At 48.3% G+C, this 52,189-nt stretch overlaps 1 protein-coding gene across 1 annotated transcript; it reads right to left on the bottom strand.

Annotated features, from left to right (window-relative positions):
- Positions 1-1,434: 1,434 nt before the first annotated feature.
- On the bottom strand, positions 1,435-29,433 carry LOC101952270 (cytochrome P450 4V2-like). The gene is made up of 11 exons (XM_065596799.1): positions 29,184-29,433; positions 24,642-24,754; positions 22,457-22,542; positions 9,481-9,671; positions 8,972-9,041; positions 7,629-7,755; positions 6,315-6,506; positions 5,225-5,327; positions 4,598-4,732; positions 4,261-4,440; positions 1,435-2,635 (listed from the first exon to the last, which is right to left on the bottom strand). Exons 1-11 carry the CDS (start codon positions 29,392-29,394, stop codon positions 2,442-2,444), a joined length of 1,602 nt encoding a protein of 533 aa, XP_065452871.1. The 5' UTR covers positions 29,395-29,433; the 3' UTR covers positions 1,435-2,441.
- Positions 29,434-52,189: the final 22,756 nt, after the last annotated feature.

Here is a 52,189-nt window from a genome sequence, read left to right as displayed (position 1 = left end):
ATTTGGTGTTACAATGCCCGAGGTTTAGGTGCCCTGCCACCTAATGCCTGGGGAGAGTTAAGTGGCTAAGAAGGGGATTCATAAAATCCAGCAAGCTGAGCAGGGAGCCACATAAGCAAGCCAGTGGGAAATGCCTAAGCCCCCAGCCCTTAAAGGGATATTGGATCTGAAAGTGAGAATGACTCTACAACCCAGGGGCTAGAGTGCTCACCTGGGTGACCCCAGCTACAGTCCCAGCTCCAATGAATACTTAAGTATGTTATACAAGTGGAACAGCTTCATCAGGAGACACTGAAAGACAACCTCACCAGAATACCCTACCCTGTAGCCTGGTGCTTTGGGCACTCACCTACAAGATGAGAAAACGGGGTGGGGGGAGTTTCAGATCTCTGCTTTGAAGCAGGCAAACTGGGGATATGAATCCATATCTTGCCCATCCCAAGTGAGTGCTCTAACTCTTAGGGTATGGGGTGAGGGCAGCAGCACCTCCCTCAGCTGTGTTTTGTGTGGGGTACAATCTGGTAGAAAGCTAGTAAGCAAGCCTACCAGATCAGATAAGATAGGAGGGAGACCGCCTAGATTGAGGCTCCTGCTGGGGTTTAGGTGTCCAGCTGCTCGGCTGTGTCAAGACAGAGGTTGCAATTCCTAGTCATTCATGATGACAATGAATAATCATGGGCTAGAGAAAAGCCAGACAATGACTTCGTAGCCCAAACCCTGCACCAAAATATGTCATAACTCAGAAGCTAGGACACTTTCTTGAATGTGGAGAGTATTTGTGAAGTTCAAATACATTGTCTATATCAGCGAGGGAGAGAAATGAATCCGAGTCTCCCACATCTTAGGAAAGTACCCAAACCCCTCGGCTAAAGGTTACTAGGAAGCTCTTTCCCCCACCCCCTCTCGTGAATCCAGCCTTTGTTTTTATGAAAATGCCCAAAACTAGAATGAAAAATTTCAGCTCAAAACATTGCGTTTTGACCCAATTTAAAATTTGTTGATTGTTCAATACTCTGAATAATTTCATTAATGGTTCAATCCAAAACAAAATGTTTTGTTATTTTTTTGAATTGCCAGCAAACTTACAAATCCATTATTCATGCAGCTCTAAATATGATACAGTCTTTAATTACATGATCAACATACTTGTTTTTCCACAGGACCTGGGTATCGCAACAGATTTTGGCCCTGGGTGCTAAATTGTTAGAATTATTTGTGCTGGCAACCAAACTTCTCATTTTATGCACAGACTAGGCAGATACAGAATCCCCACCTTGTTCTCTGGTACCTGCTCTGTTAAGGGAGGGTGGTTATGCTCGACACTACCTCTGTTTTCATTGTATCCTAAGGAAAGAAGCTCATGTGGGGGGAATTATTGTGTGAACAAAGTGCCAGAAACAGAAACTGAACAACAAGAAAAACCCCTTCTAATAATTTGATACTTAGTTCCTTTATAAATGGTTACAATAATTTAAAATGCAGAGATTTACATAAATCTCAATGAGAATCAACTGCTAGCTGAGCTTATTTTATCATACTATAAATTACATGACAAATTAATCCAACAATCAAGGGCACAATAACATTCAAAGATAACTGTAAAGAACACACACATGTTGGAAAATATTTCTTTTCCTTCAATAGGCACACTTGAAGTCATTTGACAAATTCTCCTCTTATGGTAGTGAAACCCTACTGAAGCTAGGAGGGCTACAGTGCTGTAAGTGAGAGTGGAGTTTATTTAACACATGACAAATTAGTGAATAAATTCACCAAAAACTCCCAAACATAATAACTAAAAATATACTGGTCCAGATCCTCAGCTGGTGTAAACTCACCCAACTCCATTGAAGTTCCCAGAGATAAGCTGATTCACACCAGCCAAGGATCTCGTTCATTGTTTGCAGATAGCTCCAAATTCACATAAAGTCATCTACATTTAGCCTGCCACAGTTCCATGCGAGAACTACAGTTGTCTAATTTCCCTCACATAAGGGAACTCATCCATCAAAAATATTCTAATGGAGACTATAACAGCACTTTGTGTTGGCAATTAAGAGACTATGGTTAGAAGGCAACCTCCATAACCCTACTTTTGGAGAGTGGAAACTGGGCATGTCCTAAACCTTATTAACTTTTCCTCAAGGGTGAGAAGTCAGTCAACTGACCATTTCAAGGAGCGACATGAATGGTCATCTCAGAAAAGATGATGGAATATGCCAGGACAATGGATCGTAAGGATACAAGATGTATCAACTGTCAATGCTACTTTCTGAGACATCCTGCCATCTGAATGGGAGGGAAAGATCATATCCTGAGTTAAATGTTTATAGTACAAAAGGCCTAGAGATTCTGAAATATTTTGATATATTTACAATTCTGTAAAAAGATTTTGTGATCAGAGTGCACTACATTATACTGCTGAGCACATGTTTTAGGATCTAAAATCCTTGTGAGCTTTCTTCTTCTGACACACACTCTCTTCTCTTCAGTTGGATCCAGATGCCCTTATTTGGGCGAAGTATTAGTTCTCCCACGAGGCCAAGCCCTTCTCGCTCTTGACTAGTTTCCACCCAAAAGCGTCGTAGGATGATGGCTAGAACAGCTTTCTCTTCCATCTGTGCAAAGCGCTGGCCTTCAAGTTAAATTGGAACAGAAACAGTAGTAGTTTAGTACTCGTAATTACATGGCAAAGGTTTCCCACAAAATCCAGCATGGGAATAACTGTGTCACAGATTATAAACCAATATGGGCCAAATTCAGGGTTGAATGGATGTGCACGCACAAGAGGAAGGACAGAATTATGTCTATTTTTTATCCTAAAAGTGGAGTGTGCTGGTGTGGTAGAGAGGCGGAGGAATTAGGCAGATGATCAAAGGTTTACAAGAAAAGAGAAGGGGCAAAAAAATAGAAATAAAAAAAGAACTAAGCAAATTGATAAGGGTCACGGACCAAACTATTCGCCCTGGTCTACACTAGAAATTTACATCAGTATAGCTTCATCTCTCAGGAGCGTGAAAAATCCACTTCCCTGAGAGACACAGCAATACCAACCTAACCCCTGGGGTAGACAGTGCTAGGTCTACAGTGTTTCAAGTGCAGACAAGCCCTTAGCCAAAGATTTAACTCAAAAGAGGTGTGGATTTTAAAAAGTTGTCTTGTGCTGTATCTCACCCTTCCCTCAACCCCTTCTCTGTACATTGTCTATTCAGACTGCCATCTATCTATGCAGGAATCTTTATGTCTGCAAAGCGTCCAGACTTCTTTGGGTGAAGCAATAATTAATTAGCCTGGGTATAATAAATTAGATCAACTTTCAACACACGAAGATCTGATCAAGTGTAATCTTTGATGGGGCGGGTTAATTTTAGCTTCACTAAATATTTGGACTCCTGAGAATGTCTACTATAACTTCGCACTGCTGACAGAAGAATCTCAGCACCTGCTGCTGAGAGCATTGCCAATTGTGGTGCTTCTGTCATTGGGACTGACCCATACAAAATGGAATGAAATCCTGAAAATGAAATGAGATCAGACCAATGGAAATTTACCTTCCTTTCAGTATTTTGACCCATTTGTGGTAGAATAGTGCTTCTAGATGAAGGATCAATAGAGGGACAGCTTCTCTGATGTCACACCAACTATATAATATACACAATACTCCAAAAGTTGTTTATTTTTTAATACCCATAGCTCTGTTAGGTGCTTCAGAGAAACAATTGCAGACACAATCCATACCCTGAACAGCTTACAAATTTAGGAATTCAGTGAACACCTCAGCAATAAGTACAGAAGACAGAGGAGGGTTCTTAAATTTTCCCCTCCAGCCTGCTGGTTGAGATCATTGTGTAGCCAGCAAACATATCCAAAGGGAAAGGAGAGAAAGACAGTGGCTCATGTTGTCCCCTAGTGAGTTGTCAGGGTGTTTTTGATGGGTTCTGGAGTCTTGAGAATGTGTCCAGGCCTCTTGAGCAGAACTGAAGTTAGCATGATACAGTGCTACATATGGAGCACGTCCCAGTAAGGAGGAAAAGTGGGTGTAATGTGGACTCTGACGAACCCCACGGGAAGAAAGAAAATGTTGTGACAATGATAATGTGAGATACTGGTAAAAATTGCTCTGCTGCAGTTATCAGCCACAGAGACCTGAAATCTCCATTCAAATTCATAGGCTCTGTTGTGGGTACTACAGCAAAGGCACCTTCACCCAAGTGGTAAGAAAATAAACATATATGGGACCTATTACACTTTACTACATACCAATACAGTTTCTGGGTCCAGCAGAGAAGGGCACATATGCATATGGGTGCCTTCCCTTAGAATTCTCAGGGAAGAATCGCTCAGGCCTAAATTCTTCTGGGTCTGGGAAAATCTCCGGTTCTCTGTGCAGCACATAAGGAACCACGACTACCTCTGTTGCTTTTGGTATCTTAAATCCTCCTGTAAAAACAGTATCAACATGCCAGTGAAGTAAGTCGCTTTCTCTAAATAGATACAAAGCTAAAAACCAATTCTTGATGCGGGCACCACCCTGATGGAGCAGATATTTATCATACCTAACATGATGAATACAGACAAAAGGCTGAGAACTACTTACTAATATGGCAATCTTCACTTGTGGTGCGGGCAAAGAATGGAACAGAAGGGAAGAGACGAAGGGCTTCTTTAACAACACACTCAAGATATCGGAGCTTCTTCAAGTCATCCATTGTGACAGGCCGGTCAGAGTTCCCTGATCAGAATCACAACAAGGGTGTGAGAGACAACTATCCTAATCAGATTAAACACACAAGCTATTTTAAGAGGCTCACAGCTATCTTAAATATTGACCAAACTACAACTGCACCACTGTGCTTATGAGTTTGAATCATTTATCTCAATTTTCATTCTTGTGATGTCCTTAAACTATTATTAGTATTGAGATAGCATTGAAGAGCCCCAGTTATGGACTAGGACCCCATTGTGCTAGGCACTGTACAAATGTATAAGAGATGGTTCTTGCCCAAAAAAGTTTACAATCTAAGTACTGAAATCTGTTACAATTCCCTTAGCATCCAACCAAGTCCTAGTGACATTGATATCGCCACATAAGAGTTACAGCACATACAGTGGCAGTACTGTGGTTTATTTGCCTTTTTAAACCTCTACACAGAAATGAATATGTAAACCATATACTGTACCATGCAATCTTACACCCACATCCAAGAAAAGAGTAGACACTTACCAAACACTTCATCCAATTCTCTGTGAACTTTCTTCTGGGCTTCAGGATGGCATCCAAGTAAGTAGATGGCCCAGTTCATAGCAGCAGCTGTTGTATCATGCCCCTAAGAGTACAGATTTACTCAGATGTTCAGATCTCCATTATCCTCATGCATATGAAGATAAATATATACAAAGAATTAGGGATATTATACGGGATATTATAATGGTGTAGTCTAACTGTATAGATACAGAAGAAAAAGTAAGACTATACGAATCATGTAACAATTTGGTACCCAAGACTGAACAAGAAATAACCAGTTATGTAATAGAATGGATGGAGACTAAGATAAGAAAAAATCTAAAACAAATCATAATAATTAATAAGCAGAAGCCAGCTCTCTTCTATTACTTAGCTTTTCTATGTTGGCTGGGTTAAGGGTCTTCCTCCACATTCAGTCTCTATGAGGAAGAGGTTTGCTATTGCTTCCTTATAGACATATTGACCCACTAAATCTCTCTCGACAGTCACAATAATTTAAACACTATATAGCAATCTTAAAGTCACTATTTTTTCCTCAGTCAACTGTTGGAAGGGCATTTGCCTTTCTTCACCGCATTATAATGAAATGTAAATATACCTGACTTTTTAGTTACTCACTATCTTTACTATCCCATGACAAAATATACAGTATTACCATCAATTACCAGAAGAGGGCAAAGAAATTTAATTTTGCTAAGATTGTATATTACAAACATAAAACTCAGCCATTCAGGTACTATATGCTAAAGAAAACAAGAGAATGTTCACTAGCAACAGATTTTAGTACAAGTAGTTTAATTTTAATCAAATGTACTCTAATTATGCCATAGAGTAATAGCAACCACAGTACAATTAATTCCATTGCCTCCGGGAGTACGGAGTTACAGCAGCAAAAAACTGGAGCAGTACGGCAGGGAACCACACCCAGTGTGAGCATTTCCAGTCATCCTGTATCCCAACCGATATAAGTGTAATGGAAAGGGTCCAAAGACAGCTGACAAAAATGATTAGAAGTATAAAGAGATTCATTGTGGGAAGAGATTGGGACCATTCAGTTTAGATGGAGTACCTCAAACATGAAAGTATCCACTTCCTCTCGAATATCCATGTAGCTCAGTTTGTTCCCTTCATCATCAGTTGTACTGAGAAGCATATCAAGAAAAGCCCTTCTCCTTTTGGGTGCACTTTGTTTGCAGTTGTCATCAAAGTCATCTTTCTGTTGTGTGTCATTCTCTATTTCATGGGCTTTTTCTGCAATAACCTTAAATATAAATAAATCAATATATTATTTTTTCCACAGTTTAGATACCACAATCTAAGTGTGTGGCCACTTCTTTAAATACACGTATTTTAAAATACACGTACTTTAAAATAACTTTTATCCCAGATATTTAAAGACTGACTCTACCGCTGACTCCATACTATGCACTAGTTGGTGATATTAAGCAACATCTATACCCACCCCCTTAGTATTTCCCTTAGTATTTGTTTTCCTATTGTACACTGAGTTTGCACAGGTCAGGGTTGTGAATCATGTAGAATCTGAATTTTTAAGTCCATGCTGGCTCTTTGCTTTGATTGTCCTTCATTTCTGAGTCTTCAACACCGTGTCTGTAGTAAGCAATATTATAATACTGTACAGTGATAGTGCATCACACAGAATGGAAATCAGCATCAATTTGTTATAGAAAGAAAGACAGGATTTGAATGGTAACCCATGTTAAGCACACCATTGTAGCTCGAGAAAATGAATTAAAATCAGATGTTACTTCTATGGATTTAAAATTAAGAGAAAATAGTGGACTTTTATAAAAAATAGGTCATCTCCATGTATTTTTTCCTTGCTGAAGTGTATTCATTGGGGTTTTTATTTTTAAGTTTTCCATGCAGTCTAAATTTCTATCATTTTCTCAAAATTCAGATCTGAACTGAAATATTTAAGTACTGGACAAAGCACCAGGACAAAGCAGAATGCCATTTTAAAATATTTTAGCTGTTACAGGCCTTAGGGTGTAGAGATCTGATTATTGTAAAATGTTCAGAACGTTGCATGTTAAAGCAATTAGAATTATTCTATGTGATTTTCTTTTTTTTACCACCAGTTACAACTAAGTTATACTATTACCATGTGAGAGTGACCCATTGGCTAAAACCAACACTCAAGCAACAAGTTCTAAGTCACATTCTCTCCTCTTCAGAGGACTTCTTTAGGGACTGATTATCATAAACATTCAGATCTCCTATTATATATGTACCACAGATAAGGTGATGTTCCCAATGGCTGATTCTCTGTCACCACTTTCACAATTTGGAATCTCTATATTTACTAAATTATTTCTCCTTATTGATGGGAACACAGTAGAAAAAAGGAATAACGGGTTACATTGTCAGTAAAACTGTGAAGGATCTTGAGGTTTCTAGTTTGTTCCCTTCCTTCTTGGAACATAGGGTACATCAAGTTAGACCAAAGCCAAGGAGACTTCTGTCTATGGTGAATGAGGTCACTCATCCTAGGGTAAGAAAAATAGCATTATAATATTTATTTCTAAAAACATATTCACAACATGTCCACAAGAGCCTAATAAAGTCTAAATTTCCTGTCACCACATTCACAAATTTCCTGGTCCTGGACAGGATGATGCAAGTACTACTTGACGTAGCAGACATAAACCATTTTGTCTAATCTTTAGGGATGCCCTCAATCCACTTTTAATTAATTATAATGCTCAGTATCGGCTATAATACATTTCACATTTTTATTTATAGAAATGCTTCTGTCCAGTGAAATCTATTTTCCCATACAAATCAGTATTAATCCAAGAAGTTTGCCAATATGAAAAAAAAACCTAGGGCCAACTTTTTCTCTTGGTCACACTTATGTAAATCTGGAATAACTCTACTGAAGTCCACAATATTAATCTGCATTTCCAATAGGATCAGTCACAAAACAAATAATTGTATTACCAATGCAATGCTTGTTCTAATATAATCTGATGTAGACCCGTATGGTCTGATTCTATGGTCATTAACGCGCTTTTATACTGCTGTGGCAAAAAAAAGGGGCCTTGGAATTAGAATAAATTACACTTACACTCAATGTAAGGTCACTTTACACTGCTAGGGTGTGACTCTAATTTATTCTTACTTCACTATTGTGTTGCACCTCCCGTAGTCTTTTACACTAACACACGACGAGTGAAAAACATTACCATTCTAACCTGACACCATTTCACACTCACTTTGCACTGTGTAAATGTGTATACAAGGTGCAAAACAACAGTGAGTTGGGCCCAATGTGCTATGTAGATTCAGTGTCCCCCCTCCTCTGCTTCCGCCCCAAAGAAGGCTCAAAGGAGCTGTGGTGACTAGTCCATCCAATATTAGCTATGGAAGGGCTGATTTTCAACTGCAACATGTTCACACATTATAGCAGCTGGCCTTGTGGAGCCATTACAGAGGTCTCGTCTGTGCACATACAGCTTGCATAGGTTCTACCATCGTCCTGCCACTCTACCTCTATATACACTCCCCTATCCCCACACATGGGCAATGAAAGACCTAACTTGCACAGCGGGCCTTGTGCGTAGGTGAACTGTTGCTCTTGTGCAGGCCTGGTTGTCCTACCGGATTTTGCTTTAGAAAAATTTGAGGTGCTATAGCTGGCATTGGCATTCTCAATCCTACATCAACAAAACTATAAGACAGACTTGAAAGAGCTACACTTACCTATAAATAGCACGGACATATTCAGAATCCCTATTGTTCTGTGCACCGACATTCTTGCCCATTGCAGTTTCTAGAAAGAGAAAAGAGAAACTTATTAAGAATACTTTAGCTGGATGGAAAGCCAGAAGTACATTGAGAACATACGGCCAGGTGTTGCATGAAAGCATTGCAGCCATTTACATCCTCATCTCATGGCGTTTCTCTTTTTTTAAAATGTGTAGTCTCTTTGTAAGTCTAGTCCTAATATTCCTTCCTTTAACTCTCCCTCAGGTTAGATTCCATATTCCTGTTCCACCCCATAACACAATGTTTGATTGTTCAGATAGATACAAACATAATTAAAACAGAAAAGATGTGTTCATTATTGATAATACAAAAGTAGTTGTGGAAGACCAGTACTTTTTTGTCAATTATCTCAACAAATGAAACTGTAGCATTGTGGACAGCTGTAGTCTCCTCATCATTTACAGCACTTTTATAGCAACTGTTGAATCATCACCAGGACTTACCACAGATTATATCCAGTGCACAGAGAGTGATGTCTAGAAAGCAATCAAAGGGCTCTTTGTCAACGTGCTTTTCAAGTTTATCAACCAAAATATTGGCTTGTTCGTTCATAACTTCTAGAAAATTAGCTAAGATTGTGAAGTGGAACGTGGGAGTTATCATTTTCCTTCTGGAATGCCACTTATCTCCAGTGCTACAAAATAAAGAGTTGGAAATTAAGTATAAAAAACCTCACCAAAAAAGAAACAATGAATTGTTTGTTGAACTGCTCAGTGAATATACAATTACTTTCACCAGAGTAGTTAAAACTGGTAGATAGATTCTTAGAGCTAATCTTTTCAAATGTTGCCAGTGGACAATGTAGTCTTTGTCAGTCCATCTTCACTGATGACAGTAAAGAGTGGCTCTAATGACTTGTAACATTTTTTATACATAAATTAATGTCGGTAGTTGCAGCCAGCACCACTCACTATAAGGAGCAAAGTGGAAGTACATTTTGCTACAAAATTCTTCTAATCACACAGTGCTCCTAACAGCTTGGTGCTAACTGTAGCTGCTGCAAGACAAATACTGTGAACAAAAAGTTATCCTAAGGCAAGGGCTGACTGAGAAGGCACTTGAGCTGTAAGTGGATGAGGAGAAGGGTAAATAAAAAGCCCTTGTTAAATATTTAGCAACCCAGCTCTGGCTAAGCCCACCTTCACTGAGAATTGTAAATGGTGGCTTCCCTCATTTTTCCACTATGTAGAAAAGTGAGGGTTAGGGATAGTTACTGCTTAATGTCCAATTTATTACATCGGTATCATTTACCAAACATTTCTCAGAGAAGAGGATTCATCTCCCACAGAGCTGTTAAGGTAATGGGACGGAGACTGGCCAAGTATACATTTCTGTGGTCCCTGTCCCCTGCAAATAGCTGTTTCTATTGCAATGAGACCAACTACTCTCCCTCTTCCCATAAAGCTCTTTCAGGGTGCTTGATCCCAGCCTCCCAAGCCATCTGGCTCATTCTGGGGTGAGCCAAGTCTACTCCACCTTCCCCCTCTGCTGGGGTGTCTAGTGGGGTGTCACTGATGCTTCTCCAGTCCCCTCTCCCAACTACTGCTAGTCTTTGAGGTATGGATGTGCTTAATATTGCACCATCACAACACAGCCTGGCCAAAGGAGCCAGTGGGCCTTCTCTCCTTAGCTACTCTAGCCTGTCTGCTCCTTATGCTGAATCCCTGCTGCAATCTTAAGAGGAGTCCTAGCCTGTGTCTCAGGGTATGTCTACACTACGGGATTAATCTGAATTTATATAATTCGAATTTTGGAAACAGATTGTATAAAGTCGAATGTATGTGACCACACTAAGCACATTAATTCGGCAGTGTGCGTCCATGTACCGGGGCTAGCGTCGATTTCCAGAGCGTTGCACTGTGGGTAGCTATCCCATAGCTATCCCATAGTTCCCGCAGTCTCCTCCGCCCATTGGAATTCTGGGTTGAGATCCCAATGCCTGATGGGGCCAAAAACATTGTCGCGGGCGGTTCTGGGTACATCCTCCCCCCTCTCCAGGGAAGCAACGGCAGACAACCATTTCGCGCCTTTTTCCTGGGTGAACAGTGCAGACGCCATATCACGGCAAGCATGGAGCCCGCTCAGTTGAACACAGCAGTCATGACCATTGTAAACATCTCGCGCATTATTGTGCAGTTTATGCTGAACCAGAACCTGCAAAACCAGGCGGCAAGGAGTAGGCGATGGCAGCGCGGTGGCGAGAGTGATGAGGACATGGACATGGAATTCTATCAAACCGCGGGCCCCGGTGCTTTGGAGACCATGCTGTTAATGGGGCAGGTTATAGCTGTGGAACACCGATTCTGGGCCCGGGAAACAAGCACAGACTGGTGGGACCGCATAGTGTTGCAGGTGTGGGACGATTCCCATTGGCTGCGAAACTTTCGCATCCGTAAGGGCACATTCATGGAACTTTGTGACTTGCTTTCCTTTGCCCTGAAGCGCCAGAATACCAAGATGAGAGCAGCCCTCACAGTTGAGAAGCGAGTGGCAATAGCCCTGTGGAAGCTTGCAACGCCAGACAACTACCGGTCAGTCGGGAATCAATTTGGAGTGGGCAAATCTACTGTGGGGGCTGCTGTGATGCAAGTAGCCAAAGCAATCACTGAGCTGCTGCTACGAAAGGTAGTGACTCTGGGAAATGTGCAGGTCATAGTGGATGGCTTTGCTGCAATGGGATTCCCTAACTGTGGTGGGGTGATAGATGGAACCCATATCCCTATCTTGGCACCGGAGCAACAGGGTACACAGTACATAAACCGCAAGGGGTACTTTTCAATGGTGCTGCAAGCACTTGTGGATCATAAGGGACGTTTCACCAACATCAACGTGGGCTGGCCGGGAAGGGTTCATGACACTCGCGTCCTCAGTTTAAACGGCTCTGTTTAAACTCTGTTTAGACGGCTGCAGCAAGGGACTTACTTCCCGGACTAGAAAATAACTGTTGGGGATGTTGAAATGCCTATAGTTATCCTTGGGGACCCAGCCTACCCCTTAATGCCATGGCTCATGAAGCCATACACAGGCAGCCTGGACATTAATCAGGAGCTGTTCAACTACAGGCTGAGCAAGTGCAGAATGGTGGTAGAATGTTCGTTTGGCCGTTTAAAAGGTCGCTGGCGCTCGTTACTGACTCGATCAGACCTCAGCCAAACCAATATCCCCATTGTTGTTGCTGCTTGCTGTGTGCTCCACAATCTCTGTGAGAGTAAGGGGGAGACCTTTATGGCGGGGTGGGAGGCTGAGGCAAATCGCCTGGCTGCTGATTATGTGCAGCCAGACACCAAGGCGATTAGAAGATCACACCAGGAAGCAATGCGCATCAGAGATGCTTTGAAAACCAGTTTCATGACTGGCCAGGCTATGGTATGAAAGTTCTGTTTGTTGAAAACCCGCTCCCTTGATTGACTCATTCCCTGTAAGCAAACCACCCTCCCCCCTTAAATCACAGCTTGCTTTTAAAGGAAATAAAGTCACTATCGTTTAAAAATCATGTATTCATTATTAATTGGTTATAAACATAGGGAGAGAACCGACAAGGTAATCCGGGTGAGGTTTGGGAGGAGGATAGGAGGGAAGTAAAAGGCCACTGAAAAAATTCAATATAATGACAGCCTTTTGGTTGGGCTGTCCACTGGGGTGGAGTGGGAGGGTGCACGGAGCCTCCCCTGCCCCCACGTTCTTACACGTCTGGGTGAGGAGGCTATGGAACATGGTGAGGGGGGAGGGAGGTTATACAGCGGCTGCCACGGCACTCTGTTATCCTGCTGCCGTTCCTGAAGCTCCACCAGATGCCGGAGCATGTCCGTTTGATCATGCAGCAGCCCCAGCGTTGCAGCCTGCCACCTCGCATCTCGAGCATCCCTCATTACCTCACGTTCACTGGCATCTTTCCTGTACTTAGATACCGTGTCCTTCCACTCATTCAAATGAGATCTTTCATTGCGGGTGCATTCCATTATTTTCGAGAACATCTCGTCTCGCGTCCTCTTTCTCCGCCGCCTTATCTGAGATAGCCTTCGGGACGGAGGAGGGAGGCTTGAAAAATTTGCAGCTGCTGGAGGGATGGAAAAAAGGAGAGAAGTTATTAAAAAGATACATTTTACAGAACAATGCTTATACTCTTTCACGGTGAACAACACTATTCACATTACATAGCACATGTGATTTCAGTACAAGGTCGCATTTTCCATCTTAATATTGAGTGCCTGTGGCTTTGGTGTTAGAGATCACAGACGCAGGTCCGGGCAACAGAATTCGGCTTGCATGCGGCCATGGCAAGCCATTGTCTTTCGGCTTCTGCACCCTCCTTTCCCACATACCAAACAAAGCCCGTTGACTGCTGCGGTTTTCCTGCTAACCTTCAGCAGCAGAAAACAAACTAACCGCCCCCCGCCCCGCCCATCCAATTCTCTGGGATGATCACTGTACCCCTCCCCCCACCGCGTGGCTGGTATCAGGGAAGATCCCTGCTAGCCAAAGGCGAAAAGCTCAGCGCCAATTCCCCTCTCCCGCCCCTCCCCCCCCCCCGCTTGGCTAACTGCAGGGAAGGATTTATTTTCAGCTGCAGGCAAACAGTCCAGTAGGAATGGCCACCTCTGTCCCCTTAATTAAATTCCTGTATTTCAACCAGGTTACCATGACTGATATCACTCTCCTGAGGATTACACAGCAAGATAAAGAACGGATGTTGCTTGAATGCCAGTAAACACCGGGACCATACGCTGCCAGGCTTTGCCATGCAATGATACCAGATTACTTGCTACTAGCATGGCGTGATCATGTGTCCTACCATGGAGGACGGAATAAGGCTGCACTGCCCAGAAACCTTCTGCAAAGGCTTTTGGAGTACCTCCAGGAAAGCTTCATGGAGGATTTCCGCTCCATCCCCAGACACGTTAACAGACTTTTCCAGTAGCTGTACTGGCCGCGAATGCATCCCAAGTCCTCAGGGCAAATTAATCATTAAAAAACACTTGCTTTTAAACCATGTTTTATATTTTAAAAGGTAAACTTACCTGAGGTCCCTTCCATGCGGTCATGGTCTTGGGTACTGGCTTGGGAGGGTACTTCAGTCAGGCTGAGAAAAAGATCCTGGCTGTTGGGGAGAATGGAGTTCTGTGTGCTCTCCGTGAGCTCATCCTCCTCCTCCTCCTCCTCCTCCTCTTCCCTGTCCGCAGAATCCTCAGGTGTGGCTGATGAGATTACCCCCGCCTTGGAACCCACGGTCAGAGGTGGGGTAGTGGTGGTGGCCCCCCCTACAATTGCATGCAGCTCAGCGTAGAAGCGGCATGTCTACGGCTCTGACCCAGAGCGACTGTTTGCCTCCTTTGTTTTCTGATAGGCTTGTCTGAGCTCCTTGACTTTCACGCGGCACTGCTCTGAGTCCCTATTGTGGCCTCTCTACATCATGCCCTTGGAGATTTTTTCAAAAGTTTTGGCATTTCATCTTTTCGAACGAAGTTCTGCTAGCACTGAATCCTTTCCCCATATAGCAATCAGATCCAGTACCTCCTGTATGGTCCATGCTGGTGCTCTTTTTCAATTATTGGCCTGCATGGTTATCTGTGCTGATGAGCTCTCTGTGGTCACCTATGCTTTCCTGTGCTGGGCAAACAGGAAATGAAATTCAAATGTTCGTGGGGCTTTTCCTGTCTACCTAGCCAGTGCATCCGAGTTCAGATTGCTGTCCAGAGCGGTCACAATGGTGCACTGTGGGATAGCTCCCGGAGGCCAATACCATCGAATTGCGGCCACACTAACCCTAATTCGAAATGACAATATCGATTTTGGCGCTACTCCGCTCGTCGGGGAGGAGTACAGAAATCTATTTTAAGAGCCCTTTATTTCGAAATAAATGGTTTCGTTGTGTGGACGGGTGGAAGGATTAATTCAATTTAACGCTGCTAAATTTGAATTAAACTCATAGTGTAGACCAGGCCTCAGATAGTTTCAGCTGGGAACACAGCATCTTCCTGTTTTGAGCAGGGAGCTCACCACTGCACCTCCCCCAAAATCTCCTATTTTTAAATGTCCCCAAACTGATCATTTTCTTGAACTGACCCTCCTTTGTCTATAGAGTCAAAGTCAGGAATGCAGCCTGCTGAGATCCAGCCACAGTGTTAGTTCATTCTGAGTCTTTAAATAGCAAAAAATTATGGGGAAAAATCACCAAAATATTTACAAAAGATCAGAAATGGCAGATATCTATATTAGACTTGTGCTTCCAGAATAGCATAAGTAGGTACTATTGCACTGGGGGAGGAGTAAAGTGGGGCCTAACCAGGGCCACCCAGAGGATTCAGGGGGCCTGGGGCAAAGCGGGGGGAGCAGACATACTAACCGGGCAGCACTCCGAGTGTGCAGTGGCAGGTCCTTCAGTCGCTCTGCGTCTTTGGCAGTGTAAAAGTTACTAGTACCCCGCCTTAACAGCCAGTAGCTGTTATGTTAGCCAGCGGCCATTAGGGGGAAGCAAACACCTTAAGTACCCAGTAGCCTAAATTTTTCAACTGTCTTCAGGGTTTCAACTAAATTTTTCAACTGTCTTCAACTGCCTTTCAAGGTCTTAAGGTAGTTAAAGCTGGTCCCAAGCCAGTTTTCACTAACCAGATAGCAAAAGCACGGCTCTGACAACCACCAATCAAGTGTTAACATGGCAAGGGCCTTTGTCTGAATGTGTATAAAAGATCTGTAAAATGTGTGTGAGACAAAGTCTTTGTACCAAGGTGCAAAGCTCTCCTTTCTTCTGCAAAATAAAGCAACTCTTCCTTATCCCTATCTGGCTGTAATTGGCTCTCAGCTAGGTGGACCCGATATTTCGGTGACAGTTACTGGCGACTCCGCCGGGACCCTCCTAGCTCGGACATTGGACTTCGGATGGCTGCGGCGAACAGGGAACGGCGCCAACGGGGTGTTTCGCCCCTTTTCTCTGCTTCACCGCGGCCCCTAGGGTTCGTGTTCTGATAAGGTGAGTCCTAATAGGATAAGGAGACACTATCTGGTTCTGGTCTGGTTCTGTTCTGGTTAACCGGTTAATAAATTTCTGTCTTATACATTTGGGCGTTAAGTATGTGGACGGAACTGAGCCTCTCATTCGTAATTCCTCAGAGTGAAAGCCATCGCGTGCGATGAAGCTCTGAGGTCGAATTGGGATCCTTCTGTCCCATCCCCTGTAGCGGTCAATATTAGTAAAAATCCCTGTAATAGGATCCTATTAGGCCATAATTCCCTCTGTTCTCTGTGTAATTCTCTGTTAGAGTGTCAGCAAGCAGATGGGTGGGTCTCTGGTTAAACCCTCTAAGAATAGGTTTCAAAGTAGCAGCCGTGTTAGTCTGTATCCGCAAAAAGAACAGGAGTACTTGTAATTGTAAGAGGCCAATCAATAGAGATGTCTAATTTGCATATTAATTCGAGTTCAGGTGTCAGTTTTGCAACAAAAAAACTTCAAAAACAGACTCCAGAGAGAGACTGCTGAACTCGAATTAATATGCAAATTAGACACAATTAACTTAGGTCTAAACAGAGACTGGGAATGGTTGGGTCATTACACTCATTGAATTTTTTTCCCCCCATGTTAAGTTCTCCTCACACCTTCTATGGGTCATCTTGATTATCACTTCAAAGTTTTTTCTTCTGCTGCTACTGATAGCTCATCTCAATTGATTAGCCTCTTACAATTGGTATGCGTACTTCCACCTTTTCATGTTCTCTGTATCTTCTGTCTGTGTGTTCCATTCTATGCATCTGAAGAAGTGAGCTGCAGCCCACGAAAGCTTATGCTGAAATAAATTTGTTAGTCTCTAAGGTGCCACAAGTACTCCTGTTCCTCTAAGAATAGTCCTTTGAATTATATGTTAAGCAAATGGCCCTTACCCGGTGTTCAAAAAGGGATGTCAAAAACGTGTTTTTTTACAACTTTGTACCCAGGATTGGCCAGCCCTGGGGACTGCATGGCCCGAGTATGGCTCCTTTAATATTCCTACCCATTTAACCCACTTGCACCTGACACTGGAAAACCAAGCACCAGGGCAAATGGACTATTGGTTTTTGTGGGACGATAAGGCTCATCGTCGCTTAAAGAAGGTACAAATTCAGGCCCCTCTATTCCCAAAAGCTTCTGCCCCTCACAAGGCTGATTATTGGGAGGATATCCCCCCCATGTATTGCCCTAAACCACGGCCACCCCCTGCGGCAGCATTACCAATTGCGGCAAACCCGGTACCTTTCGGTAACGGCAGCACTGAAGGACCCGCTGTTGAAATGCCACCAAAGACCCGGAGCGACTGAAGGGCCCCCCGCCGCCAAAATGCCGCCGAAGACCCGGACCGCTACCGGGTAAGTAAAAAGGCGCCTCTAGCCAGGAAAGGGATTCTTGGTCAGGGCTTGTGGGGCCCCTGTGGGGCCTGGGGCAAATTGCCCCACTTGCCCCCCACCTCTGAGCAGCACTGGGCCTAGCCAGGGCCAGCCCTCCCAAATGAATGACATCCCCAGAACTGTACAGGGGAGACATCCACTGTGGACATTAGGTGCCTTCCCTCCCCAGGCACATGTCCTCTGGGGCAAAAAACAGCAGAGAGGAGCCAGCCAGAGGCCAAAGCCAGCAGAGCAGCAGTAGAAGCAACTGAAGCAGGGACCCATGAACACTGATAATATTTTCCACAGCTTTGACTGGATTTTCTTTGCCTTGTGCTGACTGGGGGAAGGGACTGGAGCAAACAGCCAAAGTCTCTATACCTCAGCTTCCCTCCACATCTGACTTGCCCCATACCTTCCTCCCTTCCCTCTTCTCATCTGCTCTATCCCTCTCATCACTCTCCTTTCCTGCCTTTTCTGTTCTGTGAAACTCCTCCTACCCCCCTTCAGAAAAAATCATAGCTCTACTATGACATTTGTGCTTCCACATTATTCACTTCACTTGTGGGTCATATCCCTTTCCCTCACCCTGTGTCTGTCTTGTCTACTTATACTGTAAGCTCTTTAGGGAAGGGAGTATCTACTGCTGTGAATGTGTATGGTGCCTAGCAAAAAGGGGCCCTGATATTGGTTGGTCCCTTGGCATTCCCCTAATAATCATGATTCATAATAATAGGAGACTATCCGTTCAGCAGAGGTGATAAGTGTGCATAATTGATAAAGGTGGTGTGTTTATGTATTTGATATAGCACATAAATCCAAGCTGACTGTGAGTCAGATTCTGTCTGCAAGCTTACTTTTCATTACACCCCAGCAGCTGCACTTAAGTTCTAAGAACAATGAGGTTCTAAGAGCTCAGAATCTGTGAATTTATGAATCCCACCCTTTGTCCCTTTTCTTCATGGATGATGGGGAGAACAGGTGTGTCTGCATTGCCCTTAGCATGCTCATTTACAGCTCTGTGTTAAGACAATGGTTATAATCAAAACTCATTCTTCGGGGTTTCAGCCAATCACCTGTAAGCATCAGGAAGGAATTTTTTCCCCATTGCACAATTGGCCAGCTTTCTTGTGGGGGACGGTGTGGGTTCACCAGGGGTGAAAGTAAATTAAGGGACTTACTGGTAGCAGGGACAGGATCCTGAGCAGGGGGAAGAGCCTCAACTGGAAGGGGCAAGGCCTTTAGATCCCTGGGCCCTTTAAATCGCGATTTAAAGGACCCTGGGGCTCCAGCGGTGATTTAAAGGGCCCAAGGCCTTTTAAATCACCGCCAGATCCCTGGGCCTCACGGCCACTACCCAAGGGCTCCGGCATTTTTCCTAATGTCCAACCTAGACCTCCCTTGCTGCAGTTTAAACCCATTGTTTCTGGTTCTATCCTTAGAGGCTAAGGTGAACAAGTTCTCTCCCTCCTCCTTATGACACCCTTTTAGATACCTGAAAACTGCTATCATGTCCCCTCTCAGTCTTCTCTTTTTCAAACTAAACAAACCCAATTCTTTCAACCTTCCTTCATAGGTCATGTTCTCAAGACCTTTAATCATTCTTGTTGCTCTTCTTTGGACCCTTTCCAATTTGTCCACATCTTTTTTTAAATGCGGCGCCCAGAACTGGACACAATACTCCAGCTGAGGCCTAACCAGAGCAGAGTAGAGCGGAAGAATGACTTCTCGTGTCTTGCTCACAACACACCTGTTAATACATCCCAGAATCATGTTTGCTTTTTTTGCAACAGCATTACACTGTTGACTCATATTTAGCTTGTGGTCCACTATAACCCCTAGATCCCTTTCTGCCGTACTCCTACCTAGACAGTCTTTTCCCATTCTGTATGTGTGAAATTGATTTTTCCTTCCTAAGTGGAGCACTTCGCATTTGTCTTTGTTAAACTTCATCCTGTTTAACTCAGACCATTTCTCCAATTTGTCCAGATCATTTTGAATTATGACCCTGTCCTCCAAAGTAGTTGCAATCCCTCCCAGTTTGGTATCATCCGCAAACTTAATAAGCGTACTTTCTATGCCAATATCTAAGTCGTTGATGAAGATATTGAACAGAGCCGGTCCCAAAACAGACCCCTGTGGTACCCCACTCGTTACGCCTTTCCAGCAGGATTGGGAACCATTAATAACAACTCTCTGAGTACGGTTATCCAGCCAGTTATGCACCCACCTTATAGTAGCCCCATCTAAATTGTATTTGCCTAGTTTATCGATAAGAATATCATGCGAGACCGTATCAAATGCCTTACTAAAGTCTAGGTATACCACATCCACCGCTTCACCCTTATCCACAAGGCTCGTTATCCTATCAAAGAAAGCTATCAGATTGGTTTGACATGATTTGTTCTTCACAAATCCATGCTGGCTGTTCCCTATCACCTTACCACCTTCCAAGTGTTTGCAGATGATTTCCTTAATTACTTGCTCCATTATCTTCCTTGGCACAGAACTTAAACTAACTGGTCTGTAGTTTCCTGGGTTGTTTTTATTTCCCTTTTTATAGATGGGCAGTATATTTCCCCTTTTCCAGTCTTCTGGAATCTCTCCCGTCTCCCATGACTTTCCAAAGATAATAGCTAGAGGCTCAGATACCTCCTCTATTAGCTCCTTGAGTATTCTAGGATGCATTTCATCAGGCCCGGGTGACTTGCAGGCATCTAACTTTTCTAAGTGATTTTTAACTTGTTCTTTTTCTATTTTATCCGCTAAACCTACCCCCTTCCCATTAGTATTCACTATGTTAGGCATTCCTTCAGACTTCTCGGTGAAAACCGAAACAAAGAAGTCATTAAGCATCTCTGCCATTTCCAAGTTTCCTGTTACTGTTTCTCCCTCTTCACTAAGCAGTGGGCCTACCCTGTCTTTGGTCTTCCTCTTGCTTCTAATGTATTGATAAAAAGTCTTCTTGTTTCCTTTTATTCCCGTAGCTAGTTTGAGCTCATTTTGTGCCTTTGCCTTTCTAATCTTGCCCCTGCATTCCTGTGTTGTTTGCCTATATTCATCCTTTGTAATCTGTCCTAGTTTCCATTTTTTATATGACTCCTTTTTATTTTTTAGATTATGCAAGATCTCGTGGTTAAGCCAAGGTGGTCTTTTGCCACATTTTCTATCTTTCCTAACCAGCGGAATAGCTTGCTTTTGGGCCCTTAATAGTGTCCCTTTGAAAAACTGCCAACTCTCCTCAGTTGTTTTTCCCCTCAGTCTTGATTCCCATGGGACCTTACCTATCAGCTCTCGGAGCTTACCAAAATCTGCCTTCCTGAAATCCATTGTCTCTATTTTGCCGTTCTCCCTTCTACCTTTCCTTAGAATTGCAAACTCTATGATTTCATGATCACTTTCACCCAGGCTGCCTTCTACTTTCACATTCTCAACGAGTTCCTCCCTATTTGTTAAAATTAAGTCTAGAACAGCTTCCCCCCTAGCAGCTTTTTCAACCTTCTGAAATAAAAAGTTGTCTCCAATGCAGTCCAAGAATTTGTTGGATAGTCTGTGCCCCACTGTGTTATTTTCCCAACATATATCCGGATGCCATCCTCAACAGCACAGTGTGTGGATCACCAACCAAGATCATTTGTGCGTAGCTTACCTAATCAATTCCCTGCCATTGCAAGGGCCTTGGGTATTGGTAGCACCTTAGTCTTTCTTGTTCTCTGCCTGTAGCACACAACAGTTTAGTCTCCTGAGGACTGAAATACTTTAGTTTAACCCAAGTGTGACAGATATGGCAATTTCCCGCAATATACTTGGGAGACCTTATTGAATTAAGTTTACATAACTTTAGGGTCCATTGCATTAAATGAATGGTTGTGGGCTTGGATGATCAAATGACTATATTGAACAAAGTGGCACACAAAAATGGATTTTTGGGATAATACCAGTGAAATGGATTTCCTGGGAAATATCTAGAGGGAAGTGAAAGCAAATTTCACACACACACCCCTACCCCACCCATGGTTATGCAACTGCACCCTAAGGACAGGACAATCATCAGCTGATTCCCTAATCCCAGAATCCCAAGATCAAAGGACCAAGCTGTGTAAAGAAAAGATGAACCTATGCATGGGCGTGCTTGTTCTGAGCAAAAGCTGTAATGAACTTGTAACTACAGAAAAACCCTTTGGTGGATTGGAAGGACTGACTCATACCAAAGCCCCTGCTGGAGTAGGGTGTGATGGCTGTCATCTTTGGTAAGCTTTTCAGCATGTGTGTAGGTTCTTTTATTCTTTTTAATATGTATTCCCTGTAATCCTTTCACCTTAAAAATAAATGTGCCTGCTTAGAAAGAGCTGTGTGGGAACTTATAACTGTGTGCAATTAAACTGTCTATAGCCTTTGGAGAAAAAGCAAAACACAGACACTGGCCTGTTCAGACAGTCTGGCTTGCTGGGAATATCACAGTATAGGCAGGGAAATGTGCAGCCTAGAAAAACCCCATCAGGGAGACACAAAAAGGTGATGGGAGAGGAGTTGGGAGCCTCGAGTGGGTGCCCTTGCACATGGCTCGCCTTGAAGTTAATGAAGTTGAGTCTGAGGACAGCTGAGGGCTACATCAATGAGACTAAATGTGTCATTTGTGTGGGGAGAATATTTGATATTGCTGGATTATAATTGACTGATATTCTTTTGCTGAGGAATTAAAAGTTATTTCTATCAATTATGAAAACTCGAGCTCGGTGCATCCGAGTGAGGTCTTGTTACATCGTTTGCTCTAAAGTCCCATTTACAGTCCTCACAGCGCACGATCCTTTCAAGAACTGATCCTTTCTAGACTCCAGATGGTAGCAGGAGGACCACATTTTATGGCCCTGCCAGCAATATGGGCCCAAAGCTGCTTTTTGGGCATCTGTACTTTAGATTCTAATATTCAGACCATAATTATGCTTTTATCTGCTTATTAGCAAATAAAATATAACATATTCTAATCTAGGCAGTAAATATATATATCTTAGAATTAAACTTTGCATAACTTTAAAGGTACATGACTCTATTTATATATTACGATACCTTGTTAGAAGTCCTGTGCCAAGCCATGGATGTAGAAATTTGTACGGAAAAGATTTTTCTATGTGCTTTGAACTGTTTAGAACAACCTACCAGCAGGAGAAAAGACAGAGGGGAAATATCTCTTTAAAAGAAGAAGTTGGTAATACTGTATACTCATTCCATTTTTTAGGAGGAGGGTATTTGCAAAATATATTCAAAGCTATGACTGCTCTCCTATAAACTTGAACACCCATTTACAATCAAAGATAGCTTTGTATTGCTCAGTCAACTTTACAAACCCTGGAGGTACAGGAGAGATCATTAACAAGGAAATATTTATCAAAATAAAAGTACATCACTTTGATACTACACTGTAAGAGCAGGAAAATGTTCCAATGGATTGTAATAGTCAATAGTATGAATGTGACATTCCTTTTTAATATATTGCAATATCTCCCAGGCCAAAGGTAAGCTGGATATTTGGACTGACAACCTGAACTGCAGCAGAGGTTCTGTCTCTCTCATGTAACTGGTAAAAGTACATCTACTTAACAGTAATATTAAACATGAGACACAGAATATAATTATTTATGTAATACATCTACAGTCTTTGCCCAACTAGAGTAGGAGTCTTTCTTGGGGAATGACACCATCTTGTGAAGAATCTAAGCTTTCATTTTTAAAGTTAAGTTTCTAGCCCTTCAGGTTGTGAAGATAACTTGATTTCTGGTTGGATGGTTTACACCAAGGCAGCAACATCTTCCCAGACAAGGGAGGTCAGTCTCTGAAGCAGAGCTGAGAGCGATAACCACAAGTTTGTGAAGAAGAGTCTTTTCAGAGGCAAAAAATGGATTGCTTTCTTGGGAAAGGGTCGGGGACAAACACAGACTCTTATTACCAGTAAGGTAAGTCATTTTGTCAGCCTCCTGGATTTTTAGTTGGACTAGTAGATTTTTATAGGAATTCTGCAGGTTTAAGCCGGTGCTGTGCTTCCAGGGACTCCCCCAGCAGCTTATTCAACTACCCCTCTTAAGTCCACAGAACTGATATATCCCCAGAGGTATTTCCATGGGGTCAGGAGGAATGGGGGAGCATACTGAAGAGGCAGATTGTCTCCAGTCCATGGCATAGGGTAGAAGGGGCTCCTAGGGGTGACATTGGAGCATATATTTCACCCCTAGGAGCATATATTTAAAGACCGAATTACTTGGGCATATATTTAAAGACTGAATTACATACACACCTAGAGGCTGATGTAGTGGGCAGATTTTATATACTGAAATACATAAACAAGTGTCCTGATAATCGGTGGCAGAAGAGATACCTGAACAACAGAGTTGCCTTAAATAATGCATCCTCCTTTATAAAATAATGCCTATGGTTTTAATTAAAACACTTTTTTTCAGTTTTATCAGATTGATGCAAGTTATATCATTTCCATCAGTCCTCAAGTCCTGTTGAGAGATTTCTTTGTATGCACTTTATTTAATAAATACAATAAAATGTATCTCACCCGTATATCACTTGATAATAAAAAAACAACTGTACCTCAAAGATAATAGCGCAACACTGATGTTTTAAACTAGTGGATCATTAACACAGTATCTGCATTCAGAACCTGTTATGTTGATAATGCGAAGTGAAGTTTAAGGTTTTCCACAGTCCAAAACCCGGATCAACATTTCCTCAGAGAATCACAGAAGTATTTTTAATCAATGTAAAGACACAGAAGAAGAAATTTTGCATTTATCTCTAAGCGAACTACAAACCATGCAGGGCTAGACTGCACTATTTGCACCTGCCAGAGCAAAGGGGATGGTACTCACTCCGGCAGAGAGAACACCAGGGGTATTGTGTCTCAGTTGCACTGACAGGGAATGATTTGTGTCATCCCTTTAGCTCATGCAACATACCACTGGGAGGAGCATCTGACATGCAGTCCCTGTGCTCCCCTGAGTGCTTAGAGTTATAAAACATCTGCACTAAAGTAGGGAGGGAGGGCAGGCAGGCAGGGAGGAGGAGACCAGCATGAAGCCTAAGCTCTAGATGTAACAAGAAGTTTGGTGACTGGCATGTGTCCTTCATGACCAGCCATTTTTAAAATCTGGAGATGAAACAAACACAAACTTTCAAATTAGAGAATAACTGTCATAAATTGTATGACTTATACAAACAAATCTATTAAACATGAGATAGGAACACTCACCTCCACAGCATCTGGATGATATAAAATCACAAAAGGCAATGGTCCTATCCAAAGTTTTAGCAGGGGTAGATTCCTGTATTCTTTGAAGATGTGTACTATTTGATTAAAGAAATCTGTGGGGTGGAAAAAATCAATTTGAATAGGCCAAAACTAAAACTTTTGTAATCATGTAATTGATCATGAGTTCACTGCAGTGTTAGTTTTGCTACTGTGACAAACCAAGTATGTTTTGCACTTATTTATTATTTTGATTATAGTAGCACTTAGGGGTCCCAGTCGAGATTGTGATAAGCACTGTACAGACACAGGTACCTTGCAACCTAAATAGAAAGGACAAATGAAAGAGTATAAAGGAAATATTTTTATCCCCCTTTTATAGATGGGGATCTGACACACAAAGAGATTATGCGACGTGCCCAAGGTCACATAGGAAGTCTATGGCAAAGCTAGGAATTTAATTCATTTCTCCGGATTCCCAGCCCAGTGCATTAGCACAAGCCCATCCTCACACTGATTAATTTTTCTGAACAACATGATAGATGGAATATAAATCCTTGGAGGGGTAAGGATCATCTATTAAGTACAAGAGAACCTCTACTGATTGACTTTAAAGACCTTAACTGAGACCCTCTAAAATGGCACCAAGAGCATCTGAGATAAAAGGGGAAATAAGATTGTGCAGATTGTGCAGATTAATAAATCATTCATGCAGCAGGTTTAAAACAAATAAAATGAAGTTCTTCTTCACGCAGCGCACAGTCAACTTGTGGAACTCCTTACCTGAGGAGGTTGCGAAGGCTAGGACTATAACAGAGTTTAAAAGAGAACTAGATAAATTCATGGTGGTTAAGTCCATTAATGGCTATTAGCCAGTACGGGTAAGGAATGGTGTCCCTAGCCTCTGTCTGTCAGAGGGTGGAGATGGATGGCAGGAGAGAGATCACTTGATCATTGCCTGTTAGGTTCACTCCCTCTGAGGCACCTGGCATTGGCCACTGTCGGTAGACAGGATACTGGGTTAGATGGACCTTTGGTCTGACCCAGTACGGCCTTTCTTATGTTCTTATGTTCTTATTCCACAATAATGCTAGAGTCCACATTCAAGAGAAATTTCTACACAAAAGACCAGAGGGTCACCACCTATTATTAACGTTGCCTGACACTTTCCACTATACGGCCTCATTTTTAGTTGCTTATAATTTTGCCAAACTTTAACAGTTTGGGTTGCAATTTTCCATGCCAGGTGCTCACCACAAGCCAAATTTCAGCCAAAACCATTCAGTTGTTTTCAGGAACAAGGCTAAGTAAAAATATGTTTCAGAGTAGCAGTCGTGTTAGTCTGTATCCACAAGAAGAACAGGAGTACTTGTGGCACCTTAGAGACTAACAAATTTATTAGAGCATAAGCTTTCATGGGCTACATCTGAAGAAGTGGGCTGTAGCCCACGAAAGCTTATGCTCTAATAAATTTGTTAGTCACTAAGGTGCCATAAGTACTCCTGTTCTTTTTTAAAAAATATGTTGTTGTTTTGCTCATGTTAAAAAAATTCTTGAGACCTTTACTTTTAAATGCCTTAACACCTCCATGCAGGGGAGTGGACTGTGTGTCAGGAATGTACCTTGTGCCCAGGACCGGCTCTAGGCACCAGCAAAGCAAGCACGTGCTTGGGGCGCACATTTCCAGGGGTGGCATTCCGGCAGACGTCTTCAAAAATTCCAACATCAAGCCCCAGCTCTCCTCAGGCAACAAAGTGTCAAACAACTGCCTGGACATGGCGGGCAGTGGCCCTCCGGGTTACTGCTACAAAGTCTGCCTGGCCCCAGAGTCCACCAAGAGCAACTTCACGTTCCTAAAGCCCTACAGCCTGAATCCCCCGAGGAACAACGAGAAAGCCGTCGAGAACTTACCAGGGCCAGGCAGGAAGCCCCCAGTGGCCAATAACACCGTCAGTGCCACCAGCCAGGTAACCCTGCGCTGCAGTACAGCCGGTGGGGCTCAGGGAGACAGTGCCATGAAATACCCCTTCAAGGGTTAGCCTGGCTTTCCCCTTCTTCTCTTCTCCCCTACCCCCTTGGAAACGAATCTGAGCCAGGAGAAATCCTTTCATTCAGGCACAACTTTTTAAAGATAATGACCCGACCCTTTGATCAAGTGGCAGTGTCAGAATTAGCACCCGTCAGACAGCAGGCAATTCTCCAGCACGCTCCTTACCCATTTCAGTTAATGATTTGGGGAACGTCAGGCTCATTTTAAATGAGCGAAAGTAGCAGAAAGCGCTCAGAAGCGGCAGCCCAGCTCCTAGTAAGACTGAAATACAGAGCATGCCCAGGAAAGCCAAGGGCTCTCTCCGATCGGGGCTGCACAACCCCATAGCCTTCCTTCAAGAGATCCAGACATGACACCGGGGCAGCAAAGCATGCGGTGATTTAAGCCTCTTGAAATGTCATCTCTATTCTGTATTTCCCCTCCGCACACATTACAAGCGGCACGAATTACTCAGGCGCTCTAGTGGCCCATGGGGCTTTTCAGCTCCTCTGTCTCAATAAGAAATTCAGGCAGATACACCCAGCTTAAGCAGATTCAGATGCAGTCGTTGCCCAATGCTGCATCAGTACCGCACCCAGTCAAAAAAACCAAACCAAACCAAACCAACAAAAACATTGCAAAGTGCAAACATGTGTAAAAGCCACAAAAAGGCAAAAAGGGGGGGGGGGAGGGGGCAGTCTTTTTTTTTTTTGCAGGGGTGGGGGGGGCAAAAATCTAGAGCCGGTCCTGCTTGTGCCATCCCACTAATTTGATCATTTTTAGCCTTAGGAAAAAAACGTTTTGTACTTGTTCGGTAGAGATTTGCTAGATCTTAAGAGCTAAAAATCTCTGAAGATTCCTTCTTCACTGAGCATGCTTGAGTCTCTCACAGCTCCTGTGTGCGACCGGACCAGCATCTTCCATCTCCTCACAGCTCCTTTGTGTGACCACACTGAGTATGTGCCATCCTTACAGATTTATTTGGACATAAACTTTCATGGGCTAAAACCCAGTTCATCAGATGCGAAAGTTTATGCCCAAATAAATTTGTTAGTCTTTAAGGTGCCACAAGTACTCCTCATTGTTTTCAGAGTAGCAGCCATGTTAGTCTGTATTCGCAAAAAGATCAGGAGTACTTGTGGCACCTTAGGGCTTGCCTTCACTACCCGCCCGGATCGGTGGGTAGAAATCGATCTCTCAGGGATCGATTTATCTGTCTCATCAGGACGCGATAATCGATCCCCTGAATCTACGCACGTACTCCACCAGCCCAGGTAGCAGTAAGCGCCGTCAACGGGGGAGCCGCAGCAGTCGATTTGCCGCCATCCTCACAGCAGGGTAAGTCGGATCAGATACATCGAATTCAGCTACGCTATTCCCGTAGCTGAATTTGCGTATCTGAAATTGATCCCCCCCACCGTAGTGTAGACGTAGCCTTAGAGACTAACAAATTTATTTGAGCATAAGCTTTCGTGGACTACAGCCTACTTCTTCAGATGCATAGAATGGATCATAGAATGCATAGAATGTTTTGTATCTACAAACAGCCCTCTGTCACAATCATGCCTGTTCTTCCAAAAATAGTTGACTGTTTCTAAGTTTTATGACAGAAACTGGCCCTGTACATTTATAGTATTGTCTTCTTCAGCACAACCACCACACCCACCCTGCAGCAAAGCTAAAGCAACTAAATAACCCTTTTCCTTCATTCCACTTCAGGTATAACTTACCTGAAAGATCCCTTTTGTTAAAAAATCAAGGCTCAATAATACAGCGCAAAAGCCCATATTTGCACAGGTACAATAAGCACAGAAATCCATGCACATTGATATTTTTACTATCTCACTGTGGAGTTAAAGGGACAGGACATCACAATTAAGAGCTTGTTTTCAAGAAACAAATTATAATCAAATTATAAACTCTTTGGAAATAGCGCGGGAGGGGGGGGGAAATACCTCAGGAACCATAAAGACTTGTCATTGGTTTCTGGGGGGTTTTGGTTGATTGAAGTAGAGTCTCAGTAATACTGCCTGGCTGTTTTGCCCGGATCTAGAAATGCAGCAGAATGCCGAGTATTGAACTGTTTTGTTTTTGTTTTCAACTTGGGGGAAAAGTCTTTAACATAAAAACAGCTCATTCCTACTCTGTTATTCTACAACAATAATTAGTGATGAGGCCAGTACAGCTCCTACTTATACAGCCCCAGGAAATCCCCAGCCACTTCCCGAGCACCTAACAAATGTCTACACCGCTGTACGCCCTGTGGCCGAGGCTGATCCCCAGGGCATTGTGGTCACCCTGGAGAGAGGGTGCTTCAGGCAGCACCTCCAGGAGGGAAATGGGTTTGCAGTAGGGCGACCAGACAGCAAGTGTGAAAAATTGGGACAGGGGATGGGGGGTAATAGGAGCCCATATTAAAAAAAGCCCCAAATATCAGGACTGTCCCTATAAAATCGGGACATCTGGTCACCCTAGCTTTGCAGGCAGCTACCGCTATGTCTCTGGGCAGCCATTACCTTCCCCTTTGCGCACCAAGAACACAGTATTTCCCAGCAGAGGGTAACAGGGGCTGACCCCTGGAATCGACTTCAGCGCCTTCCACTTCCCCAGGTAATCCAGCAGTAGACGGAACGTGAAGGCTGCCAGCAGCGTGAAGAGCAGAGTGACGACTCCGGCCCCCCAGTAGAGCAGCCGGTCCCACTCCTGAGCCAGCTGCAGAGCCCCCATCGCTGCCCCGAGCCCGGCCGCTGCTGCGTGCACTGAGCCGCAGTCCCGAGGTGCTGCACCGAGCGTAGAACCCGGGCTCTGGCTTGGCTGCAACCGAGGGAAGCAGAGCCCAGGGGTGGGGCGCGTGGGAGTGGGGGAGAGGCCCGGGAACAAAGGAGTGGGAGGGAAGGAGGGATCCCCAGAGGCTGCATGAGGAGGGAGCAGAGCAGCAGAAGAGGTAGGTGCTGAGGGAGCTGCTGCACCCCCTGGCTTGAAGTGGTTTCCTTCATATACAGTTTGGTTCAATGGCTCTCAGTACCCCTGGGGAAGGAAACGCTGCTGTGATCTGTGGCTGCCCTTATTCTCACTGTGTAATGTGGGATCTGCAGGAGAGTTTGACTAGGAGCCTGGGATCTGAACTTGGAGAGTCGGGTGAGGTCTCCCGGTAGTTGTCAGTGACCCTAACTACCGCTGCTCATAGTGAGAGGGATCAAATCATCTTTCACTCAGCTACTGCAGTGTCCAAGGCACAACTCCCAGCCTTGTGGGCAACACTGAGAATAGGTTCAGGACACAGGCAATATTACAGAGGGGAGCAGGGACCAATAGGGTTACCATATTTCAACACTGAAAAAATAGGACACTCCATGGGGGCCCTGACCCTGCCCCAACTCCACCCCTTCCCCACCCCTGGCCCTGCCCCAACCCCGCCCCTTCCCCACCCCCATTCCAACCTCTTCCCCAAAGTCCCTGTCCCAACTCTGCCCCCTCCTCTGAGCACCCCGCATTTCCCCTCCTCCCTCCTGCTCGGATCTTGGTTGGGGGTTGCTAAGTGCTTCCCTGCACCCCCCCTTGCCCTGAAGCCTCTGTGACCCCCGTTCCCCACTCACCCTGCAGCCTCTGCACCCCCCCTTGCCCTGCAGCCTCTGTGACCCCTGCTCCCCACTCGCCCTGCAGCCTCTGCACCCCCCTTGCCCTGCAGCTTCTGTGACCCCTGCTCCCCACTCACCCTGCAGCCACTGCACCCCCACGCCCCTGCAGCCTCTGTGACCCCAGCTCCCCACTCGCCCTGCAGCCCCTGCACCCCCACTGCAGCCTCTGTGACCCCAGCTCCCCACTCGCCCTGCAGCCCCTGCACCCCCCCCTGCAGCCTCTGTGACCCCCACTCGCCCTGCAGCCTCTGCACCCCCCTTGCCCTGCAGCCTCTGCGCCTCCCGCCTGCCCTGCTTCCCCGCTCACCCAGCAGCCTCTGCCTAGCGGGGGCTTCGGACGCTCAGCAGTGACCGGGGCAGCATGGGTCCCTGCAGCCCCGGCACACGCCACACTCCCCGCCCTGCGCCGCAGCCTCCTTTCTGCCGCCGCCGAGCACGTTCCCCGGCCTGTCTGTCCCCGCTGGAAACAGCTCCTGCGGCACCAGGTTCTGAGCCACGCGGGGCGACGGGGCTGCAGGAAGGGTCCCCAAGAGGCCAGGGGGTCCCCACCTGCGAGGGAAGCCTGAGCCACTGGCTGGGCCCAGCCTCCCCGGGGTCCTGAGGGCTTGGCTGGGGCACGCAGTCCGCCCGGCCTGCGGGGGCAGCAGCGACCCCTCCACTGCCTTCTGCGGCTGCCTCCCCCGCCCGAGCTCGCTACAATGCAGCCGGGGTGGCTGGGCTGGTGGTGAAATGTGATGCAGTGACACTTTACACCAGTAAAGACTTTGGCCCTATACCTGTACCAAATAAGTCACTGACCCCAGCTTGGTTTCTCTAGACCCAGCATCCATTGTGACTCATGGATCCACGCAGCCAAAAGAGCCACCACAGGAAGCATAGACGAGCATAGGTACATGAGCCAAACAGGGCAGTGGGCAGCCATGCATTGCCTGAGCATCTCAAAGTACACCAGCACACATCTATGTGTATGAGTATTAACTGTATTACAGCAGTGCCTACACACCCAGGTGAGAGTGGCCCAGTGTGCTAGGCCCTGTGTAGACATACCTAATAGCACAACCCTATATAAGAGGCAGAGTGCCTGTCTGGAACAGCTGGGAGTGAAGTCACAGGGACTGGGGAAGAAGGCTCTGGTGACTGAAGGCAGCTCATGTGAGAAAGGAGCAGTCAGTCAGTGGGGAGCTGTTGGATCAGACTGGGAAGAGCAGGTGTGAACTGCTGCCACATAACTCACTTGTGCTGTTGCCTTTGCTGCCTGAGGAGGTTTCAGAGCTGTCTGCCACTGCACCATCTGAGAGGGCTGGTGAGTGTTTGTTGCTCCTGATTCTCCATAGGGTTTGCCAAGTCAGACTCATGTGAGACACCAATGTAAAGTCGGACAACTCAGACAGAAAAAGGAGAGAAATCTTCCTGAATGAAATAATGCAGCCATATCCTTTAGGTGTGTAGCAACTATTGCTTATTTACAAGAAGATGGGGAAAGCTAGGCAGCTTGCTGCCAGCTCAGCCAAGTCTACTGTTCCAACCTTTCATCTTTCAGTCACCACATGTACTTCCCCTGTATGACCCCTTGAATCACGTTATGCCAAAATCATCCCTTGTATAACTCCACTGACACTTATGGAGTTAAACCTATGAATTTGGCCCATTAACTTTTGTTGTTGTCACTTGGTACCTGTAGACATTCCTCTGAGTTGTGGGGCTAGATTCACAAGGGGGACTTAGGTGCCTAAATGCCCATTGAGGGTATTTCTACACTGCAATGACAAATCTGCGATTGGCCCAGGCCATCTGACTTGGGGGACTTGGGATAGTGCAACGGCGATGGATTCTTCCTAAAAGTGGGGGGGGGCCATGAGGCCCCACCACCTCCATGTCCCCATCCCTGCCCCTCTGCTTCCCCTGGATGTCTGACCCAAGCCAGAAGCTGGAGCCAGGCCGGGGAACCCAGGCTCCTCCACCTGACTGGGGTGGGGGTACGCAAAAGCAGCCCCCGGCCTGTGTCTCTGCCCCCCCCCCAGCCCAGGGCTGGTGGAGGGTCCAGGGCTCCCCGCATCTGCCCATGTGGCTCTTACCCCAACCTGGCTCTGGCTTCTGGCCTGCGGGTGTGGCCTTGGGGACCATGGCAAAAAGTGGAAGGCCATTGCCCCTTGGCCCCCCTGTTCCGGTGCTCCTGCTCTGGGACTCTCTTACCTCAGAGAGCCCTAGAACCCAGGCTCCAGCCCAAGCCTGAATATTTACATGGCAATTAAACAGACCCCTAGCCTGTCAGAGGGCACAGGCCAGCCTCAGGTTTTTAATTGCAGTATAGGCATAGCCTTATATGCCTGAGTCTAACATCTAGGCACCACTGGCATTCATGAAATCACTGCCTGGCTGCTGCTTGACCCTGTAGATGCCTACCTTTCTGCTGGTAAAGTCCCCTACATTTCTGTCAGTGGGCATGTGCAAATCTAAGTCCTGACACCACCAAGCTGCTCAGCAACTAATTCACACCTAAGCCCTAGTGGGATTCACACACTGATTTCCTCATCTGGGCCTGATCCAGTAAGTGTGCTGTGTGCACATTCAACCACACAAAAAGAGGGAGAGGGGTGTGCTACTTCCTTTACAAATCAGTGCCCTGTCTAAATTTCTGGAAGGCATGGAAACTATGAAAATGCCCTCAAACTGTGATCTTTTCTTTGTTTTTTCCCCTCCTCCTTTAAGAAAAATGGCTACAAAGTCTTTAATACAATAATTATTTTAGCTAGTCAATTTTAAGGAAGGAATGAATTTTACAAGTCACTAGTCAAAATTGACTAAGGTTACTTCTAAATTTAATTCTGTCCTAGAAATTCAGTAGCAGTACTTGTAAAATTAATTCCATGCAAAATCCGTGAAATTCAATACTTTATCATTTACACTGCCATGAATTTTCTAAAAAAAAAAAAAATATGAAAATCATGATGTATACAAGGCCCTACTAATACTGAATAATGAATAGTATCAGGGGGTAGCCGTGTTAGTCTGTATCTACAAAAACAACAAGGAGTCTGCGTATATAATGCCTGCATCTGTAACTTTCACTCTATGCATCCGAAGAAGTGAGGTTTTAACTCACGAAAGCTTATGCCCAAATAAATCTGTCAGTCTTTAAGGTGCCACCAGACTCCTTGTTGTTTTTGAATAATGAATAGTTTGAGTACTTGGCTGGGATGTGGAAGACACAAGTTCCCCACTCTGCCTGATTTGGGACAGGAATTGGAAGCCAGGTTTCCTACTTCCCAGGTGAGTGCCCTAACAAGTGGGCTAAAGGTTCAGCAGGCCTCCTGTTGGCATAAGTACTACAGCACAATAATTGAAGACAAACCCTGGGAAGCTGCCAGGAGCAGAAGTGCCAGGCCCAGAGATGCTTGGGAGGGGCAGCCTGGAGCCAAAGAATGAGATGATTTTTCTGATTGTTCACTAACTTCTCTTTAGAAAAATAAACAGCCTTGCAAAAGATTGGGTGTGGCAGTGCATGCTTTGGACATGGGACAAAGCCTGGCCCAATGACAGGGATTGACAAAGACGACAAACTACACGGATCACATGGTAAATTAGGTGTCAGCAAACAACGTGTACAGCTAAATATGAAATCACATCTCGGAACAAAGAATGCAGGTCAGATTTACAGAATGGGGGGGACTTTATCCTGGGAAGCAGTAATTCTGAAAAAGACTGAGGTCATGGTGGATAATCAGCTGAACACAAGCCCTCAGTGCGATGCTGCAGCCAAAAAGGCAAATGCAATCCTTAAATGCATAAACAGGAGAAGATGGAGTAGGAATGAAAAAGTTCTAGTACCTTGGTATTTGGAACTGGTACAATGGCTACTGTGTCCAATTCTGGTGTCACTGTTCAGGAAAAATGCTGATAAATTGGAAAGGGTTCAGAGAAGGGCCGCAAGATTGCTTAACAGATCAAAAAATCTGTTTTATAGTGAAAAATTCAAGAAGTTCAATCTATTTAGCTTATCAAAGAGAAGGTTAAGGGCTGGCTTGTTGGAACAATTTGTATAGAGGTGATATAGATATGCTCTCGATCAAACAGGAATTAATTCAAGGAACTCATATAGCCCGTATTGTGCAGGAATTTAAAACTAAATGATCAAACTGGCCCTGTAACAAGGTGGCTTGCCTATGCCCAGCAGAGCCCAGGCCTATGCAAGCCCTCATTACAAGATGATACTCACCTGAGATAAATCAGGTGCTTCCAATATAAAAGACAGCAGGGAGCTGCAGCTGGGGTGTGATTGAGAGAATAGTTATTTCTGCCAAAGGTAGACAGTCTTGTAAGCTGGGGGCAGATGGAAGGGGCAGCTATGAGGAGCATAGGGCCCTAGCTAAAGCCTCTGAATAGGAGGGAAGATGAACTGAAAACTTTGTGTTGTTTTGGACTTTTGAGTTCTATTTTTGATAAACTCTGTTACCAGCCTGAGGCAAACTGGTGAAGAGTGAATTAAAGGATTGAGTTTGGAAAGATCAGTGGGGACAATGAGTTCTTATGGGGGTCTGCATGAAGGGGAAATAGAGGTTTGATGGCCACCGAGGCAACTCCACCCACAAAGGGGTGCATGGGAGGCAGAAAAAGGCCACTGTGCTACAGGTCCCCTCTGGCGTTACAATCTGTTAAATCTATGTACTACTTCTTAAGGGGCTGTAAAGACCATAAAGTGGGCATATTATGCTCAAAGTTGCTCAAAACAGTGAACAAACAAACTTTTAGAATGCAGTAGTAACAGGGATCCAATGTCACAAGCCCTGCTAAGAGAGAATGACAATGATGGAACCTGGGCATGGTCATGACACCTGGTCCCCACTAACCCCCCACTTCGGACTAAGGTACGCAAATTCAGCTACATTAATTACGTAGCTGAATTCGAAGTACCTTAGTCCGAACTTACTGCGGGTCCAGACGCGGCAGGCAGGCTCCCCCATCGATGCCGCGTACTCCTCTCGCCGAGCTGGAGTACCGGCGTCGACGGCGAGCACTTCCGGGATCGATCCCAGAATATCGATTGCCTGCCGCCAGACCCTCCGGTAAGTGTAGACGTACCCCATGTGTTGCTAATGCAAGGTCCTATTCTGCACCCATTCTGCCACTAAAAGTACAGAGATAAAGGGATGCCAGGATCCTTAACCTAACTCTACCTGCATTTCAGTACCTTCAGTAAACATGACAATAACGGAAGAGTTTGTCTGATTATTCTGAGAAGGCTATAACAGTAATACATGTAATGGTGACAGCACAGAGCTAATAATATTCACTAAGTATTTCTCTAGCACAGACAGTGAATTTGCAGGCTCCACAGGTAAGAGATGTGTAATTGTATACGATTACTATCTTTGTGCTATTTCTGATCACATTTCTAAACAACTGTAAGCAACATGTACTTCTGTAATAGGCAGTCAACCATACTGCAAAGTTATGAACAATATCTGAGTGACAGTGTATAAATTGTATCTTGTGGCAGACCTGTCAGTTTTTCTCAGCAGCTGCTGGTCCAGAGAAGCACATTTCATTTTGGAAACACCACCTGGCAGTGTTTCTGAAACACATTTTTTTTTTTCTTATTGAAGTGAGAACCTGAAAAGCTGCAGTTTCACCCAACCTTAATTTATTGTTCTTAGTTTTTCCGTTTGGTCCCTGAACATAAGAACATCACATTAATCATCAAACACCCAAAAATTCCCAACCTATCAACATTTCCCACTGGACAGATGACCGAGGAGCATTGATTAAACAAAGTATCACTCTCTGACATAAGAGCAACTTTTAGTGGCTCCTGTATGTACAAGGCTTCCGTATCAACTATTTTTATGCAGTTAGCGGCATTACCCAAATGTTAAGACACAGTTCTGATATCACTATATGATGATAATAGTTTGATCATACTACAAACTCAGGTTATCCAAAGGTTATTCAGTCATCCATAAAAGGCACAAACACACAACAAAAGATCAGCAAAGCGAATTGCTTCACCTGGTTACTTTATCCCAGTATGGGAAGGCATTAACACACTGCAGTCTAGTTGTCTGCATTCCACAGCAATGCAATCTGCTAATGCATAGTAGTGAGTACATGGACATACTCCAAGTCATCCAGTCATTTGTGTTATGACATGCTAACTTCACAGATCCCTACATGGGACAGCCTGCAGCATTCTATAGGTAAAGATGGTGCCATCAGACCGTCAAAGCTGGTGACCCAGTTACACAATATTTTCTTTTTTATATAATCTTGCCTGCTTCAGCATAATACTCCTTTTATGGGTGTACGTAGGCCCAGCATTACCCAAGGGATTATGGCTACTTGGATTCCAAACATATATTTTTCTTTTCCACCTCCTGTGAGGTGTGGTATCGATTGCTTTTGAGTAAGATAGACAGCCAAGATTTCTAAGAGACTAATGATTGTAGGTACCTCTATAAAGTATGCAGATCACTATAGAGTATCTGTACTCAAAAGTGCATCAGTTTTTGTCTCATTACTATTGCACACTCCTTACCATTGGATAAAGAAACCACTGCACGTTAGCGAGCTCAATAAAAGATAAGTGACAAAAAAGGCATTTTAAACTGCTATGGATGTTCTCTTTTTTGTGGATTCTCTACACCGACCAAATCCTGCAACTGGCATTAAGCAGAAATCAATGAAAGCTACGGGTACTCAGCACTTAAGGCCTGATCCTGCACCATTAAAGTCAGTGAAAGGTTTGCCATTGACTTCAATCTGCACAGGATCAAGCCCTTATAGAACTAGGTGCCTAACTCTAGGCCACCCAGTTTGAAAAGTTTTGTCTAGGTAACTTGATCAGGGTCGCAGGGGGTGGTGGTGTCAAAAATGGAATGAGCCCCTTGCACAGGGAACTTGCTTCCTCTCAATGGATATTAACAATTAAACCTACTGAAACATTGTATTGTAAAACAACATGTTATAAAATATGCCTGAATAGTCATCAGAATTTTGGACTCTATTGTGAGAACTGAAGGGCTCAAACCTGGCTACAGTTTTCCAACCTTGTTGGAACCTATAATTTAAACTTTTTGCATGTCAAGGCCATTCACTATCCCTTAAAATTTGTTGACGCACACTCTTGACCTTTTGACTGCAGCCACTTGCTCCAGGAGTTCAGTACATCTGAAAATCTGATCCAAGCTCTTCTCTGCATTCCACTTCTGTAAATAAACTATGTGCATGGTGACACTGGCCTGAAAAACTACATGAGTAATTAGCACTTACCCTTACCAGAGTCATTTTGGTGGGGTTCCTTTCAACAATACACTTTGATGTACCACATGTCCTACCAACAGGGAGAGAAGAGACTAGGGTGCTTAGGTTAGTGGCTTGGTTTCACTGCACAGCTGAGCCCAGAAGATACAAGATGCTTATTGGGATCCTCATCAAAGCATATTTCATATAGTTCTCCATAGGAGGAAATTGTTAGTGCAAGCCAAATGTAAATGCATACACACAAAGGTAAGGAGACCAGAATAGTAACTTTAAAAAAAATCATGGGTCTAAATGCAAAAAGAATATATAAAGCGAGATGGGATGGGCTGAGACCCATGCCAAGGGGAGCAAGTTTCATTCCATAGGTCCCACTGAAACAAAGTCATGATTGCCTCAACTTTTTGTGCTCAGCTGGAGACACTTTAAATGGGGCTGGACTCTCATAGACTGCTGAGCACTCTGAAAATCATGCCTCAAAAACTGAGGCAACCAAAATCATAAATTGCTTTGGAACATCTTGGCCAAGATAGCGTTTAAGCCCAGATCATCTAATCTGACCTCTTGCATATCACAGGCTACCAACACCACATGGCACCCACACACTAAACCCAACAAGGGAAATTAGACCAAAGTATTATAGCCCACAGGAGACTAGACTACAACGCATCACAGGCAGAGAAAGCAGGGACCAAGTACACTAGTGCTCTGTACTCCTGCAGAGATAGGGAAATGATTAAGTGAGATCTACCCAGATAATCCTGGCCAGTGATCCACACCCACATGCTGCAGAGGAAGGTGAAACACCCCAAAGGTCACTGCCAATTTGACATGGGGAAAAATTCCTTCCCAACCCCACAGCTGTGGATCAGTTAGACCCTGAGTGTGAACCAGCCAGCCAAGCACCTAAGCGAGAGAATGCTTGGTGCCACCTCACAGACCTGGCCCTTCCTGTCTGGTGTGGCCCTCCCTGTCTGGTGTCCCATCTTCAGCTCTGGCCAGAGGAAGGACATTAAAAAAAACCCCAAAGGATATGTTGGGGAGTTAGGGGGAAATCCCAATTAGGTGACCAGCAAAAATCCTGAAGCATGAGCTTTTAGGCATATAATGACAAAAACCGGAAGTGAGCCTGAGCCCTACACCCTAACATCACAAGCAACCCTGTCAGACAATTGGACTCTTAAATTTGTCCAGTTCTCTCTTAAAACTAATTGTTTGCCCCCACAACTAGTACTGGGAGGCTGTTTCAGAGCCTCGTCCCTCTGATAGTTAAAAACATTCTTCTAATTCCCAGCCTGAATTTGTTCTTGGTCAGTGTAAACGTCCGGTGCGGGGGTCGGGCCCTCTCAGGGGCCGTCGGGGGCCAGGCCGCCTCACTACACGGCCTGGATCGGTCTCAGGGTTCCGCCCCTCTGGCAGGGACTAGGCCAAAGGTACACGGCCTCTGCAATGAGCTCCTGCTCTCCATCAGGGTCCGGCAGTAACTCAGGCCCGGGCTCCGGTCCTCACTGCCGGAGCTGGGGATTACAAAGTCAGTCAAGCCCCCGCGCTAGCTCAGGGCGGGGCAATAAACAATAGTTCGGGCGCTCAGCTCCGTGGATCAGGAGCTGAGCCCTGACAAACTCAGGACGTCCTAGGCCCTTATTCAGGGGAGGGCAACCCCCAATAGTCCAGGGCGCTCAGAACCTTCCTTCAGGCTGAGCAGTAAAGTCAGGGGTTCAGGCCCGGCCCTCAATCAGGGCGGGGCAGCACACAATAGTCCAGGGGGCTCAGAACCTTCCTTCAGGCTGAGCAGTAAAGTCAGGGGTTCAGGCCCGGCCCTCAATCAGGGCGGGGCAGCACACAATAGTCCAGGGGGCTCAGAACCTTCCTTCAGGCTGAGCAGTAAAGTCAGGAGTTAAGGCCCTGGCCCTCAGTCAGGGCGGGGCAACAAATAATAGTTCAGGGGTTCGGGCTCAGGTCTGGGTATCAGGAGCTGAGCACGGACAAACTCGGGACGCCCCAGACCCTCAGTCAGGGTGGGGCAACAAGCACTCCTTCAGGGCAGCAAACAATAGCTCAGTTGCGGTGCCAGAGCGCTGGCTGGAGGGGGAGGCTGCCACCCGTTAAGTGGGGTGGCAGGGGGGACACAGGCCCACCCACTCCACTGTGTCCCAGCCCGGGGCCCTAAGAGCGGCAGTCAGTCTGCCGCTGTGTCGGTGGGGTCCTGACCGCAACACACCGACATTGGTTCGCTCTCTGTTGTAGCTAGACTGGGGTCAGCTACCCCCGGGCTGCTTTCCATTTCCCCCTCCATTGGTACCTGCTCCTCGCCGGGCTCGACAGCGGGGTCCCACACCATGGGTTCCTCAGCTCGCAGAGGGTCGTCTGGGTCGGGTCGCTCCTCCGGTCTCCGGTCAGGGGGGCGCTCGGGCCCCTCCTCGGGGTACCGTGCTCGGGGCAAGTGCGGCCAGTCTACGTCAGGGTACCTTGCTTGGGGAAGGCTTGGCCAATCCGCGTCGGGATACCTGGCTCTGGGGAGGTCCAGTCGGCCGGCGTCCGGGTATCTGGCTCTGGGGAGGCTCGGTCCGTCCGCGTCGGGGTACCTGGCTCTGGAAAGGCTCGGTCTAGCCGGAGCTCGCACCGGCACGTCTGGCCTCTCCGGCCGCTGGGCTCTAACTGAGGGCTGGGGCCTGGCTCTTATACTTCCTGTCCCGCCCCTTGACTTCCGGGGGGCGGGAACAGGTGGCGGTGGCTCCGCCCACTTGGGTGCCAATTCAGGCTCCTCTCCCTCAGGGGCCGTCGGGAGCCAGGCCGGAGCTTTCTGTGCTCCCTTCTCCCTCCGTCCTTCCCTGGCCCTCCCCTGTTGCTGCTTGCTGCTCTCCTTGTTGCTGCCGCTGCCGCTGCTGCTGCGTGAGTGAGTGAGTGAGTGCGGAGGGGGGGGCCTTGCCGGCCTGCCCCCCCCCCTCGCCCTCGCCTCCGGAGGGAGAAGCATCGGCCCCCCAACGCCAACACCGATACCATCTGGGGGCCCACCTGCCTGCTTGCTTGCCTGCCTGGCCGGTTGCCCGGCCGGCTGACTGACGCTCGCTGCTGCTGCTGTTCCTGTGTGGGAGCCGCTGCCTCCGTCGCGGAGTGCGAAGAGACTGCGTCCCTGGTTCGGGAGATTGTGGAGGGGGTTGTTTGAGGACTGTGTTTTGAGTGACTTTGCCATCTTTGCTCCTGGGGTGGTGGTGCCCCCAGTCGCGTTAGGAGTGTGGACGGTACTGAGCCTCTCGTTTGTAATTCCTCGGACTGGAAGCCGTCGCTTGCCAGGAAGCTCCGAGGTCGACTTGGGAGCCTGCTATCCCGTCCCCCGTAGCGGACTGTTGAAGGGGGTGTGGGGGGGGTGCGGTGCCCCCCCCCTTCGTCCATCTGCTCCCCCTCTACCACCACCCCCACCGCCGACAGCTGCCGACAACCCCTCCACCGCCCCGCGTGCCACCTGGACCTGCTTTTCGCCCCTCGGCGGGGCTGTTTGCTCCCCCCGCCATTTCCATCGTCCGGGACTGTTTACTTGCAGCAGTGAACGGCAGAGCCTGCGCTTCGCGAACGCTGTGGGTGCACCTTTCCCCCGCCCTGGACTTCTCCTGCCCCCCAACTACGTTTCGCTGGTGGGGTCCCCTCCCTGTAGTCCCCTTTGTATTAGTTGGCCCTACCTTACCCCCCTCCTTTTGAGCCCCTTCGGTTTATTTTTTTTGATGCCCATTCCCCCCCCCCCTCGGTTCCTAGCCTGCTGGCTGTGTTCCCGGCCCTGTCCTTGGGCTGCGGCTGGCTGGAGTTTTTCCTCCTACCCCTCCTTGTCCTTGGGCTGCAGCTGGCTGGACATTCCATTCTGTTTTCGAGCCGCTGCTCCGGTGCACCCCCCCCTTCGCCCCCCCGCGCGCGTTTTGTGCCCCCGTTTTGTTGCCCCCTCCCCTTTTGCACTGTTCGCCCCCCCCTTTTACTGTTGTAGTCCCCCCCCCCGCCCCAGTGTAGCCGGGGGAGCCGACTTTCTTTTTTGGCACCTGTGCCCCACCCCTCTCTTTTTCGCTCCTGTGTGCCCTCTCCATTGGCACCCTCCTCCCCAGCCTGCAGCCTAGCGGGGGGGAGTGGTTGCCTTTCCCTCGTTTTGTCTTTTGCCTAGAGGGGAGGAGCGGCTGCAGGTTGTAATGACGGGGGACTCTGCCCCTGCCCCTGCCCCTGCCCCTGCCCCTGAACCCCCGCCCACCCCAGTGGCCGGCCCCTCGGCTGGCCCTGTCCCGGATACTGCTGCTGCCACGGCTGCCCCCTCCACCGGCAGGAAGGGCCAAGGGAGGAAGAAGGGCAAGGGCCCTGCCCGTGGAGCCAGACCTCCTGCGGGCGGGGCTACGGTCCCCGCTGCGGCCCCGACACCGGCCGCGGCCCCTCCCTCTCCTGCCGTCCCTTCCACCAGCTCTGGTGGTGCCCCACCTCCGGCCCCCAGAGCATACGCCCAGGTGGCCGCCGCCTCTTTGCGTGCCGCCGCGTCGTCCGCCCCGACCGCCGCCTCTGGACCTGTCCCTGGTGACCACGGCCTCTTCCCCTCGCTGACTAGGAGGCATGGCGTCCGTTGCCATTTGGTGCCTGCCTCGCCCCACATTGAGACTTATGTGCGGGCGTTGGCGAGGGTGGTGGGGCCTACGGCCATCGTGGCGGCCTCCAAGATGTACGGGAAGGCCGTGTTCTTCCTGGCGTCGGTGGCCGCCGCGCAGGAGGCGGTGGAACGAGGCCTGGCGGTGGGGGGCGTGTTTGTGCCTTTGGAACCCCTGGAGGACCTGGGCGTACGGGTGCTCTTGACCTCTGTCCCGCCCTACCTCCCCAACGCCGCCCTGTTGCCGGCCCTCTCCACCCTGGGGAAGCCCATTTCCATTCTGAGCTCTCTTTCATTGGGCTGTAAGGACCCTGCCCTCCGGCACATCCTGTCTTTCCGCCGGCAGGTCCAGCTTCAGCTGCCACCGGCGGCGGGTGCCGGAGTGGCACTCGAGGGGTCCTTCCTGGTGCCCTACCGGGGGGCCCATTATCGGGTCCACTATTCGACGGGGGAGGCCCGGTGCTTCCTCTGCCGGGCGCCGGGGCATGTCCGGAGGGACTGTCCCCTGGCCCGGCCCGGAGGGGCATCCGAGACCCCCGGGGCCCGGGAGGGTGCCGGCCCTGTCATCGCCGGCAACCCTGGCGGTTCGGACACTGCTGCTGCCGCCGCCCCTCCTCCTTCTGCCGCGGTTCCCGCTCTGGCCGCGGAGACGGCCGGGCAGGCGGGCCTTGCCGTCGCCGACCCTGGATCGGCGGGGCATGTGGAGGAGAGGGCGGGGCAGCTTCCGCCGGCCGCGGGGAAGGGCCCGCCCCAGGGGGAGGTTTCCCTCCCCCCTGCTGTCCCTCCGCCCCTGCCGCCCCGAGCCCCGAAGCCATCGCCCTTGCCCTCTGGCCCCGCCCCTGCTGACCGGCCCTCCACCTCCTCTTCCGCCTTGGGAGGCTGGGTGACCGTCCGGGGGAAGCGCGGCGCCCGCAGGTCGCGGGCTCTCTCCCTCCCCTCTGATGAGGAGGGAGAGCAGGCCCCCCGAAAGATGCCGCGGGGGGCCGACATTGTTAGTTCTGTTTCCGCGCCCCCGGACGGTGCCCAGCAGGAGGTGCCGGCCATGGAGACCGTGGATGCCGTGGCAGCGGCTGGGGAAACTTCTGTCCCTTTTGTTGGGCCCATGCCTGAGGAGGCTTCAGCAGCGGTTCTCCCGGCCCTTGCTCCGTCTGTGCCCCCCGCCGCCGCCGCCGATGCCGGGGCGGCCTTTGTCCCTGTGTCTGGCGGGGAGGTGGCCGGGGCCGAGGGGACCGCTTTCGCCTCCATTTTCGATGAGATCGAGGCCCTGGGTCTGACCCCGGTTACCCAGGGGGAGGACGACCCTCCGCCAGCGGGCCCCGATCCGGGTGCTGGCTTAGTCCCGCCCCCTTCTCCTGCTCCCGGTTCCTCACCCCACTCTGCCGCTCCCGACTTAGTCCTGGGAGAACCCTTAGCCCTACCTGCCAGCCCGGCCGCGACTCCCATCTCGTGCACGGCCGCCGAGCCCCTCGGGGCAACGGCCGTTGCTGAGCGGCCGGTTCCTGCCCCCGATCCTGCCCCTTCCATCGTTCCTGCCCCTGAGGGTTCCCCTGTCCCTGCTGCCTCCGTCCCCTCGGATGCTGACCTTGGCCGAGGGGAGCCGCAGTCTAGCGGCTTGGCAGCGGGAGATGGGGAGCCCGTTCCCGTCCCTGATCCTGTCCCCTCTCCTGCCCAAGTCCCTGTTCCTGCCTCGAGTCCCGCCCCTATTCCCGCCCTTGCCCCAGATCCTGTCCCCGAGGTGTCTCCTTCTGCCACCTCTGGTGTTACTGCCGCCCCCGGGGTTGTCGCATTTCCGTTGCCTGCAGACAACCCTCAGGGGGCGGTTTTTGTGTCTTCCCTTCCTGCCACTGTTGGGGCTGTGTTGTTCCCTCAGCCGCCCTCTCCTTTGCCGGGGATGGGGACGGGCTGCCCGGCGCAGCAGCGCCGGAACTCGGCCCCTTGTATGTCCGTCACCGTGGGCTGCGAGGACCCTTCAGGGGCCCCGCCGGAGGATGGCGGCGGCTTGGCCGCTGCCTCCCCCTCCGCGCTGCGGGATGAGCTGCGCCTCTTTCTATCGGATTCCCGTGGTTCCCAGGGTAAGGTGCAGCTCGCCCTTCAGCGCTGGGGGGACTTCCATCTCGTCCTCCGGGCCGTGCAGGCGCTTTTGGGGGAGGGGCGGGGGTCCGGTCGGCGGGACATCGCGGCCTATCGGCGGGCCCGCAGATTCCGCGACTCCCTTTTGACCTTCGGAGTCGAAACCGGGATCTTGCGGGGCCCGCTGGGGGCCGATGGTCCCTCCGCCCGTGAGGATCTGCCCCAGCCCTCCGCATGACAGTTACCACCTTTGCATCGCTGAACACTCGGGGCTGTAGGGTGGGTCTCCGCAGGAGCCAGGTGCTCTCCTTCCTTCGGGAGGGGGGGTACTCTGTGATTTTCCTGCAGGAGACCCACGCGGCTCCGGCCGTCGAGGCTAGCTGGCGGCTGGAGTGGGGAGACGGGGTTTATTTTAGCCACCTCAGCGCCCATTCGGCTGGGGTGGCCACCCTGTTCTCCCCGGGGCTGCGGCCTGAGGTACTGGGGGTCGCCGAGGTCGTGCCGGGCCGCCTGCTGCACGTCCGGGCCCGTGTGGAGGGGCTGGTTCTGAACTTGGTCAACGTCTATGCCCCGAACGCGGGCCTGGAACGAGTGCCTTTCTATCAGCGGGCGGCGGCCTTCCTCGGCACTCTGGATTCTCGCGAGTGCCTGGTCCTGGGCGGGGACTTTAACACCACCCTCGAGGACCGGGACCGCTCCGGGCTTGAGAATTCCCAGGCAGCCGCGGGCGTCCTCAGGGAGATCGTAGACTATCACTCCCTGGTGGACGTCTGGCGCGAACACCACCCGGACGACGACACCACCTTCACCTATGTCCGGGTGGAGGACGACCGGTCGCGCCACTCCCGGTTGGACCGGATCTATCTGTCCCGCTTTCATCTGGCGCGGGCCCATGCCTCCAGCGTCCGGCCGGCCCCGTTCTCGGATCACCATCTGGTGACCGTGACGGCTTCTCTCAGTTCCGAGCGGCCGGGGCCGGCCTATTGGCATTTTAATAATAGTTTGCTGGAGGACGTGGGCTTCGTGGCATCCTTCCGGGAGTTCTGGCTGGCCTGGCGGGGGCAGCGGCGCGCCTTTCCCTCGGCGCGGCGGTGGTGGGACGTGGGGAAGGTCCACGCGCGGCTCTTCTGCCGGAACTACGCCCGGGGCGCCAGCCGGCGGCGAGATGCGCTGATAGGGCAGTTGGAGCGGGAGGTCTTGGAGCTGGAGAGGCGTCTGGCCTCCGGCCCCGAGGATCCACCCCTCTGTGCGGCGTACCGGGAGAAGCGGGAGGAGCTCCGGGCCCTGGAGGACCACCGGGCCCGGGGCGCGTTTGTTCGATCCCGCATCCGTCTCCTTCGGGAGATGGATCGCGGCTCCCGCTTCTTCTACGCCCTGGAGAAACGGAGGGGGGCCAAACAGCATGTCACCTGCCTCCTGGCGGAGGACGGCGTCCCCCTCACAGATCCGGAGGAGATGCGTGGCAGGGCCAGGGCCTTCTACGCCGCTCTTTTCTCCCCGGATCCGACCGACGCCGAGGCCCGCAGGGTGCTCTGGACCGGGCTCCCGACGGTCAGCGCGGGCGACCGAGACCGGCTGGAGCTGCCTCTTTCTCTGGCCGAGTTCTCGGCAGCCCTCCGGCTCATGCCCACTAACAAATCTCCGGGCATGGACGGGCTGACCGTGGAGTTCTACCGCGTGTTCTGGGACGTCCTCGGCCCAGACCTCGTCACCGTCTGGGCCGAGTCCTTGCAGAGCGGGGTCCTCCCTCTCTCGTGCAGGCGAGCCGTGCTCGCCCTGTTGCCGAAGAAAGGGGACCTCCGCGATTTACGAAATTGGCGTCCCGTCTCGCTCCTCAGCACGGACTATAAGGTCGTAGCGAAGGCCATCTCGCTGCGGCTGGGGTCCGTGCTGGCGGACGTGGTCCACCCCGACCAGACCTACACCGTCCCGGGCCGGAGCATCTTTGACAACCTGTACTTGGTCCGGGACCTGTTGGAGCTGGGACGTAGGGATGGTCTGTCGTTCGCCCTCCTGTCTCTGGACCAGGAGAAGGCGTTCGACAGGATGGACCACGGGTACCTCCTGGGCACTCTGCGGGCGTTCGGCTTCGGGCCCCAGTTTGTGGGCTTTCTCCAGGTGCTGTACGCTGAGGCGGAGTGTCTGGTCAAGCTCAACTGGACCCTGACCGAGCCGGTCAGCTTCGGGCGGGGAGTACGGCAAGGGTGCCCCCTCTCGGGCCAGCTGTATGCTCTGGCGATCGAGCCCTTCCTCTGCCTCCTCCGTCGGAGGTTGGCAGGGTTGGTGCTCCGGGAGCCGGAGCTGCGGCTGGTCCTGTCGGCATACGCCGACGACGTGCTCCTCGTGGTCCAGGACCCAGCGGATCTGGTGCGGGTGGAGGCCTGCCAGGCCGTTTATTCGGCCGCCTCCTCCGCCCGGGTCAACTGGGTCAAGAGCTCTGGCCTGGTGGTCGGGGACGGTTGGCAGGCGGGCTCCCTCCCACCCGCGCTTCAAGCCATTCGGTGGAGCGTGGGTCCGCTGCTCTATCTAGGCGTTTATCTTTCCGCCACGCATCCTTCTCCGTCGGAGAACTGGCTGGATTTGGAGGCCAGGGTGCGTGAGCGGTTGCGGAGATGGACGGGACTGCTCCGGTGTCTCTCCCTACGGGGGAGGGCGCTGGTGCTGAACCAGCTCGTCCTGTCCATGCTCTGGCACCGGCTCAACACCCTGAGCCCGGCCCCGGAACTCCTGGCCAGGCTCCAGAGGATAGCCCTGGAGTTCTTCTGGCCTGGACTGCACTGGGTCTCTGCAGGGGTTCTGAGTCTTCCCCTGGAGGAGGGGGGACAGGGCCTGGTCTGCCTTCGTAGCCAGGTCCATGTCTTCCGCCTCCAGGCCCTGCAGAGGCTCCTTTACGGTGCGGGTAGTCCGGCATGGAGCACGTTAGCGCACGCCTTCCTCCGCCGCCTCCGAGGGCTCCGATACGACCGGCAGCTCCTTTTTCTTCACCCGAGAGGTCTTCCGCGAGACCTCTCGGAGCTGCCGGTCTTCTACCAGGACCTTCTCCGGACCTGGAAGCTTTTTTCGGCGACCAGGTCCACTGTGGCCACCGAGGGTGTGGATCTCCTCGCGGAGCCCCTGCTGCACAATCCCGATCTCCATGTGCAGGTGGCGGAGTCACCCTCGGTGAGCCGGAGGTTGGTCCTGGCGGAAACCACCAGGGTCGGAGACCTCCTGGACTACACCAGAGGGGACTGGGTGGATCCCCGCGCGCTTGGTCGGCGCATGGGGCTCTCCACCCTCGCGACCCCTCTGCGTGTACTCCAGGAGGTGGGCGCTGCATTGTCACCTCTTGCTCTCGGCTTCCTGTGGCGGGCCCTGCGGGAGGGCGCTCCCCGCCCACCCCTCACCCCGGGCCCTCCGGACCTTTTTCTCGGGCCCTTGTTCCGTGAACCCCCCCCGGCTCCCCCGTTCCCATAATCCGAGCCGGCTGCACACTTTGCAGCCGGTCCGGTTTCGGACCGCGTCCAGAGACCACCTGTACACGCTCGTGCTCCACACGTTGCATCACCTCACCCTCGTGTCCCGCCCCGACACCAAGTGGAGGGACTATCTGCTACCTGTGGAGGGTGAGGAGCCCCGGTGGGCCAGCCTTTATTCCACCTTAGTTCCAAGGCCCGCCGGGGACATTGGTTGGCGGCTCCTTCATGGGGCCGTGAGCATGGGCGTGTACTTGGCGCGGTTCACCCCTATTCCTGAGGCCTGCCCATTTTGCGGCATTAGGGAGACCCTGGCGCACGCTTACCTTGAGTGCGCCAGGCTGCAGCCCCTTTTCCGGCTTCTCCAGAACCTCTTGTTGAGGTTCTGGCTACACTTTTCCCCGCACTTGTTTATTTATGCGCACCCTGTCCGTGGCCCCACTAAGTCGCGGGACCTCCTCGTCAACCTCTTCCTGGCCCTGGCCAAACTCACCATCTATAATACCAGGGAGAAGATGTTGGACGAGGGGGTGCTCTGCGACTGTGGGGCCTACTTTCATACCTTTTTGGTCTCACGTCTCCGGGCGGAGTTCCACTGGGCAGCGTCTGCTGGCTCCCTTGCCACCTTCGAGGAGCAGTGGGTGCTGTCCGGGGTTCTCTGCTCGGTGTCCCCATCTGGTTCCCTGATTTTGAACCTATGACCGTCACCTCGCTCCCTGTTTTTTTTATTAGTTGTCCCACGTAATCATTTGGTACTGGGTCCAGTGGTCCCTCCCGCTAGGCTGGGGGAGGGGCCTTTCGTAGTGGGCGGCTGAGCCCGCCCACTTCCCGGTTCGCCAATACGGCCTCACTACAGTCAGATTATACCCATTTTTTCTTGTGCCAACATGTCCTTTATCTTAAATAGCTCTTTACCCTCATTAGTATTTATCCCTAATATATTTATAGACAGCAATCACATCATCCTGCTGACTTAGCCTTACAATGGTGATCTTCTCTTCATTCTGTCTGTCCCCACTTTTGTTCATGGCCCTTATTTATCTGTATAATTTAAGGCTGGATTATAACTTTACAATCTGCTCTGGAAAAGGGTGTCACGTATAGTTGTGCTGCTCCAGGAAAGGAACAGCTAGGGAAGCAGACTGTACCTCTGAGCTATTCTCTGCTCCAGGGAAGTAGAAAACTATGACAGGCCTCAATTGGTGCAGTGTTCATTACTCTGGCCAGTGCATTGAGGGTGCAGAGCCAAGTCCCTGACCTTTTCCCACCTCCTCCTGCTTCCCTCTTGGGCTGCAACTAGTGGAATAAGTATCCCATGCAAGAGAATAAGATGATGTCTTACACTCCCTTCCACTTGTGCACAGGCACTTAGAGCTAGTACAATCTAGCCCTTAGCTCTGTAAGTTACTGGGAGGTGGAATCATGTCTTCTTACATGTTGTTAAAGCAGCTTGTACACCTCCGATTCTATGTAATTGATTTATAAAACAATGGTTATTGCCAGCTGCTCATTATACAGAATAGTACACAGCAGCCAATGGAATGTATTTGGGATAAAATGCTACAGTGTGCTAACTGGGCTTGATCCAAAGCCTACTGACGTCAACAGAAGGAATGACCTATAGAATATAATGTGCCCATATCTATAGCTTCCTCCTCCTTTAGATACAACTCTCTTTTACCTGGTTGAAACCATTGTCCAGATTTATGTGGGACGCATGAGTCCCTGAGACGCAGCATAGTTTAGAGAAGAGCTGGTCAAATAGTAAAAAAAAAAATGGATTTGGGTATATTTTCATGAATACAAATGCCAAGTGAACATTGTTACTGTGATTTGTGGGATGATGTTATTCATTATATGTGAATATTTTGACAACTGCTGGTATCTGAGAAAATGTTTGTGTATCCCAAGTTACACACATTTTTATTCTAAAATTTAATTCTAGAAGTTTGATTCTCCTGTTTAAAAACACCTGTCATCCTAACCATCACCCTAACATAAATACCATATAATTTAACATAGCACCAGGAACAAAGAGCAAACATGGAATAGTCAAAGTGAAGGGGGGGCAAACAACTCCGATTCTAAAATTTAGTCTTCCGAACTATTCACCAAATGTGTAAGAATAATGAATACATTCAAAGAGAATTAGGATGGGTTCACAAATGATTCCCTAGCCAAAAAGTGGGGCTAATTCATAATGAATTTTTGTTAAGTACTGGTAACAAACAGTTTAACCAATTGTAGTTTGGAGGAATGAGGGAAAGAGTTGAAGTCAGGAACTCCCGGAATACTAATCCAATCACCCTGTGCCATTGGGCGACTCTCTTGACCTCTCTGTTTCTCCATCTGTACAATGGGGATATTTACTTGCCTACCTTAAATGGGTGGAGGAAGGTTTAACTGAGTCATTTGTTAATATTTGTAAAGTGTTGGCTAAGTGCTAGGCTGTAGTACTAATATATGGGTATGCGCACAGCCTATGTGCTGTGACGCTCCAATAATTATGTATTGTTTCCAAATCTCCAGATACAATCACCCACTTCTGATATTGTGAACAACATGTGAAAAGTCATAGTCACGATGCTTAATGCAGTACTGGAAGGTGCTCGGATACTACAGTGATGAGGATGACATGAGAACCTATATAGAATGGAACAGAATAGAACATAATACTAATATATTTGTGGTCCCTTGTGCTAATATTTATCATGAATCAGATACACACTCATCCAGCCACCCCATATGTGTAAGCCTACTCCTAGCAATTACACATTCATGACATGTATAATCTATAATTAAGTAAATATTCCAGATAGCCCCTGATAATCTGAAGACAGCATCGTCCCTAATTTACATGTCATGATTACTCCTTTTCTCCCACTGTGACAGCCTAACCTGCTTCATCCATGTCTTAACCTGAGTCACCCAGGACTCAAAAACAGGATATGAGAAGGGATCCTTTTCACTGGGAAAACTGCTTCATTTGCACTTGTAGAGATTGCAACCCAATTCATGTCTCTCCATCCTATCACCTATGACAACCCAGTGATGGGTTCTTGGTTCAATACTATTCAGTATTTTTATCAATGATGTAGACGATGATATAAAATCTTTGCTGGTAAAGTTTACAGGTGACACAAACATTGGTGGGGTCGTAAATAACAAGGAGGCTAGGTTACCATTACAAAACAATCTGAATCACCTATTTAAATTATCACAATCCAACAAAATGTGTTTTAGTATAGCCAAATGCAAGATAATATATCTGGGAACAAGGAATGCAGGCTATACCTACAGGATGGAAGAGACTGTCTTTGAAAGCAGTGACTCAGATAAGGACTTATGGTCATGGTAGAAAATTGCCTCCAGATGAGCTCTCGGTGCAATGTTGAGGCAAAAGTTTGGGGAGACGGTTGGGAGATGTACAGTTAATCTCCACGCCAGATTCCAACATTGAAAAGGTGAGTGAGATAAGAGGAGATATAGCCGGGGAGATGAGATTGGACATAAGAAGGATAGGGGGGACGAACACAAAGAAGCCTGTAACATATAGCGTTACTAATGGGAGACAGGCTAAACAACATACATTAGGGTGTTTATACACCAATGCAAGAAGCCTAGGTAATAAAATGGAGGAATTGGAGCTCTTGGTCCGAGGATTGAAACCAGATATCGTAGGAATAACTGAAACGTGGTGGATTGGCAGTCACGACTGGAATACAGGTATGGAGGGGTATGCGCTGTTTAGGAAAGACCGGAACAAAGGTAAAGGTGGGGGGGTGGCATTGTATGTCAATAGTGAGATAAGCTGTAAAGAAATAATAGTTGATGGAATAGATAACACGGAGTCTCTCTGGGCAATACTCACACTGGGTAAAAGGACTACTAGAGCCTCTCCAGGGATAGTGCTTGGGGTGTGCTATAGACCGCCGGGATCGACCCAGGATATGGATAAAGAACTATTTAATGTGTTTAGAGAAGTAAATACTAATAGGAACTGTGTAATTATGGGGGATTTTAACTTCCCGGATATAGATTGGGGAACAAACACTAGTAGCAATAATAGGGCTCAGATGTTCCTAGATGTGCTTGCTGATCAATTCCTTCATCAAGTGGTAGCTGAACCGACGAGGGGGGAGGCCATTTTAGATTTGATTTTGGTGAGTAGTGAGGACCTCGTTGAGGAAGTGATAGTAGGGGACAACTTGGGCTCCAGTGATCATGAGCTAATCCGGTTTAAACTAAATGGAAGGAGTAACAGAATTAAATCAAAGACTAGGGTTTATAATTTCAAAAAGGCTAATTTTAACAAATTAAGGGGACTGGTAAGGGAAGTGGATTGGGCAAACGTATTAATGAATCTTAAGGCAGATAATGCCTGGGATTACTTTAAGTTAAAGATGCATGAGCTGTTAGAGGCCTGTATCCCCAAAAAGGGAAAAAGATTAGTAAGCAAGAGATTTAGACAGAGCTGGATGAGCGACCGACTCAAA

The sequence above is a fragment of the Chrysemys picta genome, chromosome 5 (assembly GCF_011386835.1).
Source record: "Chrysemys picta bellii isolate R12L10 chromosome 5, ASM1138683v2, whole genome shotgun sequence".
NCBI classification, from domain to species: domain Eukaryota; kingdom Metazoa; phylum Chordata; order Testudines; family Emydidae; genus Chrysemys; species Chrysemys picta.
This window is presented reverse-complemented; position numbering and strand designations above follow the sequence as displayed.

Coding starts and splice junctions, on each gene's coding strand:
- LOC101952270 (XM_065596799.1), bottom strand. CDS start 29,394: ATGGGGGCTCTGCAGCTGGCTCAGGAGTGGGACCGGCTGCTCTACTGG. Junction 24,755..29,183: donor CTTGGTGCGCAAAGGGGAAG/GTAATGGCTGCC, acceptor TCCACCCCACAG/ATTTCTTTAATCAAATAGTA. Junction 4,441..4,597: donor AAGTGAAGATTGCCATATTA/GTAAGTAGTTCT, acceptor CTGTTTTTACAG/GAGGATTTAAGATACCAAAA.